This window comes from Pongo pygmaeus, chromosome 15 (genome assembly GCF_028885625.2).
Source record: "Pongo pygmaeus isolate AG05252 chromosome 15, NHGRI_mPonPyg2-v2.0_pri, whole genome shotgun sequence".
Classification (NCBI taxonomy): domain Eukaryota; kingdom Metazoa; phylum Chordata; class Mammalia; order Primates; family Hominidae; genus Pongo; species Pongo pygmaeus.
Genome location: NC_072388.2, coordinates 98117188 through 98178135, shown reverse-complemented (window position 1 = coordinate 98178135; position 60948 = coordinate 98117188). Strand labels below are relative to the sequence as shown.

At 45.8% G+C, this 60948-nt stretch overlaps 1 long non-coding RNA gene across 1 annotated transcript; it reads left to right on the top strand.

The window, feature by feature from the left end:
• Positions 1-1262: 1262 nt before the first annotated feature.
• Positions 1263-32008, top strand: LOC129012972 (uncharacterized). Its single transcript, XR_008493740.1, has 4 exons — positions 1263-1415; positions 9072-9264; positions 19670-19846; positions 31847-32008. It is a non-coding gene; the product is annotated as an uncharacterized LOC129012972 (long non-coding RNA).
• Positions 32009-60948: the final 28940 nt, after the last annotated feature.

Sequence of the window (60948 nt, the reverse complement as noted above, 5' to 3'; positions counted from 1 at the left end):
AACTTGGTGAGAGAAGATAACTTGAGTACCTTGTTGCAAATTTATTTATTCTGCAATAGGAACACAGTGTCATGGGCCCTTGGTGGTCTTTTGAAAATGTGCATTCTTTGTCCACCTGAAAACTCCTATTCATCCTGCAAATCCCAGCTCACGTAGCCCCTCTTCAATCCAGAGAACCTCAGAAGCGAATCATTTCCATCTCTGTTCTATTTCAGTAGCTAATACAGTTTTCTGTTGTCATATTTACAGCTCTGTTCTGGTATTTATATTTTTACTCTTCCGCTGGGCTGATCTCAAGGGCAGAGACTTTGCCTATTTGTTACTGTGGCCAGGACACAAAAAGTGCTTGGAAAATGTGAGATGCTCTTTGCATTCTGGTGACCTGAGGTCTATGTCGTCGATGCTGGGGCCCACGGAATGTAGTGTGTGGGTTACTAGGCAGGGACCACTGGTGCTGAGAGAATCTCTCCTCTCTCCTGTGAGTGAGGTCCACCTCCATTTGCACAGGAAGCCCCAAATAGACACTCAGAGTCTTATCTTTGGGTGATCTTGGAAGGAAGGCCCAGGATCATGACTAATTTCCAGGGCCCGTCCTCTCCCAGGATTTGGAGAAGCTGCCCTGGGCCGCCTGGGCAGGGCCGGGCGCTTGGCTTGGGAGGCCAGCTGCACCCGAGGTCAGCTCCTGGTGCTTTCTCAGGCCTGTTGAGACCTGGCTCGCCCCAGCCTCCCGGATGTATTGGAAAAAAATAATTATTTGCTTAAAACATGTAAAGTGCTCCTGCGATTTTAATCGGTTTAATTTAAATTTTAAACGACGGATCTTCAGCTTCTAATCACTTTGAAACTCAAGTGCTTTTCACCAAATGTGAAGTGTTTTAGGGTGGGAAATGATTATGTGTAGGACAGTGAAAGGGAGGAGAGAGAGGGGAGACAGAGAGAGGAGAGAGAGGAAGAAGATACGGAAAGGAAGGGCCAGAGAGAAGAAGAGCAAGAGTGCAACTCAGAATTAAGCTGGAAAAACGTTCCGTTGAGCTGACCCACTGTTCAGGGCAACATTCAGCCCTTTGGAATATCTTAGCTGAGAAGAGATGATGATGACTACAGTCCCATGTAATTCAAATTCAAAATTTATTTTTCATATTGACACAAAACTTACATGCATCGTGAGATTTACAACAACTTTTTCTAAGGTTTTCTAATTGCAAAATCCTCTTAAGGCTTCTGAGGCTGAACTTTGTGTGTGTGTGTCCCCCGGCCCCTAGGCACATGCCTGGGATCCTGTGCAGGTCACCTAGCACCGGACACAGAGCGGCTTGGACAGCTGGACAGAGGGTGGCTGAAGAGTTAGAGATCTGAGTTAAGCGTGCAGGGCTCCAAGGTTAAGATCCTGCTGGAGGGCGTGGCTCCTGCACAAGGTGTGTATGTGTGTGCATGTGTTTGTGTCTGTGCACACATGTGAGTGTGTGTGTTGCTGGAAACACCTGACTGCAGCTGGCAAGGCTGGGTGTTCTGGAAACATGAGGGCCCCTCCATGGCCGCAGGGCACCATGGAACCAGGAAGCTGCAGCCCGCAGAGGCCTCAAGCTCAGACAGGGTCAGGCAGCTGGGGTGGATGGGCCGCCCACAGCTGCTGCCCAGGCTCCCCTGCTGTTTGCTTCTTTGTTTCTGTACAGAAATGCTGGAAGAGCAAGAGAAGCCAGACTGAAGTCTCACAGGCCTGGCTTCCAATTTTACTTCTGCTACTTTCTTCCACGTATCATTTTGGGCTGGTTACTTCGACTTGCCGACTTCCCAAGTGTTGTTTTGCTCTTTTGTAACCAGAAAAGAGGCCCTTTCTTTGTGTTCCATTGGCTTTTCCAGCTGGGTTTTCCCAGCCTCGCCCCTGGGCCCTGCAGTGTCCCTGCGCTTGCTTCTAAAATCTCACCCTCCAGGGACTTAGAGTTCCCTGGCCTGGCACTTATGTGAGTCCTCGTCATCCTTGGAGCTCCTCCGTGGCAGGCCTGGGTCCAAGTGGTCTTTGCATCCCCTGCACCTACCACAGGGCCAAGAGCTGAGTGCAGCTTAGATTGGAGGCTTCTGGAAGGTTGGAATGAGATGCAGGGGAAAGACCATGTGGTTTGGACCAGATAGATCAGGGTTTGATTCTAGGCTGTGCCATTTACAACCCTTAACATGCATTCACCAGTCTGAGCCTTAATTTCCTCTACTGTAAGAATGCAATCAGCCTCATAAGATCCCCAATATAACTTCCAGGTGGGTTAAGTATGTAAATGTGAGAAGAGAAACTTTAACACATTTAGAAAATAGAATATCTTCATGACTTTGGGGTAGAGAAGAACTTTCAATTTTCCTCCCCTGCACCTCCCCCAAAAACCCCAAAGAAGCATATTGATACATTTGACTATATTAAATTTAAAATTTTCTGTTCAATAAAGGGTACTCTAAAAGAAATGAAAAGGCAGGCTACAAACGAGGAGAATACATTTACAATACACATAACAAATAAAAGATTTGTATCCAGAGCATAGGAAGAATTGTAAAAAATCAAGGTAAGAATAGAAAAGCAAATGCATAGAAAAATGGACAAAATATTTGAGTGGACAGTTCATAGAACAGGAACCACATGAAGTTCCAAATAGCTGAAGAGGTTCCCAATCTTTTTAGTAATTAGGAGAATGTACATTGAAACCCTGTAATACTAGATTGGCAAAAATATGTGGCAGAGAAAGAAAATGAATGGGAGACAGAAAGTGGTTGGACCTGACTATTGTGGGGACTGTCCTCCCTGGTGAACTACCTGCACCCCAAGCAGCCCATGACAACCTCCCCAAGGCAGTGTCTGTCTGCAGACTCCAGGAGAGGACAGACCCCAGATTCTCCAGCAGCCACTCCTACCGCGTTCTTTAGATTTAATTTGCTATTTCCTTTCCAGATTCTTGAGATGGAAGTTTGCATCATGGCCTTTCAACTTTACTTCTTTTCTAATATATACATTTAAGTCTAAATCAGTTTCCCCCTAAACATGGCTTTTGTGCATCCCATGAATTATCAAATCATGTAGTTTCACTATAATTTAGTTAAAATATTTTCTAATTTCCACTGTAATTTTTTTGTTTGACCCAGTGTATTTCTTAGCAGTGTATTTCTTAATTCCCCCAAATTCTTAATTTTCAAAAATATTCTTCTTACCTTGTTATTGATACATAGCTGAATTCCATTCTGATCAGAGAACATGCTGTGTCTGATTTTAATCCTTTCAAATATGTTGAAACTTGCTTTATGTTTCAGCTTATGGTCAATTTTGGTGAATGTTTAAGTGTACCTGAAAAGAAGGTATACTCTGCAATTGTTAGGTGTGGTGTTCTATAAATGTCATTGAGGTCAAGTTGGTTAATTATGTTAGTCAAAACTTCCATATCCTTGATAATGCTTTTGGTCTGTTTGTTCTATCAATTAGAAAAATATGTGTTAAAGTTTGCCACTGTGGTGATAGTTTTGTCTATTTCTGCTTTTAGTTCTGTTAGTTTTTTCTTTATATATTTTGAGGCTATGTTGTTAGGTGCATGTACATTTAGAATTATTATGTCTTTCTGGAAAATTAGACTTTGTATTTTAGAAAATATCTATCCTTATATCTAGTCACATTTTATTCCTTGAAGTCTACATTGTCTTATATTAACGTAGTTATACCAGCTTCTCTTGGTTAGTGTTTATATTAAGATAGCTTTTCATCCTTTTACTTCTAATTTTTCTGTATCCTTATATTTGAAATGTGTATCATGTGAGCAGCATACAATTGGTTTGTTTTTCTTCAATCTTATCTGACAGTCTTTGTGCATTTGCACTTAATGTAACGACCAATATAGTCTATTTCTTCTGTCCAACCTATGTTTTTTTCCTCCTTTCTTGCCTCCTTTTGGATTCACTCTTTTTTAAATTATTCTTTTTTTCTCTTCTCTTAACTTAGTATTTATTTTTTTTTGTTATTCTTTCAATGATTATCCTAGAACTCTGGTTCTCAAACTATTTGGTCTCTGAACATCTTTATATTCTTAAAAATTGTTATAAAGATACAATGATTTTTATTTTTCTGGATTACATTATCAATATATTATTGCAATAGAAGTTAAAACCAAGAAAAATTTAAAATATTTATTAATTCACTTTAAAGTAATAATAATAAAATACTAGTTAGTATACATTACTTACTTTTGTGAAAAATAACTACCTTTTCTAAAACAAAAAATACTGAGAAGATGACATTATTTTCCATTTTGTTCTGTTTCTTTAATGTATAGCTTAGTAGAAGACAGCTATGTCCTCATAACTGCTTCTGCATTAAATGTGTTGTGATATGTTGTTTTGGTTGAAATATACAAAGAAAATGTGACCTCATTCAGATACGTAGATGAAAAAAAGGGGACTATTCAATGGCTTTTCCGGAGTACTGTGGGTATCTTCTTAGGTCCTATACAAAACATTCACAAGTGGTAATTTCTTAAAGGTTAGTAGCAAAGTGGAATCTAAAGCCAGATCAGTGAACTTCTCATAAAAATCTATTGGTCTCCCTTGCAATTTGAATAGGTTTTCCCTCATGTGTAATTTTGTATCACTGTGCACTGGTCATTTGGAAAATATTGCTTCATTGAGTTATTCAGGTCTTCCAAATGTTGACATGTTTGATTATATAATATTTGAAAATTACATTTGTTTATGTTGTCATTGATTTTACCACAAAAGTATTGGGAATCTATCAAGCTTAGAATGGCCAAGACAAGTTTTATAAAATCCTAATTATTATTTGAAAGCTTAAATTATGTATCATTGATAACATACACTGTACATTATTTTCCTGAAAGTGACATGTTTACTATGTTAAATTTTGAGAAGATGTCTGTCAAATATTCAATTTAGAATAACCACAGTTTCCCTATCAACTGATAGGGAAAATGGTCTTGGATGAAAAAGTGGCAGTGCACCTTGCAACTTAATTACACGAGTGCTTTCCTTGAGATCACCATTTTATTTCAGGATAAAGCAGCTGTGCTTCATGCCTATGTTCCATTTCATCACATAGCATATTTTAAAACATGTAGTCCAAGTTTGTAATTTAATAAAAATTAATACTTTTTCACTGTTTCAGCAAGAGTAGTCAATTGCCCTTTCTTTTTTTTTCTGCAATTACATGGCAGTAAAGACTACAATGACTAGTAGTACAGTTTCTCACCACTGTCATGCTTTATACAAGCTACAAGCAATTTTATCCACTGTGTTTTCTGTTTTTTTTTTTTTTTTTTTTTTTTTTGAGACGGAGTCTCACTCTGTTGCCCAGGCTAGAGTGCAGTGGTGCGATCTTGGCTTACTGCAACCTCTGCCTCCTGGGTTCACACCATTCTCCTGCCTCAGCCTCCCGAGTAGCTGGGACTACAGGCGCCCACCACCACACCAGGCTAATTTTTTGTATTTTTAGTAGAGACGGGGTTTCACTGTGTTAGCCAGGATGGTCTCAATCTCCTGACCTTGTGACCCGCCCGCCTTGGCCTCCCAAAGTGCTGGGATTACAGGTGTGAGCCACTGCACCTGGCCCCACTGTGGTTTTTGCACCATCAGTGCAAATATGAACAAACTTAAAAGAGGTAAATAAGCCTTAGTATTATGAAAATAGTTTTCGTAATACTAAGTCCCCTTGGGGACTCCCAGGGGTCTATGAGCCACATTCTGAAAACTGCTGCCGCAGAGATGATAACAGGCATCTTTGGTTTTTTTTTTTAACAGTACTTTCCCCACTTCTTAGACAATGCAAAAGTCTTAGAGTACTTTAACTTCATTTACTTCCTTTTCTGATTATATGTTATAGTTTTTATGCATTTTATTTCCCTGTATTATTCATATCCCACAAGTCCTTTTTTTATATATTAAGGCTCATTTACATATACCTATACATTTGCCTTTCTGTCATTTTTCACATCTAAATATTGCTTCTGCCTTACTCCTTTTCCTGTTTTTCTGGGACTCCAATTTTATGTATCTTATATACTTCTTACATTTTCTCTTCTGTTTTTCCTATCTTCGTGTCTCTCCATGAATCATTCTAGACCTTTTCTTTTAGCACATCTTTTAGCTTACTGATTATCTCTTCAGCTATATCTTATTTGTTATTAAACCTATTTACTGAATTTTTAAACTCAGCTCTTCTAGTTTTCAGTCCTAGACTTTATATTTGAATCATCTCTACAGTTTCTAGTTCTCTATGTAATTCTCAATCTTTTATTTCCTTGAACATTTGAAGCTAGCTATTTCTGAAGTCTGGATGTGATACCTCCTTTATCTGGAAGACTTATGGAAAGTTTCCGTATTTTTTCTCTTTGTTGTCAGCTATGTTATTTTGCCTTCTTGTGTGTGTGGTTTTGACTGAATATTGGAAAAATTGTAGATTTAAATTTAGAACTAGGATGATCATATTATATCCCTCTCTAGGGAAGTCTAGTGTTTGGTTGTGGCAGGGTGCAGGCAATGCTTGATCTCCTTAAGCCAATTAGGGATGGCGATGTTTCAAATAGGACTTTAATCCCTTTGAGGGACGTGTATTTCTAGTTTGCCTTTACTCCTAGAGTATATACCTTTAGAATTATTTAAAAACCAAACTCAATCAGTCTCCCTGTGAAAGGCAGAAGCAAAGAAAAGGAGAAAAGAGGATCATAGAAAAAGTGGACACTACTTCTGGTGTTGGTGGTTTAGTAAGTCCACCAACTGATGGTCCCTGAACTTTAATTTTATATTTAAATTTATAACACTTGTAGTGTTATAAATTTTTCAAAATCTCATGCTGGGTTTGTCTCACTGAGTTTTCTTCTTTTCCTGGATTTTGGCCCTGTAATTCTTCACTGTCTTGATAACTCTCCAATGCCTTCAGGCATTTAATTTTTATTTTTAAATTAAAATATTATTCAGATTTTCTAGGTTTTAAAGTGGGGAAGTTGGTCCCAATTACCTAGTCTGGCATTGGAAGAAATGTGGCCATCTGGTGCAGCTACTTTTGATTTGGCCTTATCTGGGAAAATTGAAGATATTTGTGTTGCATAAACTAGAAATTCCACACCCCAAATATTTACCTTAGAGAGAAACTTTTGCAAATGTAAACAAGGAGTTATAAATAAGAACATTTATAGCAGTAATTTCTAAAATAGCAATGCCAACCAACAGGAGAATGGATAAATCAATTGTGGCATTATTATTTATGTGGCATTATTTTTTATTCTTATAAAAATAATACAGCAGTGAAAATTGGTGAACTAAAGTTACATGTATCAAAACGGACAAATCTTTTGAATGTAATTTTGAGTAAAAATGTGATGTACAAAATAAAAGCGTGTGTGTGTGTGTGTGTGTGTGTGTAGTAATATTTACATTTGTAGCAATATGGGTCTGCCTAGTTATAATAGACACTGAACTGAATACAGTTTTTTTTCCCCCCAGGTAGAAAGGGATGGGTTTGTGATTAGGAAGTGGCAGATAGATGATTCAATTTTGCTGATATTTTACTTCTTAAAATAGGTAGTGAATATAGCTGGGTGTTTCTTGTGATTTTAAAAATATTCTGGATTATCTTGTCTTGGATTGGTTAATTTAGTTCACTTACATTTATTTACTTTATTGATTTATTTCTTATTGTTTCTATTACCTTAGTTTGTTATTTTTCTTTTTCCACTTTTTAAATATTCTCTTTTTTTCTTTATTGCCTGGGTGGAAGTATTGATTAAAGGTTGTTTTTAAAAATTATTCATTTGCTTATTTTTATTCCATTTTGATTCTCCCTCTACTGCTTTGAAATTTACCCTTTTGTTTTCCTGATTGTCCTGGACACATTATCATGCATATTTAATTTAATGACATACTAAACAATATTTTAAACCCCTTTGATTATAAAAGGACATTAGAATATCCCAAATCAAGTTACCATCCTTCCAACCTACAAGTTATTGCTGTGTAATGTTTTAATTCTATGATTTTTCTGTGGCTTTATAAATTAGACTTTGTTATTATCTTATACACACATTTTTATCGGCTTATTTGCTCACCATTTCTTCTTGCTTCTCACAAGGACCTTTCTGTGATAATTTTCTTTCCTTCCTTAGGGGAGGTGTGGTGGTTTACTCCCAACCACATGTATCTGAATATTTTTGTTTTACTTTTGCTCGTACTGGGTACACAGGTTTGTGAAGTACACAGTTCTGGGTTGGCATCTCCACACTTTGAAGGCACCATCACATGTCTTCTGGCTGTCATTATGGAGGTGAAAAGTTTGTTTTCAGTCTTCTGATTATTCCGTTCAAGATTGTCTCTGCTTTTTGTCTGGCTGCTTTAAAAAAAATCTTATTTTTGCCTGTGGTGTTTTAAAGATTCACTATAGGCATCTGAGAGGACCTGAAACATTACTCTTACCTGGAGTATATTATGTGATTTCTGAATCTTGGATATATGTCTTCTCTTTGTTCTAGAAATTTCTCAGCTAATATCTCTTGAAATATTACCTCCATTCTTATACATCTGCACTCTCCTTCTAGGACTCTGACTAGAGATATGTGAGAGCTTCTTATTCTATTCTCTGTATCTCTTTCATTACCTTTGTATTTTCTATTTCCTTATCTCCTGATACTGTATTTTGGGTAATTTGATCAGACTCTTATCCTGGGGTTCACATATTTTATTATTAGTTGTGCGTAATCAACTTGTCAAGCATCCATTGAATTTTTAAAAAATCAATTAAAATTTTTCAGTTTTAAAAGTTCCATTTGGTTATTTTTCAAACCTATTTGGTCATTCCTGATGGTCTCTTGTTTACTTTTTATCTTTGTGGTTCCAATGTTACTTTCTTTATGCATTTCTTACATTCTTTTTACATTTCATACATTGATATAATACATATTGGATTATTTAATATCTGCAACCCTGAGGTGTTTAAATCTATTATTTGTTACATTTGTTGACTGCCACTTACAGATACTTGCCATCTTCTCTTTCTGTGACTTTTCATTGTGAGCTTACTGCTTATGTTTTAATCTTATTTTCAGATTTTTTACTCCTGAGGGCCCAAATGAGGGATGCTTTCCTCCAGAGATTTCTGTCTAGTTCTGCTGTGAATCAGGTGCACCAAAGACTTGAAGACATGTCCATCACCTTTGAGCATCTCATATCTGCAAGGACTGCCAAACTCAACTCCTCCACCTTGCTCTTTGTCCCAGGCTCAGGATCCTAATTGCAATGGTAATTGATGCTCATCCTCAAGTCCAGCAAACCTCTTCATTTCATACACTGCCAGCTTATCCCAACTGTATTAGTCTGTTCTCATGCTGCTAATAGAGACATACCTGAGACTGGGTAATTTATAAAGAAAAGAGGTTTAATAAACTCACGGTTCCACATGGTTGGGAAGGCCTCACAATCATGGCGGAAGGTGAAGGAAGAGGAAAGGCACATCTTACATGGCAGTGGGCAAGAGAAGTGTCAAGCAAAAGGGGAAAACCTCTTGTTATAAAACCATCAGCTCTCATGAGAACTCACTCACTACCACAAGAACAGCAGTATGGGGGTAACCGTCCCCATGATTCAATTATCTCCCACTGGTCCCTCCACTACATGTGGGGATTATGGGAACTACAATTCAAGATGAGATTTGGGTGGGGACACAGCCAAACTGTATCATCAACTTTAGATTTAGCTCACATTTTGAGGAAGACTGGCAGGTTTGAAGAATTCCACATACCTTGAAAGCCCACTGATGTGTCAAAAAGCCCATGTTATTGAGGACAGTCTTGTTTTGATTTGTGACAGTGCCTTTGCACACTTGATCTGCCGTTCTCCAGCAGTGGAAGTTATTGTATTATTCTGTATTAACCTTTTTACTTCTTTAGCTCTCATAAATACTGCATGATAAAGGTGACCATATTTTCTACTTTGAAGAACTATTATAAGCATTAGGACGCCTAGAAAGCTGCTAGCACTTAGTAGCTGCTAAATAAATGGTAGCTAACAACAACACTAAAGGTGATTCAATATTTACTGAACCTAATTGAACATACACTGATGGTTATAGGTGGATAAACCTTGGACATATATCATATCACTTAACCTTACAACACTATAAAGTTGGTCATATTGTCTTTCTTTTACAAATTAGGAAACTGAGGCTCAGTGAGTGTACTGATCAACATTACTTTATTAAATGATATGAACTATACAGTAGTGTCTAATGGAACATTTGGCTCATCCGTTTATTCATTCATTCTTTTGGAAGGTACTTATTGAGTGCCTTTGACCCTGGGACTGCGGTGATATGTAACAGACGTTTGCCTTATCAAGGTCCTGGAAAAAAGCTACTTTGACAATTCTCCCACCCCCTACACCGTCCCTGGGTCTCACAGTTTTCTCAGGATGGTGAGATCTGTGCATCTCACTTTCCCCTGGGGCTTGGACTCTCCAAGCAAATGGTCCCTAGTAATAACCATTCTTCTATAAATTAATGGGAGCTTGGGGGCCCTGAGTTATAAGCACTGCGATGCAACTTTGTTTTAGGACAGTTGTTTGAATTAAGGTGCAGATGTGATGTGTGAGTTGCAATGTGTCACTTATATTTAGTGTAGGCATACCTCATTCTTTTGCACTTTGCTTTATTGCCCTTCACAGTTTTCATTGTTTTTCTTCAGATTGAAGGTTTATGGCAACTCCTATTGAACAAGTCTATTGGCACCATTTTTCCAACAGCATGTGCTTACTTTGTGTTTCTGTGTCACGTTTTAGTAATTCTCACAATATTTCACCCTTTTTCATTATTATTATATTGGTAATGGTGATCTGTGATCAGTGATTTTTGATGTTACTCTGGTAACTGTTTTGGGGCACCATGAAGTGTGTCCAGACAAGATAGTGATCTTAACTGATTAATTGGGTGTGCTCTGGCTGCTCCATTGACCAGCCATTCCTCCGTCTATCTCTTTCTCTCCTCAGGCCTCTTTACTCCCTGAGACACAACAACATTGAAATTAGGCCAATTAATACCCCATACAATGGCCTCTAATCGTTCAAGTGAAAGGAAGGATCACATGTCTATCGTTTTAAATGAAAAGCTAGACATGATTAAGCTTAGTGAGGAAGGGATGTCTAAAGCTGAGACAGGTTGAAAGCTAGGCCTCTTGCACTAATTAGCCAAGTTGTAAATGTAAAGGAAAAATTCTTGAAAGAAATTAAAAGCGCTGTTCCCATGTACTCATGAATAATAAGAAAGTGAAACAGCCTTATTCCTGATATGGAGAAAGTATTAGTGATTTGAATAGATAAAACCAGCCACAACATTTCTCTAAGTCAAAGCATGATCCAGAGCAAAGCCCTAACTTTCTTCAATTCTGTGAAGGCTGAGAGAAGTGAGGAGGCCGTAGAAGAACAACTGAAGCTAATGGAGGTTATTTCATGAGGTTTAAAGAAAGAAGCTGCCTCCATAACATAAAAGTGCAAAGTGAAGAAGCAAGTGTTGATGTCCAAGCTGCAGCAAGTTACCCAGAAGATAATTTAGGTGGATAATTGATGAAGGTGGGAACACTAACAACAGATTTTCAATGTAGGTGAAGCAGTTGTGTATTAGATAAGAAGATGCCATCTTGGACTTTCATAGTTAGAGAGGAGAAGTCAATGCCTGGCTTCAAAGCTTTAAAGGACAGGCTGACTCCCTTACTAACTGCTAATGCAGCTGGGTGACTTTAAGTTGAAGCCAGTGCTCGTTTACCATTCTGAAAAGCCTAGGGCCTTAAAAATGGTGATAAATCTATGCTGCCTGTGCTCTATAAATAGGACAACAAAGCCTGGATGATAGCATGTCACTTACAGCATCATTTAGCAAATATTTTAAGCCTGCTGTTGAGACCTGCTGTTCAGAAAAAAAGATTCCTTTCAAAAGTGACTGCTCATTGACAATGCACCTGGTCACCCAAGAGCTCTGATGGAGATGTACATGGAGATGAATGTTGCTTTTGTGCCTGCTAACAGAGCATCCATCCTGCAGCCCATGGATCAAGGAGTAATTTCAACTCTCAGGTCTTATTATTTAAGAAGTACATTTCATAGGGCTAAAGCTACCATAAGGCTAAAGCTACCATAAAGCTACCACTACCATAGATAGTGATTCCTTTGATGGATCTGGGCAAAGCAATTGAAAACCTTCTGGAAAGAATTCACCATGCAGAACACGCATGATTCATGGGAGGAGGTCATAAACATTAACTGGAATTTGGAATAAAAGTTGATTCCAACCCTTATGGATTACTTTGATTACTGGGTCAAGCATTTCAAGACTTGGTGGAGGAAATAACTGCAGATGTGGTGAGAGTAGCAGAAAACTAGAATTAGAAGTGGATCCTGAATTGCTGCAATCTCATGATCAAACTTGAATGGATGAAGAGTTGCTTCTTATGGATGAGCAAATAAAATTTCTTGAGAAGAAATCTACTCCTGGTAAAGATGTTGTGAATATTGTTGAAATGACAACAAAGGATTTAGAATATTCCATAAGTGTAGTTGATAAAGTGGCAGAGTTGACTCTAATTTTGGAAGAAGTTCTGTGGTAGGTAAAATGCTATCAAACAACTTGCATGCTGGAGAGAAATCTTTCCGGGAAGGAAGAGTCTGGGGAAAACCTCATCATTGTCTTATTTTAAGAAATTGCCACAGCCACCCCCAATCTTCAACAACTACTACCTTAATGAGTTAGCCGCCATGAACACTGAGGCAAGACCCTCCAACAGCAAAAAGATTAGGACTTGTTGAAGGCTCAGATGATTGGTAGCATTTTTTAGCAATAAAGTATTTTTAAATTAAGGTATGTACATTGTTTTTCAGACAGACTGCTACTGCACACTTAATAGACTACAGTTGATATGGTTTGGTTGTGTCCCCACCCAAATCTCATCTTGAATTATAATTCCCATAATTCCCATGTGTTGGGGAAGGGCCCTGGTGGGAGACAATTGAATCATGGGTATGTACATTGTTTTTCAGACAGACTGCTACTGCACACTTAATAGACTACAGTTGATATGGTTTTGTTGTGTCCCCACCCAAATCTCACCTTGAATTATAATTCCCATAATTCCCATGTGTTGGGGGAGGGACCTGGTGGGAGATAATTGAATCATGGGGGTGATTTCCCCCATATGTTTTCATGGTAGTGAATAAATCTCAGGAGATCTGATGGTTTTATAAGGGGAAACCCCTTTTGCTTGGTTCTCATTCTCTCTTGTCTGCCACCGTGTAAGCCATGACTTTCGCCTTCTGCTGTAATTGTGAGGCCTCCCCAGCCACATGGAACTGTGAGTCCATTAAATCTGTTTTTGTTTAAAAAAAATAAATTACCCAGTCTCGGGTATGTCTTTATCAGCAGTTTGAAAATGGACTAAAAATACAGTATGGTATAAACATAACTTTTATACACACTGGGAAACCAAAAGAATGTGTGTGACTCACTTTATTCTGATATTCACTTTATTGTGGTCGTCTGGAACTATGAGTGCAGTATCTCCAAGGTACGCCTGCAATTAGTAATGCCATTAGAAGGGACTGATGAGCCCATGGGTATTCACAGCCTGTCCTATAAATAGCTGGTGCTCTTGGTGAGAGCAGGGTTAGCATCATTGTGTCCCCTTGTTCTCTCCAGAGCTGTCTGGATGACAGGAAGTGCACTGCATTCTGGCTACTACTGGTCACCTACTGGAATTTTCTATTACTTGTCATTACACATAACTCTTCTAGAGGACTTCAGTCTGCTGTGACACCCCCACCCCCTGCACTGTCCCTGGGTCCCGCAGTTTTCTCAGGGTGGTGCGATCTGTGCATCTCACTCTCCCCTGGGGGCCGGACTCTTCTTTCAGCTCCCCCAGGTCTGGGGAAGAGGCTTGGTTATTTTCTGCTTACAGATGATAGTAAGTCTGCCATTGGGGTGAGATTCATAAGCTTAGAAGGCAGCAACCTGCCTGGGCTGCACCTTAGGAATAGTGAACCTGGTCTTTATGCAGGATTAAACCTTTTCTATGCATTTGTAGATGGGGATGTGTGATGGTGAGAGGGAAGAGGATGGGATGAGAATGAGAGCAAGCCTTATATTTTATTTTCTCTCTATCAAGCATTCATTTATTGAGCATCAGTTTGCACAGCTACTGAGTATCAGGGGATTCAAACCCATGTCTGTCTAGACTCTGCAGCCCTGCTCCTGCTACCCGAAATAATGCCCACCTACCAGGGTAGCTATAAAGCTTTTGAGACACCGTCTGCAGCGTGGCCCCACAATGCCTGGAGTATAAGAACTCAGTGTGCGGTAACTTCTTTCTTTCTCTGAGCAAAAAAGAAATCTTAAAAGAAAGTGAAAATCTGTTGCCTTGGAGAAGTTTGAGAAGGAACCAGACAGTGTGTGGGAAGGAATTCGCTCAGCCTGGGCTGCCATGCCGGTTCTGGTGGGTTCCACCTCCGAGCATCCCCTGGCTCATGGGGGCATTTAACCACCTCCTCCAGGTTTTGTTTCCCCTACTTCACCCACACGGAACAGCAGTTCTCACAGGCAGACGGGCTGGCAAGTTAGCATCTTTCCATGATGAACTGTGCTGCACCAAACCTTATCTTTCATTTATGATGATTATGCTTATAATGAAGGACTGCAAATCTGACAGACTGAAGATCATCTTGGAGGCTGTACTTTTCATAGTTCTTGCAGTTTGAATTGATTTGGGGGGAGAGAAAAAGGGAGAGAGGCTCTTTGTAAAGAAAACATGATTTTTATGTGAATAGTCATTACAGACCAGGATTATATTATATTCATCTCCCCATGCAGAAACGACACCAGCAAACATCCTTCCTTTATTTCCCTGAGTAAAAGAAGGCCTCATGGTTTAATAAGCCAAAGGGAACACATGCAATGAATGAAGTGGCAAAGTAATGGCCTCCCCATCCTTCCTCCTGCTCCTGGAGAGCATCCCAATGTCAGATATGGTTAGCCTGGAGATTTAGCTTTTTGCCTTTCACCTTTGGACAGGTCATTTCATAACCTTGAGCCACAGTTACTTATTTTTAAGGTGAGCCTCTGGTTTTATATTGCTGTATAGCAAGCCACGTCATACTTGGTAGTATAAACCATCAATACTCATTTATTATTATAATCTCTTCTGGTTCTGGGCTCAGCTGGGCAGTTCTTAGGCAGGACCTCTCATGGAGTTGCAGTCAGTTGGTGGCTGGGCTGGAGTCACCTGGAGCTTCCACACTCAGGTATCTGGTGCTTGCTGCTGGCTGTTGGCTGGGATTTCAGAAGGGACTGTCAGCAGGGACATCTACTCGCAGCCTCCTTGTGTGCCCTTGGCTTCTTCACAGCGTGATCGCTGGGTCATCTATTGTTAAACACACTCACTAAGGCCCTTCCAGGTTCAAGGAGAGGAGACATAGGCTGCAGCTCTTGCTGGGGACATGGCAAGGCTCTGGAATGGGGTGCAGGTCTTTCTGGAAAATATAGTCTGCCACCATAAGGATAATAATAATGGGTGTTTGGGTAACTGTAAGAATAAATGAAATAATGTTAACAGGCAGTGAAGTATAGAGGAAAATGTTTGAATTTTGGAGTTAGAGTAGCTTGGATTTTGATTCTGATTCTACTGCTTCCCAGCTGTGAGAGAAGCTGACCATGTTCTGGTGGGTTCTGTCCATCAGGACTGATTGAAGAAGGTGTGGGGGTAAAAGTAGGGGGACACTTCACGTATTTCTTCTTTTTCCTTTCCTGGTGTGTCTGGTGAGCTGTTGCTGGTTTGTGTAGTGTTTAACAGTGACTTTCCTGCAGCAAGACTTACTTCTTATTTAAGATGATTATGTTTATAATGAAACACTGTGGATTTTTTACATTGAAATCACACAGGAGGTGATCCCTTATCACAGCCCTTTGATTTGGGCCAATTGAGGAGTCTGCTAATTTCTAATACCTCACTTCCTAGGTCATAGCAAAGACGAAATGAATTAACATGCGTGAACTCGAGAGTGTAGGAGTTGTGGTGGATGGGCTGAGTGTGGATTTTGGGATCAGATAACGAGTTTGGATCCTGGCTTGGCATTTCATTAACTGGGGAAACCTTACATAAGTCAGGTCCTGTCTCTGAGCCTCTGTTTTCATTTCTCTAAAATTGGATGATGCCCTGGGTTACCAGGTCACACAACTGTAAGTAAAGCCTCTCATCGCATGGTCTATGAGAACCATGTCCGCAGAGGTGTGACGGGCCCAGTCTGTATGGCCCTGATGGCCTCTGCCATGCACTGCTGTCCTGAGGGTGAGAAAAGGGATGGTGGGGAAGGGCCAGTGTGAGCCTGGACTGAGAATACTCTCAGCAAAGGTTTGCTCCCCTCCTGCCTTCCCTGAACCCTGGGTGGGGAGCAGTGAATTTCCTAGAACCCTTGCAGAGAGTTCTTTTCTTCTGCTCCCATGACAAGTGGGCCCAGATGGTTTCACTGAGCTCTTCCCTGGGGACTGCGGAGTACTCTAGGTTTCTCACAGCCTGCGGCCCTGGGAAAGGGGCTCCTGCTGTAGGTGGTGAGGCCAGGAAGTCAGGGGTTCATTCGCTGTGGTTTGGATCTGGATGGGCCTGTTGTGTGGCTGTGCAGTGTGTCGCACTGGTTTTTTGATTAGTCCAGTATGTTCTCAGCCACTCAGCCCCTTCGTTATATATTTGCCCTTTGGAGCCTTGCGACAAAGTGCTGGGTTTGTGGATGGGATTCAGATGGACCTGAATTTGAATTCCTACTACTTACACCCTTACTTACTGGCTGTGGGATCTTGGCCAGTTGCTCATTTCTTCTGAGCCTCATTTCCTTTATCTATAAAATGGGAACAATAGCCCTTGTCTCTCCAGCTGGATGTATGAATTAAATGGCATACAGCCCATGTAACTGAGTCATTAATTTGACGGTATTGATTATTTATTGAGTGCCCAGGAAGATTTCCAGGTGCTGAGATGGGAACTTGTAGGCAGTCTGTGTACTTGGGGGCAGCAGCTGAGCACAGGTGAGTAAACTGGTCAGATGGTGAGGGATGGTGCTGGTCAGATGGTGAGGGATGGTGATCCATGCAAGGTGAATATTGCAGGTGCAGAACTTCTTTTCTGTGGGTCATCTGGGAGGGCCAGGCCGATGAAAGAGGGATTTGAGCAGGGCCTGGAGGGGGTCCCGAGTGAGGACATGGCTCTTCCTGGGAAGACCAACAGGCAGTAGGAAGAGTGTGCAGGTGGTCGAGGGGAGGCCTCATGTGGAGGATGTTTAAGGATCAGATGAAGTGCCAGGAAGTGTGGGCAGGGGTGAGGCCTGCAAGGGTGAGTGCAAGGAGGGGAAGGAGCCAGACAGCCCCCACCCACAGGCCACCCTAACTAGCTCAACTTGGTCAAGAAATGCCCTGTTGCCTCCTTTCTCTTAGTATTTTACCACTTTTTAATAGACCTTTAAAGAAAGTACAATTATATTTGTAAATAACCTTAAAAAAACTTTGCAGTTTTCCCACTCCCACAAAAAAACCTACTCTTCAGTGTAAAATAAGTCCCATCCTTGCCATTAAGTGGCTCACTTAGAATCAGTGAATATTTCTAGTTCATGCTTTACACATCTGCTCAACGGACCCTCACAACAACCCTGTGAGCCACTGTTACTATGCCCATTTAACAGATAAGGAAACCGAGAGGTAGAGAGGTGAAGGGCAAGGACAAGGTCACATGGCTTGCAAAAGGCAGATAGGACTTAGGCCTGGGTTTTCCTGACTCCAGGTTGTTCCCTCAACCCTGGCTGATGACATCAAGTCCTGGAGCCTTTGACCTCTGACAGCCTCCACCTCCCCTCCTCTGTCTGCCTCCAGCATCCGTTTCTGTTGCGGATGTCAGTGTCTGAGATGCAGGCATCTCCCTAACTTGCCAGGCTTGATGAAGCTCAGTGGATTTCTTTTAGTGATGATGGACATAATTAATTTAGCAGAGGAGATGCCTCATTGCTGCCAGTGTCAAATAAAAACAAGAAGGAAGACAGGTTGCACTCTAGCTCTGAACACAACGATGGGCTCAGTCAGCCGGAGGGTCAAGTATTCTTAGAAGAGGGAGGACCCCAGCTGAGGGCCTGGTTGGTTCTTAGGAATGCCTCACATGCACCTTGTCCTAAGCAGCAAGCAATGACGACAGCAGGCATGGAGGAAAGTGAGTGCTTGAACCAGGCAGGTGAAAACATTCCTGAGAATATGTCAGTAAGTGGCATGCCATTCATTGGTTCTCAAACTTCAGTGTCTATATAGATAATCTAGAAGGCATGCTTAAAAAAATCCAGATGCCTTCACCACATCCCCAGAAGTTTAAATTCAGTCTCTTTGGAGAGGGTCTTGGGATCCTGATTTTTATCAGTCGTTCCACATGATTCTGGTGCAGAAGTTTCCAGAAACATTGGCACAGGGGTTATGTGCATGAGCTCTGGAGTTTTTCAGTTGTGGTTTTGAAGCTGGTATGACTCAACACAAGAGATCTAGCCTCCTTAGTCTTTGCTTCCTCCTGCTGTGGAATAAGCTGTAATATACCCACCTCAGAGGGTTCAGAGGGTTATTGAGGAACATATAGGACCATGTACATAACATTGCTTTAGTTTTGAATTGACGGGTTGCCAAGAGTAGGAGGCTCAGCCTCCAGGTGGAGGACCAGTCAGAGATACTTGAACATCAGTTGCTTGGGGTTCCAAGTCCAGCAGATGCCAACTCCATCAGCAGGACCAATCACTCAGTCCTTCAAAGTTCAGCTCGGACATCGTTGCCTCCAAGAAGCCTTCCTATGGCTTTATGCCTTGAGCTCCCACTACCTGCTGCATCCCCTTCTAGGGAAACATTTTTCACATTGCACCAAAACAGTCTGCTGCTATATTTCTCTCCCTGAGCTGGACTGTGAGCTCTTCAGTGGAAGGGACAGTCTTGCTCATCCTTCCTTCTCTAGGACCTAGCACATAGTGCATTTTGCATAGCTATAATCAGAATATCGAAGCAATCTTGTATTGCTTTTGCCTTCCCTTCACACACTAAGCATTTGCCGTGGTCCAAAGTCTTTATCCTTAGCTTTTCTATGGCTGCCTAATGTTCTATAGAAGTGTTGCTCTCTGAATGTTTGAACTATTCCCTTATTAAGAGTCCTCCTTTATTTGCTACTATAAATAATGTTGAGGAGACTCTTGTGTCCCTCCCTAGTTTGTACAATGGGCTGCTGCAGATTGTCAAGAAAACCACTTGATTCTAATAGTAAATAATTTAAATAGATAATTGTAACAAGGTGGGATGCAATCCCCAACCACATAAAAAAAATAGTCAACATTACTAGGTATAAAATGCAAAATAAAATGATGCCTGATGTTTTATCTACTAAATTAGCAAACTTGAAAATAATGGTAATTTCAAGCACTGATAATGACATTAAGAATTAGGTGCATTCATTTAAACATTGTCTTTGGGAGTGGAAATTAGCACAGTTTGGCAATGGGTTTAAAAATTGGTAATCCCACTGCTTGGAACACCATGGTAAAGAAATGACTTCTTGTACAAATTGGAGGAAATCACAAGTCTGTTAATGGTTACTCATACTCTTTTGCAACACAGAGTCATCTTCCTAGAGAAGGCAGCTTCCGTAGGATTCTAGCCCTGCATGGTATGAGTTCCAGACTGGAGGTGGAGGGAGAGATAAGAGCAGCCTCCATGAAGATGTGATTCTTGATCTGAGACTTGCGGGGTCAGCAGCTCCTTGGCCAACAGATGGGAGAATGGGAAAAGGGAGAGGTGGGTATTCCAGCATTTGTGAATGTGTGTGTGCACATGCCGGTGTTTGTAGAAGGGTGAGTGAGTACTTGGGTGTGTCAAAACAAGAGGCTGGAGGGACTGCAGATCATGAATTCTGTGCCATACTTGAGGGTCCCCTGAAGGTGGTGGGGTGACACTGAATTAGAGAAGAGACATGGATTTTAGAAAGCTGTCACTGACTGCTGGGTGAAGGATGGAGGCAGGGAAGCCAAGTAGGAGGCTGTCACAATAGCTTAGGGGAGAAATGTTGAAGGTGAGCCTGTGTGAAGGTGGGTTGGTTGGAGGGAAGAAGGTGGATTACAAAATTTTAGGAGCTCACCTCCACTTTTCTATACGACCCTCCTCCAGGCACCTTCCCTGGGGAAGGTTCCACTTCACCATGCCTCTTCCCGGTACACGGGGTCTCCTGGAAGCCTTTGGTGCCCATCAGCTTGCACACGTTGCAAACTCTGCTAATGGCATGTTGGCTAATTGCATAATGCAGCTATCTGCCTGTGATTTGAGGCCCAAATGTTGTTCTTTGCAGGATAATTATGCGGGATAAGTGAATGGCTGGAATATTTACAAGATTTTGTCCCTTGGTCGATTTCCTTTCTCAGAAGACAGCCGCTGTGTGGGGTAAAACATAAGACAGAAAATATCTCTGGGACTTGCGCAACATGGCCACAGGAAGGCTTGTGGTGTTTGAGAGAGGAACATGCAAAATATTAAGTTTGGGTAAAAAAGAGCATACAACTGTTCCATCCTTGAAATGCATATGTTCCACTGGATGACTGGCAGGGCTGGATTCGGCTCTTGCCTGTTTCCAGCCGAGGAGCGCTCTCATTTCCAGCACTGGCATGTCAGGTTGGACACGGGTCCCCAGATGGTTCCTGGGGTGCGTGGCTGGGTGTTGGGTTTCTGCTGCATTGGAAGTGAATCCTGAAGCATCCGTGGTTGTGACTTTGACCGAGTGATTTCCATAATCTAGGCCTCGGTTTCCTCATCTGTGAAACGGGGAAAGCAATATGTCTTTGGAGAGTTGTCATCGGGGGTCTCAGAGGCGAGGGAGGTAAAGGGTTCCCTATGAAGTATGGGATTGAGATGAGGCTTCTTTCCCTCCTGCTTCAGACCAAGGGCAAACCCCGAGCTGGGCATTGTGGGGCTTCCTGGGGACCGAGGAAACCCTGACTAGTGTTGCCTGTTTCAGCCTCCTCCCCATTAACTCAGCTCAGCCTCATTAGCTGGGAGCCTGGGTGGAAAAGAACTTTGTTGAAGGCCTTGCCCTCTTTCTGAGAAAAGGCGGTAAAAGTGGATCTGCTTTTCCTGCCTAGTGCCAAGCACTGTGGGAGAATTTCTTTTCTTTTTTTTTTTTTTGAGACGGAGTCTTGTTCTGTCGCCCAGGCTGGAGTGCAGTGGTGAGATCTCAGCTCACTGCGAGCTCTGCCTCCTGGGTCCACACCATTCTCTTGCCTCAGCCTCCCAAGTAGCTGCGACTACAGGCGCCGGCCACCACGCCCAGCTAATTTTAGTAGAGATGGGGTTTCACCATGTTAGCCAGGATGGTCTTGATCTCCTGACCTTGTGATCCGCCCACCTCGGCCTCCCAAAGTGCTGGGATTACAGGTGTGAGCCATCGTGCCCAGTCCAGAAAATGTTTTTATTTTATTTTATTTTAATTTTTTTGAGACAGGGTCTCACTCTGTCACCCAGGCTGGAGTGCAGTGGCATGATCTCGGCTTATTGCACCTTTTGCCCCCAGATTCAAGCGATCCTCCCCCTCAGCCTCCCCAAGTAGCTGGGACTACAGGCGCCCTCCACCATGCCAGTCTGATTTTTGTATTTTTTTGGTTGAGACGGGGTTTCACCATGTTGGCCAGGCTGGGCTTGAACTCCTGACCTCAAGTGATCCTCCTGCCTTGGCCTCCCAAAGTGCTAGGATTACAGGCATGAGCCACCATGCCTGGCCTCGAAAATGTTTTTAAGACACACATAACCCTTGGAAAGGATTTTCATCTTCATGCTTTGCAGAGGACATTAGACGCTAAGAGAGGTTACATAACTTTCTTTGGGTCACACAGCTCACAGGTGACAGGAGTTGGGTTTGGACTCATCTCCAATGCCTGCTCTGTCTGGGCTAGGCCAGGGTGCAGGAGGTTCCCTTCGCCTTTTGATGGGTGTGAGTAGGAGGTGTTTGTTTTTCCTTCTCAAACTCCAACTGTGGCCCTTAGCTGTTGGGGAGGTCAGATGAAAGCTGCCTTTGTCCTTGGCCTTCTTCAAACAGGTTCTGGTCTCTGCATCTGAGTGGCTTTTCCGCAAAGTGGATCTGGCTTCTTGACAAGGCACCATCCACCCCCAGCTGCCCTCCCCCAGCCTCCCTGCTGTGGGAACCTCCCATGCCATGTTCTCCTGACCGGAAGCCGCCTTCCCTAGCCTCGTGAGTCCCTGCTCTCCCTTAATGATAGGGATGTGGGCTCCCCAAAGCTCACAACACAGGGAGGAAGTGCTGCTGAGAGGGTTGAAGAGCACGCCAGAGTCGCGGGCAGGAGTCTTGGCCTGGTCACTTACTACCCGCATGCCTCCAGGCAAGCTCTCCATCCTCTCGGTGCCTTGGTGTCCTCAACTGTCAAGTGAGTGTCATATGGCATGTCCCTCCAAGGGCAGAGGTTGGTGGGGATGAAACACAATAACGAATATCGAGCGCCTGGCTTGTGGGAAGTGGTTATCTCAGGCCTTACTGTCATTGTCACATCTCATGAGTGATGGAGCCTGGTGCAGTGGGCAGAGTCCAGAGGGTTTAGACAGAACTGGGTTCTCCACTCACCTCCCCTGATCAACTGCCTGGCCTTGGGCAATTGCTCCATTTCAGGGGACGTTCATGGGGACGTTCATCAGGGGGTGCTGAGTTGAGAAAGGAAGAGCTCCGGGAGCTCTGGGTGAACTCAGACACCCACGTTAACTGCTGTGTAGTGACATGGGTTATAACTAGTTTAGTCTGGCCAACATTTGTCGAGTGCCTACCTCGTGCAGGCACTGGGTAAGGACAGGATGCAAGCAGAGTTCTCAAATGCACTGGTTTACAGTCGAAGCAGACAACGTGCACACCACGGCCTGAAGTACAGCGGGTGTTTGGAAATACACAAATTCAGCTTCTCTGCTCTCCCAAGTTGTGACCTCCTGCCTTCCTATGCAACAAGTCCTGGCCTTCCCGACACTGAGCCTTCCTGATCACTTCCTGACTGATGCTGTTGTGTAAAGTTAGGTCTGGTGATTCTGGCAGCACATTGTGGCTAAGCTCATCCCAGGCGCTTGGCCCTGATCGTCCCTGTGCCACCCTCACTGCCCGGCACTTAGAGGCTATGTGGAGCCATGGGCAGGGTCCAGGCAGATACAAGGGCTTGGCTGTACTCACTGTCCTCTGCTCGGTGCCTGGTGCAGGCCCTGGCACACCGGGGGCCCTGGCAGGTTGGTCTTGTGTAGTGATTCCTGCTCTTGGTGGTTTCCTTTGCTCTGTATGCTCAGCCCCCAGTGTGTAACAGTGAATTAACTTGAGCTGGTGAGTGAATGTCAACTCCTATTTATCTCCCCAAAACAAACAAAAATATTTTTTTGAGTGCAGTTTGGAAACTCCTGAGGTTGTCAAGTTAAAAAAAGAAAGAATGGGGATGTGCTTTGTGGAATGTCATGAAACGTCATTGGCCTTTTAAACCTAGCATGACTCAATGTGCCCAGTGAGTTCGAAGCTTGGTTAGGTTAGGTGATCAACTAGCACAATAAAATCAAAAGTTGGCCAGGTGCGGTGGATGACGCCTGTAATCCCAGCACTCTGGGAGGCTCGGGCTGGTGGATCACTTGAGGTCAGGAGTTCTAGAGCAGCCTGACCAACATGGTGAAACCCCGTCTCTACTAAAAATACAAAAAATTAGCTGGGCATGGTGGCGCACTCCTATAGTCCCAGCTACTTGGGAGGCTGAGGCAGGAGAATTGCTTGAACCCAGGAGGTGGAGGTCGCAGTGAGCCAAGATCATGCCATTGCACTCCAGCCTGGGCAACAAGAGGGAAACTCCGTCTCAAACAAACAAACAAACAAACACCTCAAACGTTTAAGAAACATGTAGGAGAGGAAGCACTTGAAACTAAAAATTCTTTATACAAATGGTGTGTGTGTGTGTGTGCACGTGTGAGCACATGCTGAAAGGCCTTTTATTGTGGTGGAACGTGGTGGACCCGAGGCAGCCTGTTCCAGGTATGTAGCAGGTGCTCAATAATTGCTCTTGCATTAGATCGAGTGAAGCTCCCTGCTTCACATCCCACTTTTCTTTGCCAGGGTGTATTATTTGAAAATTGCTGGCCAGCAGAGGGAAAACACCTCAGCGGTCAGATTGAGTTGGTTTAAAAATCCATTAGCAATTAGTCTGCCCTCAGGACGTGGTATTCCTGGGTTTATTCACCCTTTGGTTTGCTCAGTAGTCTCCCCTCCTAGCTGCAGCCCTGAGCAGGGTGTATACAAAGGTGACAGGTAAGTTTGGGTTTCTGGGTGTGTAAGTTCCTTGGGCTGCCATGACCTAGTATCATAAACTGGGGCTTCAACAAGAGATATTTATTTCTCACAGTCTGGAGGCTGGAAGTCCAGGGTCAAAGTGTCAGCAGGGTTGGTTCCTTCTGAGGCTGTGAGGGAGAATCTGTTGCAGGCCTCTCTGTGTGGCTTGTAGGTGGCAGTCCCCATCTTCACGTGGCTTTCTCCCTGTGTGTGTCTGTCCCCAAGTTTCTCCTCCTTATAAGGACACCAGTCATACTGAATTAGGGCCCACCCTAATTCTCTCATTTTAATTATTACCTCTGTAAAGACTCTGTCTCCAAAGAAGGTCACATTCTGAGGCGCTGGGGTAAGACTTTCCATATGAATTTTTGGGGATGCAATTCAACCCATGACATAAAGACTCCCAGGCCCAGTGGGGAAGCGGGAAGTCCGTGGACCACCGCAAAGGGGTGGGAGCGAGGTACCTTGGAAGAAGAGAAGTAGTGGCTGAATCTGCTCCGGAAGATCTGAGAAGCCTTTATGGGAAGCCACATGCAGGCAGGAGGGAAGGACTGAGCTGGAGTTTGCTAGAGTGGGGAGGTGGGTGAAGGGAGGACACTCTCTGGCTGACCATGTGCCGAGTTCAGGAAGTATGGTTGACCTAGAAGGCTGCCACAGTGCCCTGAATGGGCCATGGGTGCTATGTGGACACTGGGGGAGAGGAGGCTGCAGGAAGGCTGGAGCCCACAGTGGGGCTTGGGCTCCAGCCTGAAGGCTGCTTGAGTCTGAAGGCCATGCAGCCTAGAAGGGTTTTGCCCAGGGTAGGAACAAGATCAGACTTGGGCTTAAAAAAATTCATTCACATTCACTCATTTGACAAATGTGTATTGGTTGGTTCTTTATTGAGGGATCTTGGGCCCTGGAGTCATTCTTCTGTTGATGAGCTAAGTGACCTCAACTAAGTTATTTAACCTCTTTAGACTGTAGAATTGGGACTTAATAGCAATGCCTGCCTCCTAAAGTTCTGGGATGAGGAGGTGTCATAAGGGACTTGAAAACTCAGCTTAGAACCTGCTGTAGAGTTCAGTGTTCAACAAATATGAGCTATTAGGATGCAGGAGACAAGAGGAGGAGAAGGAGAAAGATGAAAAGAGAAAGGAAGAAAAGGAGGATGGGGAGAGCCAGTCAGATACAAACCCAAGAACCATGCACTGAGGGAAGGACAGGGAGGAAGACCCGGGGGTCTCTGAGCATAGGCCATCCAACCCAGGGAGGCCTGACATATCTGTGCTGGATGTGAGCATGGAGAGAGAGTCGGGGAGCCTGCAAGGGGACTGGGGTGAGGCCAGGAGGAGCTGAGTGTCCTCCAGGGGCTTGAGTGACGCATTGGCTGTTGGCATCTTTCTCTGAGCAGGTGCTTCCCTACCTGTGGCCAGCAGACAGCCACTGGCTGAAGGGAAGGGCTGTTTCTATATTTCTGGTGTGCACACGCCGATGATAGTTCCTGCAGATAAGCTGTCCCTGGAAACCTGGTCTGTTCTCTTGGCTGCTCTTGGTGGAATGGATTGGGTTTTGGGTGCTCTCCGAGGTAGTGTCCTCTGGGTGCTGGCACCAGCCTTGCCTCGCTCAGTTTAGGAGTTGCCATGCTTCATGAGGCATTCAGTGTATATTTTCTTGGGGCCTTTCAATGGTCCCTGTCATTTTAGTTGCCTCCTGTTGCTCTGCAGGAGAACTCAGAAATGTGTTGAGAAGTGGGATCCAGCTCTGCTTGGAGCCTAGTCCTCCTGAACCTGAATTGACTCATCTGTGAAATGGGGCCTCATAGACCCAAGGCTGGTGTGTCTGCTGTATGCTTTCTGACTGGAAGGTGCCTGTGCTGTTCCTATTCTTACAGGCATCTCAGGTTGTTGTGGGGGAAAGGAAATGATGACCATGAGCAATGGTGGGCTGGCAAGCATGTAACAACCAGCTATCTGAAAAAAATTCTGGTTTGTGGTGTTTGCCAATTTCTTTGGTGTAAATACTTCCACCATGGTCAATTTCAAGCCACCAAAGGATGTCACCGAACCCTGAGTCAGGAGCTCCTGAGACGTGCCATTGCTGCATCTGGGAGCAGACACAGCACACAGTCAGTGGGGGCCATTAATTATTGTCATTATTTTTATCTTAGAGAGCTGGAAATTTCTCGCTGATCTGCTGAATGAAAGAAGTCAGCAAACATATTGGAAGTAGATAGTATGTTTTGCTTCCAAACTAAGCCAAGCTAAACATTCCCATACACTATCTTGTTTAGTCCTCACATTCTTTTTTTTTTTGAGATGGAGTTTTGCTCTTGTTGCCCAGGCTGGAGTGCAATGGCACGATCTCAGCTCACTGTAATCTCTGCCTCCTGGGTTCAAGTGATTCTCTTGCCTTGGCCTCCTGAGTAGCTGGGATTACAGGCTCCCGCCACCATGCCTGGCTAATTTTTGTATTTTTAGTAGAGATGGGGTTTCACCATGTTGGCCAGGCTGGTCTCAAACTCCTGACCTCAGATGATCCACCTGCCTCGGCCTCCCGAAGTGATGGGATTATAGGCGTGAGCCACTGCACCCGGGCAGTTCTCATATACTTCCATAGCTTGGAGATTTTACTCTCGTTCTGTAGATGAAGAAACTGAGACTCAGAGAGCTTAACCAACTTGTGTAAGTCCCCAGCCAATAAGTGACAGATGGGACCTTGAACCATGAGGAGGAGGAAAGTGGTCAGTAGTAATATTAAGAGAAAACCTTCACTGAATGTTTGTCACGTGTCAGGGACACTCCCTCATATAATGCTCACAACCGAATTACTTACAGGTTGGGCATGATACTCTGCCCAAAATAAAGATGATATAACAGAGGCTCAGAGAGGTTAAGGAACTCACCCTAGGTCACACAGCTAGAGAGTGGTAAAGCTGTAACTTGAGCCCAGGTCTTTCTGCTTCTAACACTCAGGTTGCCATACCACCCTTGTACTGCGGTGATAACATTATGTCTTCCACAGTCTGCTATTGGTCAAGATCTCTATTTTTAGTCCCCAGACTTATATAAAATATCACTTCCATTTTGGATGCCCCTCCAAGTGCATGGGTATGAAGAAATGCATGACACAGATGGTGCAGGAGAACATGGGGCTGCCTTGGGCTGGACCACTGTCAGTGTCCATGGCCTTGGGCAAATCTCAGCCTGTCCTTGCATCTGTGGACACAGAGGCTGGGACTCTAAGAGAGGCTGGTGGTGAGCCTCCAGTTCTATTGTCCCCCATCAGCCTGGGGCAGTCACTGACATCAGCGATACCTGCAGGGAGAGCAATTGAGCGTCTGTCCCCTGGGAGTTGTTGCTGGTGGCTGGTGAAGAGAGAGGATGGGGCCTTGGAGAGGCTGGATTTGGGAGCCTTTTCTTCACCATCTTAGGAGAAGAGGAAGTATCACAGGGCACCTGGCAGGTGAATGGCCAATGAAGAAAGAGTTTTGTAGAAAGTTTCCCATGCTCTGCAAGACTCTGGCTGAAGGAAGGTAAAACAGTGGGGCTGGGCTGGGGCTGGACTGGGCTGGGCTGGGCTGGGCTGAACTGAGCTGAGCTGGGCTAGGGTTAGGGCTGGGCTGGGTTGGGTTGGGGCTGGGCTGGGGTGAGCTGGGACTGGGCTGGACTGGACTGGGCGGGGCTGGGCGGGGCTGGGCTGGGCTAGGGCTGGACTGGACTGGACTGGGCTGGGTTGGGTTGAGGCTGGACTGGGGCTGGGGCTGGGCTGGGCTGGAGCTGGTCTTGTCTGCCTGGGCTGGGCTAAGCTGGGCTGGGTTGAGCTGGGCTAGGACTGGTCTGATCTGGCCTGGTCTGGTCTGGGGCTGAGGTGGGGTTGGGGCTGAGCTGATCTGGTCTGGTCTGGGCTGAAACTGAGGCTGGGACTTGGCTGGACTTGGCTGGGTTGGGTTGGGGCTGGGCTGGGGCTGGGGCTGAGCTGGGCTGGGGCTGAGCTGGTCTGGTCTGGTCTGGTCTGGGCTGAGCTGGGCTGGGCTGGTCTGGGCTGCACTGGTCTGGTCTGGGCTGGTCTGGTCTGGTCTGGACTAGGCTGGTCTGGGCTGGCCTGGTCTGGTCTGGACTGGAGTGGGCTGGGCTGGGCTGGGGTACTGTTGGGATCCAAACTGTGTCTGCTCTGGCAGAGGTGAGAGGTGGGTGGTTGTTTAGGGAGGTGGGGGCTGGGAGTGGGGCTCCAAGGGTCTTGGGAAGGGGAATGAACACAGGCCTTGGAGGCAGAGACTTGGGGTCTTGGCAACTGTGATCAAGTTACTTTACTGCTCAGAGCCTCAGCCTGCCCATCGGTAGAGTAGTTGTGATAGCACAGCCCCCAGAGTGGGGGCTGCGGTAAGGAATAGACACAGAACCTGGTATACAGGAAGCGCTCAGTGGAGAGCTATCGTCTCCCTCTCCATTGAGGTCCCTGTCACATCTCTCTTTGCAAATGGTCATGGACTAAGGCTGTTATTTGACATTCCCTGTGCTCCTTTAGCCCCAAGCCCAGGGAGGGCACTGGCAGGTGGCCCTGGGACCGCCTCTCCTCCTGGGAAGCCCCGCGTGTTTCCAGGCTCTGGAGCAAGCCTCCCAGAGCTGGAAGGCGCCGTTGTGTACGCGGGCCACCGCCCTCCACCGCCCTCCGCCGCCAGGGCTCTGCAGACGCTGGCTCCCAGGAGCCGGGACAAAGCCCTATTATGCAGGGTGCTCACATTCACATCTGAAGTGTGTGAACCTGCCGACCTGCCCGCTCGGCCCACAGAGGCTAGAGTGGCTCTGCCCAGCCATTGTTCCCACAAGGTAAGGGAGGTCACCCGGGGTGAGGCCGCCCAGGGCGTCTTTTGAGGCTGCGGAGGATGAACCCTCTTTTGCTGGGATGGGAATAGTTATTCTCTGTCTTCCTCTTGCTGTAGTCTTGGTTGAAGGTGGCAAGCTCTGATCTGGAAGGAAGGATGCCCAGGCTCTGTTTAGCACCGGGAGGTGGGGATGCCGGGTCCCAGGGTTGCTTTTGGAATGGAGTAGGTGTGTAGCTGGAGGATGCGGAACTTGCCGGAGCAGCAGAGGGGTAAACCACATCCACTCATCCCGTCAGTAACTATTTGTTGAGAGCTCACGATGGGCCAGGCACTGTGGATGCAGTAAGAACAGATAAAAATCTCCACTCTCACTGAGCCTGTCTTCCAGGGAGGACTTCTAGAAGACCTCACCTGGCCTTTTCTGGCTTTCCAGCTCTATGAAATGATTCACTTTTCCACTTGACACTTACTAAGCCTGAGGGATATTCACTCATTCATTCATCCACTCATCCATCCATTCATTCGTTCAACAAATGCTTATTGAGCAGCACCTACTGTGAGCCGCACCCTTCATTAGCAATCAGGATGTCTTAGCTTTGGTTGTCCCAGACAAATCCTGAGACAAGGACTCCTGTGTTGGGTGGTTTATTAGGATGCACTTCCAGAAGAAACCTGTAAGGGGTGGAGGTAGGGAGTGAAGAAGAGGTCAGGGGACTCAGCCACAGAGGATGAGATTTCAGGGACACTTCCAGTCTCAGCCTGATCTCCTGGGGGAGCTCTGGGGGTATAAATCGTAAATTGTGCCTCAGAGCTTGTCCTGAGTTTAGGCAAGGAGCTGGTGGCCCCAGGGCCTCACCAGGGCTCTTAAACTTGGGGACGCTTGGGCTCTCTGAATGCAGCTAGGGTAGCTCAGGTAGCCCAGGCCTGTCCTCTAAAGGGAGTCACAGGTGTAGGTGGATAGAGGCGAAAGTGATAAGAGGCCATAGAGCCAGGAAAGGCTCACCCAGAAATGTGAAATGAAAAGTGCCCCCAAACTGGAACCAGGCTTGCCCAGGATGGAGCCTTGGCAGAACAACGAGGTGGGGGCAGGGACTTGTGAGTCAAGCACTCCCTAGAGGCCCTGCCTCCTTTATCCCCCAGCCTAGGGAAAGAGGCATCAGGGAGGTCTTCTTGGAGGAGGTGATCCTATGGGTGCAGTGGGTGCAGACGGGTTGCTATACAAATACACACACACATACACACACACACGCAAACACATGCAGAAACTTGTGGCAGGGTTGGGATTTGAACTTAGGTCTGCTGATTCTAAAACCTGTGTTTATTTCATTTTGCTTTTCTCTACATTAACATTTTTTCACCCAAGCTCATGGTTTCATAGAGTGGGTTGAAGGCGTTTTAGTGGTCATCGCGGCCAGCTCCTTTGGGTTTCAGGTTGGGGAGCTGAGTCTCGGAGAGGGGAGATGGCTTCCTAGTGTCACACAGTGGTTTAGCGCCCGAACCCTGGCCTCAGAGCCCCGGCCCGACTTGCCAAGCCTCAGTTCCTGCTGACTCTTGCATCATGGGATTTTGGGCTCTGTGAGTCTGCAGGACAGACAGGACAGGCTATGTCCTTCTGGGAAAGGCCTGGAGGTTATTTGGATGCAAAGATGAAGAAAGGCTAATGGGATAAGGAGACAGCGTTTGTCTGTCTCCTGCAGCAGAGCAGTGGGGATTTACCCGGTGGGAACAGGTAATCCTGGTAGGGGCGGATTTACAAAGTCCATTTTGTCCACGTTGACTAGTAAATTGGCTTAAGGCTTGCAGTTCGGCCATTCACCATCCTGGAGACTTGCATGAAAGGTGAAAACAACCTTTCTAAGCCCCTTCATATCCATCCCACCACTTTTAGGGGTGGAGAGTGAAGATCACTTGGAAGAAACTTCAGCTAGAAAATAAGTCTGTGCTCCTCAGCTTCGCCTGGGGTGCATTTCTTATCTGTGAGTAATGACTTTTTCACAATCCACCTTTTATACTCATTTCAATAATGTGCCTTGGGAAGCCAAGGTTCTCTTAAAGGAGAAGGCCTTATTTATTTCCTGCTCTGGTCTGGGAGTGACACAACTGAGCCAAGAGTCCAGGCAAACCTTGGAAGATTCATCCTCCAACCCACTTTCCCAGCCCTGAAAAATTAAACCAAGAATATGTCCCTTCAATCTTGACCAGAAAACCAAACAGAACAAAAAGCCCAAAGCTCCAAGCCCCAACGATTTCAAAGCAAACACAGCTTCAGGGGCTTTTGAAGGTGGAAGGTGAAAGCCCCAGACAGCAAAATACACTGTATATTGTGGTTGCCTTTTGTCACAGCTGCTGGCCAGCGATTCTGGGACAGGTGGTCACAGGGCCGGCTAGCAGGGCTGGCTGGCAACAGCCTGGTTCCTGCCACAGCAGGCTGAGATGCTGACCTGTCCCTCGATCTCGTGTCCTTGTGGCATTCCCAGTGTCCATCCACCTCCCTCTTCAGATGGGTGGGACGTTTCCTGATTCTCTGCAGCTTGCTGATGGAGAGGCAGTGCCTCTTAAGCAAGGTGTTAACCTGTATTGACTTACTCCGCAGGGACTTTATATGCATTGTTGCAATCATTAATAAGAGATGGTTACTTATTTACTTATTTTCTAGGTTTGTAGGAAATGAAGGCTGGGAGAGGCAAAGCCAATTGGCTCAAGGTCACATCCATGAACATTTCTCTAAAGTTCTACTTTCCAGACCACAGCAAGTCAGCAAGATCAAGAGGGTCTTAGAATAAGTTCTTGACAAAAAGAATAAACCTCCGTCTCACCCACTCTCTTCCTCTCGTCCTTCCACGGCAGAGTTTGGGGTTGGTTTTCACCACAATCATTGATCTTTTACTTCTTTGCTTTTTGAAAATATCTGTAGCTGTGGGTCAGGCATAGTAGCTGAGTGAGGATGTATATATGTGTGTATATACATATGAAATATATATGATATATATAATATTTTTTGGTCGGAGGGTGTGTGTCCAAATATTAACTTCTAATCCTCTCCCAGGAAGGAGATAAACAGTCTCACAGGACTCACGCAGAGTATTTTTTAGTGTCTTGCACTTTTGGTAAGTGACAGTTTTGCAAATTGCGGGTAAAGAACTTAAATGTCTAATTAAATCCTGAAGATGTACAGGAGTTTGAAACGAGTGATTGACGCTCACGGAGGTGCGGCTTCCTGACAGAGGCTGCCTGACAGGGACTGCAAAGCCCGTTCAGCAACTGATGTCTTGTTGTGATCCATGTTGTCATTTTTTCATTACTGATTAAAATTAAAAATCTGCTTGGCAAATCCATTGTAAAAATTCCCTTCATGAGCATCGACGGGTACAAATTATTTTGTCAATCGTCTGGCAATCAAAATGGGGCTAGAGACGGTTTCTAGCCCACACTTCTTTATTATTTCCCTCTTGCTCACGCTAGTGACTTTTCACAACAAAGTTTTAAAAAGCGTAGGTAGCAGGCTTGGCAGCGCTTAAAAATTAAAGATTCCTCTCTATTTTTTAATGAAATGTTCTGTTTGTGTGCACCCCCTCCCCCCACTGAGAGCGGAGGGGAAGGTTCGTGGTGGGAGAGTCAGTCTGCGCTCTGTAATTGTCTAATGCTGTGTAATGACAGGTGAATAATAGTAATAAAAGCCTTTATTAGGATAAAAATCTGTTTTGAGAATGGAAGCGTAAATTGTCTAAAACTGCGAGGCAGAAAAGAAATCTTGCTAACCCGCAAACCGAGTGGAAAATATTTACAGCAACTTCATTAGGATGATTTTTGACTTGGTATCCACGTGTCATGTGGAGGATGAGGGAGGCGTGGGAAGGGAGGACATGCAGGTGGCGTGGAGCTGTGCATGGTGTCCTGGGAGACAGAAGACCTGGATTCCAGGCTTAGCTCTTGTGCTGTGTGCCCTGGGCAGGTCAGTTCCCCTCCCTGGACCCTAGGTTCCCGTCTTGCAAGTAAAGTGATCTGCTCGCTTACCCAGTTCCTGCATCCTCTCCGACACACACTCTGCACGTGTGTTTATTCATCTGAAGCCTGGAAGTCAGCAGGCATTTAAAGATCCTCAAAGTTCATCCTCTCAAGCATTCTGTGGTACGGGAAAAAGACCATCCCTGGGTTTGGAGCCTGAAGCGCTGGTTGGAGCCTGGTCAGCCACGTATGTGTTCTGTGTCTTGGGGAGTTTACTCATGTCTTTGAGCCTTAGTCCCCTGAGTCTATGAGCAAACAGCTAAGGCACACCCAACACCACGCCTACCACAGGGTAGGCACTGAATCTATGAAAAAAATAATTTAAAAAATCCCAATCAGGCATCCAAAAAAATCTTTGAAGGCCTCTGAGTAAGAAGACGGTATGTGTGTGTTTCCCAGGGCCCCAGACCCCCAGAGCTCCCACAGGTGACTCCAACATGCCACTCATGCCACTGGGTGCTTGTATTCTACTCAGTGGAGTTGGAGGCATCTGCTCTCGGCTGTCAGTATCTCCAGGGCAAGAACTGATCGCATCTATTTCTGGGTCCCCACAGCCCAGCCCATTGCCTTGCACCAACTAGGTGCTTTGCATATGATTTGGAATAAGGAATGAACGCCTGATGGAAGACGCTAGGAGGGAACACAGAAGCATGAACCTCCCCGAAGGAGGCTTGAACCCAGTGGCTGGGCTGGGATCTCCACAGCATCCAGTCCTGATCCTTATAAACATCCCTTCCAACTAACACGAGGGTCTGTATTCCAGGAGGGGACACTAGGCTCTTTCTGTGGTTCTCAGATACATGAATGAATGGGGCTGCGAAAGGCGTGTTTAGTACCTTCTAGAACTGTAACTTAGACTTCATTAAAAATATTTCATTTTGTGCGGAGTTGTTTGTTTATAATTTATGCACTTCATTTTTCCCTTTCTTGCTTATAAAAACCTAAAGGTTTCCAATCTTTCAGGAAAGGGAGAAAAGGAATATATTTCACAGGGATTGAGACTGCAGGGTCATCTTTAATAAAAAACAATATACCTTCTGTCTTTTTATAGACTTATCTGCTTATTAAATACCTTGAACAAATCACCACACGGAGAAAGATTTTGTAAACAATTGAAATCAAGAGGTTCAGAATTCCAAATCTACATCCTTTTATAATTGAATTGGAATATTTATATCTCTTCACACATAGTTGGCACGGATGCCTCATACAGAGAATGGGCATATTGGAAGATACAAATAAATTCACATTTTCCTCCCGCTATAACACAGCAGGAACAGGGCGATTGGGAATAAAGGCTATGGGTATTTGAATGGTTAAAAAAAAATCCCTTTAATGATTGGGCAATTTTCTTTTGGATAATGGTTTATTCCATTTTATAAAATGATTTCCCCAAACCTATATTTTGTGGATATTTTGCTAATGTGCCAACCCGCAGCTGGAAAGATGGGAACGCTTTTTCTACACCCCTGAAATGTGAGCTTATGCATAAAGTGGCTGGTGAGAGTTCCACATCCAGGAACTCCAAGGGGCCAGGCTCTGTCCTCTTCACTCCTCAGTGAGGCTGATGCAGCGAGGCTGATGCAGACATTTGGGGGGCGTCAGCTGAGATTCTGTTGTCCATTTGCGTGTCCACCCATTCACCTTATGGACCCATCATTGTTGAACCAAGTTTGATTACATTAATTTTCTCCCCATAAACACTCACCGAATACCTTGTGTTGTATGCTGGCAGTGGGAGTCCAGAAATGAACCAGACTCATCCTTGGCCATGGAGGAACACCCAACCTAATTGGAGAGACAAAGGTGGAGAAGGAGAGAAGGCTGGGTAAGAGAAATTTAACAATAGGATATGGAGTGGGTCACTTTTGAATTCCATCCTAGTTGCAGAATCCATCAATAAACATTAATTCTAATTGATATCTATTGCATGACCTAGGGCTGGGGTCAGCTGACAGCCCTCTATCACATACCCTTCTGTATCAGTGGCAGACATTACTGATTGATCATGGCACTCTTTTCACTGGAGCCAGGAGCAACCATCACCAGTCCATTGGAGTTGGCATGGGAGAGTCAGTCTCGGTGTTAGAGTCCGCTCATTGGGAAGGGACTTGGGTTAGAAGTCAGGAGACAGGCCAACTCTCTGGGTAACACAGGCAAGGCTCTATTAAATGAGAGGACGATAGCTGATCTTTAAAGCCCTTTCCAGCTCTGACATGTTAGCCGCAAGAAGCTTGTCGAGGACATCTTTAAGTCAGCACGCATTGGTTGAGGACCTACTGTGTGTGGGGACATGAGAAGTACAAGACACAGCCATTAAGGAGGAGATGGGCATGCCCTCGACCAATCCTAATAGCAGCCAGAGTGTGAAAAAAAATAATAGAGGTTGGGTAAAGAACTCTGGGAGGTCAGAGAAGGAAAATACCAGTTACAGGGAAGACTGGGAAGGCTTCACAGAGGAGCTGGTGTGAAATCTAAGCCTCGATGGATGAAAAGGAATCCAATAAGCAGAGATTTGATTTGCCATTAAAGTGAAGCAGTTCCTGCTTCTCCCTCCCAGAGCTTCCAATCCATTTCTTCATCTGCAAAGTGGCATGAGGTCGACGACCTCTAATCAAGATTGAGCAAGACAATAGCTGGAAATGTGCCTTGTAAATGATAATGTTTTATGCAAATGTCTATTAGTATTCTTAGTCCATTCATTTGTTCATTTTAAAATTGTTGAGCACCTAATCTATGCCAGGCCTTTCTCAGACCCCGGGGATAAGGAGGGGAATGGGACATGCCTCCCCTTCCCAGAAGTCTGCATTCTGGCTGGCATGCTAAATTTTGCTGGACATCCTAGGGTATGAGTGTACGAGTGTGACACTTCGAATTGTCTTTGGCAGTTGAGGAGATCACACGTGGTGAGTTTAACAAGCACGCGTCATGCAGTGCCTGCCTTAGTTTCTGGGATTTAGAGCAAATAACCATTTCTGGAAAAAGGTTTGTCCTTAGGAGGTAGCTCTAATCTCCTGGAGACACCCCAGAATGGGTTTGCTGATGTGTGGGTGAGAATAAGAATCACCATCATCAAGACAAGAAACAGGAGCTCATGCCGGTGGAGGGCTTAACATTGCCCCTGTCTCAGAGGGGCAATCTGAAGTCCTGGATTCCCTACCAGCTGCAGGGAACCTCACCACCACAGCCCCACCTGACTCTCCCAGGGGAGCCCACAAGTCTACTTTTACTGATGTTGGAACTAAGGGTTGCCAAGGTGAATGTCTACCTCAAGGTCTTACAGAGCATATGTGGCCCAGCGGCCATAGCTCCATGGAGCCCAGTTGAACAAGCCTGTCCCAGCCGGAATTGATTCCCGCACCAGCATGTTGCCTGTTTCTGAGCCTAGGCCTCATGGCAACAGTCAAGGGTGGTCAGGGTTAGGAGCGTGAGTTTGCAGCCAGACTGACATGGGCCAAGTCCTGGTTTCACCACTTACTGTGTGAGCCAGGTCATGTCACCTCCCTGAACCTCAGTTTCTTCATCTGTAGACTGGGATTTATGTGAGCTGACTTGTGAAGGGCTGTACAAATGATTGGTTAAAAGGAAGACGGAGGAAGCGCTTGAGCAGAGGCTGAGAGTGAGACCCGTGCTCAGGGCAACTTTTCAGCAGGGGCCTCTCAGCCTCCCAGGAAAGGCTGCTGGGCCGTTTTATAATCCACCCCCGAAGCTGACATCTCCAGGCCTGAGCGTACAGTGTCCCAAAATGCTTCCTCTGTCTCTGTTGGTGTTGATACATACTTGTCGTGGGCGATGTTCCCACTATCAGACATTTGGTGGAATCATGAACATCCATTCCCACCCCGCTTGATGCATTTTCATGTTTTTTCCGTAACAGGCCTGGGTGTGTCGGCTTTGGGGTCCCACCATCTTGGGCTTTTGCGTTTCTGGTTTGCCTGGGAATGCAAGGGGTTTGGAGATGCCCAGACACCTTTGGCAGGCCTGGTGAGAGGCCTGGGTGTTGGGGTGACCCTTGTTGCTGGAAAAAAAAAATAGAAAAATCAAGGTCAAGGGCAAGAGTGAGGTCAGGGGCCTGTCCCCACCATGTGCCCATTGGCTTCTCTCTGCAGCCTCCTGTGCCAGTGAGGCTCCCATACTCTGGAGTTCTGGGTCTTAACCTGCTACTTCTAACCCCATGCTCACAGTGAGCCTCTCCGAGCTTCAGTGTTTATGAAACAGGAACAATAAAAATCTCCACCCAGACATTAAATGATAGAATGGCACAATGCATGAAAACAGCTGTGCCCTGCGCTGGCGTCATGGTAGGAACTTGGGGAGAGTTGTAGGGCCTTGATGTCAGGAAACATGTGCCAGCTTCCAATTCTATGGTCGATGTCATCCCACTTAAAAAATCCTAATAAGGCTTAGGGAGGGGAGTGCACAGGCGAGTGGAGCCGAAGCAGTTCGCTCTATCTGCCAGTGTCCTCTTTCTGCCTCACCCACCTGAGCCCAGGTTCAAGGCTGCTGGGACCAGCAGAGGGCAATGCAGCATGCTGAAGATGGGTCTGAGGGTCTGACCAGACTTGGACTTTGGCCGGATAATCTGAGGCCTCGTGTCAGCCAACCACAGCCCTGGGTTTTACCAGTGGCTTCCTTTGGACCCTCCCTCTGGAAATGCACATTGGTTCCCAATGGCTGGAAGCATCAAGCATGTACGGCCCCCAAACCTCAAAGGGGTTTTGGCAGCTGTGGCTTTTCTGGCAACAGAAGCTGTTGATTTATTTTCCCAGCCAAGTGGCTAGTTGAGTATGCCAACTACAACCTGCTATTAGAAGTTCCTTGCTGTGGTCTGTGTGAAGGCCCCAGGGGAAGGGCCCCACATGCGGCCATGTCCCAGGGTCTGTTCTTTCCTCCATCTGAACTCTCCCAGCCCCTTGTCCATCCCCTTGGTCAGCATGGGGCTGGGGCAGGAAATACCGCAGGGGCTTCCATGAGAGTCTCTCTTACTCACTGGACTGTGCAGACTCAGGGATATGCATTTCTGTTGATGTCATAGGCTGGGAACAGAGCTGGTGATTTGGGGTCCATGGATGGCCGTAGGCATTTGTGTCAGTCAGGTTAGGCTGGGTTATGCTGCAGTAACAAATAATTCCAATATCTTGATGGCTTAATCCAACATAGACTTACATCTTATGCATATTAAATCAACTGGGGGCTTGGCTGTGTTGCTCTCACTCAGGGACTCAGGCCAACAGGGCAACTGTCACCTGGAATGTCATCTATTGCCATCACAGGGTAAGTTGCACACTGGCTCATAAAGGTTCCACCGGAGAGTGACACACATTACTTCTGCTTACATTTCATTGGCCAAAGCCAGTTACATTGTCCACTTAACTTCAAGGCACCAGAAAAACACCTGTTATGTTCTCAGAGAAGAGCTCGGAATATTGGTATACTGTGTACTCGTGACTACTACACCATTGATATGATTTGGCTCTGTGTCCCCACCCAAATCTCATCTTGAATTGTACTCCCATAATTCCCACATGTTGTGGGAGGGACCTGATGGAAGATAATTTGAATCATGGACGGTTTCCTCCATACTGTTCTCATGGTAGTAAATAAGTCTCGTGAGATCTGATGGTTTATCAGGGGTTTCCGCTTTTGCATCTTCCTCATTTTCTCTTGCCACCAGCATGTAAGAAGTGCCTTTCACCTCCTGCCATGATTCTGAGGCCTCCCCAGCCATTGGAACCGTAAGTCCAATTCAACCTCTTTTTCTTCCCCGTCTCGGATACATCTTTATCAGCAGTGTGAAAACAGACTAATACAACATCTTGCTGGATCTCAGTTTATAACTTTAGGGGAGTTGTCTTTTCTCTCTGAGTCTCAAAGCAATGACAGGTAAAGGAGGGAACATAATGTTTATTCAATAGGTTAAGGTGAAGGTTGGGATAATATATTTAAGAAATACTAAACACAGTGCTCATTTCCTTGTAGGTCATCTGTAAATTGATGAATGAATACTTGGCATAGAGTGATGAGAAAAAAAATACCCCAGGACTTGGTTCAAGCCTTCCTAGGACTTATAGTGTAATGGTATGTATGTAATAGTCACATATCTAGAGGGGAAAATGACCTTGACAGGTACTTTAAAGGGGGAATAAGGTACATCGATTGCAGAAACAGCTCTACTTGCCTACCCTTTCCTGTATCCAAGCCCTTTGCAAAGTGACATTGCAGTTCCTCCCATTAAGAGGTAGCTGCTATTTCCCTGCCATTTGAATACAGGATGATCTGTGACTTGCTTTGTCCAATAGAGTGCAGAGAAAGTGATGCTGTGCCAGTTCTGATTCTAGGCCTCCAGAGGCCTTGCAGGCTACTGCCACCCCGTGAGGATGTGGCCAGGCAAGCCTGCTGCAGAAAAGAGACCACAGAGAGTACAGCGGAGCCACATCAGCTGAAGTGTCATAGACCAGCCAACCCCCAAGCCAACTCAGCAGCGAACTGTTCGTGCAAGAGCCAGTCCAGCTGAGATCAGCTAAGCCTGGCCCAAATTGACAGAACAGCTCAGTCATCCTACAGACAAACAGAAACCACGTATGGTTGCTGTGTTAAGTTTCAGGGTGGTTTTGTTACACAGCCTTATTGTGGCAATACATGGCAGATGCAGAGAGATCCATGCTGTTATGAGAATGTATAATCAGAGAATTTGACTCATCTTGGAGGCCAGGTGGGGAGTCCCTGAAAAAAATCAAGACTGAGCTAAGCCCTGGTGGAAGAGTAGATGAGGTGTTAACTAGGTGAAAGGTAGGCAAGCGCCTTCCAGCAGAGAGGATGGTGTGGGTGCAAAAGCACAGAGTGGGAGGTGTGCGGCCCATTCAGATACTGAAAGGGGCCAGGGTGATGGGCGGCCGCAGCAAGAATGTTGGTTCCCCATCCCAGGCCCCTATAAACAAGGCTTTTCATTTCCAGAACGTCCCACTTAGCGTGAGCATTATTAATGATGCAGGTTTTTTACTGCAGCCAGGGCCCATGTGTACATAAGATGGGCCCTGAGGGCTTCTGCTTACCTGGGTGCCTGGGGAAATCAGCAGGTGATCCTAGTGTTAGAACTGAAAGGGCTCTTAGAGGCCGTCTGGTACAACCCATCCTTTAACAACTGGGAAACGGAGCCTGGTGAGAGATTGTGACTGGCCTAAAGTGTTCTAGGGAGGGCCAGGTATGTGTGAAACTACTCACTGCTTTTCTTCAAATATAAGTCCCTGTATGACCAGGGTGAGTCTACAGGGCCCAGATGACTCAATGAGCAGTTTCAAAGGAACGTCCACAGCAGTTGCAGATGAAACCATTATAGAGGGGAGGGATAGTTCTGTTTAAATATCTACCATATGTCAAGTGCTACGTGAGGAGCTTCATAAAGACCCTTTTATTTAATTCTTTTTGCAACTCTATGGGGTAGGTGGTTTTTGTTTTAATTTAATTTTATTCATTTGATACACAGGGGAACTAAAATCCAGAGAGATGAAATAATCTAAGTTTCTACAGCTAACAAGTCACAAGGATTTCCCTGACTTCAAAGTCCATCTTTGCTTCACTCCAACATGCTGCCTTATAAACCTAATTCTTTTCTGATGGAATTGTTTGATGTTTTTGTTGACTGTGGGAGATATTAGATGTAGCAGATATTTATTATTTTTTGGTTAGTCAGCACTCAACCTTGATCTGTCCTTGGGAGCAATTTGCCATTTCAAGCCCTCCTGGGTGAGAGCTATTCCCGCAAACTCTTTTCCCCCTTTGGGCTCTGCCTAAGCAATAGGGCAACCAGGCAGAAGACAGCAGTTACACAAAACATTCTGAAATTCATTCCAGTTGGTTTCTGTGATCACCTGCCTAGAAAATGTACACAATTCACTGAGCAACATAGCTCGCCTAGGCCCTTGTACTTGGTGGAAGTCAGCCTTTGTATTTCTCTCGAAGTGGTTTAATTCTTAGTGGATGAACTATCAGTGTATAATTGGGAGTAGGTGTTAGAGTGTTTCTATCTAAAGAAGCCCAAACTGTTGTGAGATCTTCAGTTTCTAGGGTCAGATCAGTGCAGCTTGACTCAGCTCAGTGGAGCCTAGCACAATTTAGCACAATTAAATTCAGCTCAGTGGACCTCAGCTCATGTTATCTTAGCTGGGCTCAGCTCAACTCAGTTCAGAGCTCAGATCAGCTCAGCTTGGCTCAACATGCTGTCTTTAACACTGCCCAGTTTGGCTCAATTCAACACCTCCCAGCGGTACTCAGCTTACTCAGTTCAACCCTACTCAACCTAATGGAGCTCAGTTGGCCACAGCTTTGTTCAGTCAATCACAGAGGCATTTATTGAGCACCAAAGTTGGACACTCTGAAGGCTGTTTCATCCAGGAACTCATAATTTAGTCACTGAAATAGTTTGAATTATAAGGAAGAATGTTTATAGTAATCCATAAGCGAAGACTATGAAAGCTGGATGGAAGAGACATCTACTCATCACTGAAGATGTTGAGAAAGCTTCTTGAAAGTCATGTTATTTCAGGTAAAATTTAATTTTGACTAATGATGAAGAGCTGGGGCAAGAAGGCAGTGCAGAAAGAGGAAATATCCTGATATTAGGTTGGAGCAAAAGTAATTGCGGCTGCTTTTGCCATTACTTTCAATGGCAAAAACCGCCGCAATTACTTTTACATCAACCCAGTTAATGCCTGGAAGGGGTGGAGTAAATGGAATGACTGGGGAGTGGGTGTAGAGTGAGTGTCATAGGAGAAAACACTCAAAGGCAGGAAGGGGTGAGATTTAAGGCTGCTCTGAGTGGCATGCTCAGGAGTTTGGACTTTTTCTGTCAGAATAGTAATCTACTAGGCAATTTCATTTTATTCTTACAAAAATCCTGGGAACCATTTAGGTTAGGGATGGTAATTCCCATTTTACAGGTGAAGAAATGGAGGCTTAGAGAAGAAGTTAATGCCTGTCCAGGTAGAGGATAGTTGAGTTGGAAATTAAACCACTTGGAGAGAGCAGTATCCTTTTTGTTTTTATATCCTTGGGCCCACAGCTGGTATTCAAGAGCTGGAGTAGGGTGTGATTCAAGCTATATTTTCATACCATAAATTTCCAGAGAGCAGAGGAGGGATAGGAAGTGGTTGACGCACGAATATAGTTAGAAGAGAATGAGAAGAGAATGAGTATCTGGTAAAAGGTAGGTGCCTCAGGGATTACGGAGGGGAAGTGTTTACTAAACACATGTCTTCAAGTTCTCACAAAGTATCTTGCAGTATCTAGACCACATTTAATTGAGTTCTAAGATCATGGTCTCAGTGTTCCAAGCCTCTTACCCTTCTAGAACCTCACGTTTTTCATCTGGAGAAATGAAGTTTATAATACAACTCCCCTAATGATTGTTAAAGTGTAAATGAGATGCAAGTGATTAAAAAATAAAATGCTTTCAAACCTAAGAAAAATATAGAGTATTGTAACAAATACCCATGTACGCACTACGTAGAATAAATAAATATTATTGTTTCACTAAATTGGCTTTGGTTTTTTGTTTGCTTTGAAAACAAAATCTTTGACAGATTGATGTGGCATCTGTATCCCTCTCTAAATCTATTCTCCTCATGCTTTGTCTAAGGTACTATTCTCTCAAATTGTATGTGTCCCTTTCAGTACCTTTACTAAACATGAACATATCTATAAATAACAAATGGTATTGTACGTGTGTTTTAAACCTGTATATACATGACATCATACTGTATCATTATACAACTTGGATATTCTAATAGATGATTTTAATCCATTTACATTTATTGTGATTCTAGGACTTATTTTTTGTTTTCTAAATATATACTTTTTGTTTATTACTTTTTACAGTCCCTTTATTTGCCATCTGTTGCAAAGGGTAGCAAACTATGCGCTGTAGGCCAAATCCAGACAGGTATCTATTTTTGTAAATAACATTTTATTGAGACAGTGCCCTTTATATTTTGTCTTTGGTTGCATTTGCACTACAGAGTTGAAGTTGAGTACTTTTCACAGAGACTGTATGGCTACCAAAGATGAAAATATTTACTATCTGGTCCTCTGTAGAAAATGGTTGATAATCCCTGTCTACAGCGTTGATTTTAATTTTTGTAACTACTTGTTTGGAAGTAATACATTCTACATATTTTTTTTTAGCAGTTGCCCTCTCACCCCAAATTTTAAGGTGAATATTAACAAAAATCTACAGCTATCTCTATCCTCTTCCCTAACAATTTATCTCACAGCTCTTTAATTCTGAACTCTCCCTCCATTTAAAAAATATTATTGATGTTTAATATTTTAGCTCTACCTTATTTTAACCCTTAATTAGTCATCCTTTTTTTTTTTTTTTTTTTTTTTTTGCAGTTAATACTTATTTAGCCTTATAACACATTTACCAATTTATGGTCTCACATTGCTTCTTGTAGTCCCATCCTTCTTTCTGGTTTTTAAACAATTTGTAAAGTACTTAATCACCAAAGATTGTACAGTATGTACAAAGTTTTCTCTTTGTTCTTGATGTTTGATAGTTTCACTATATTTTATATTACTTAAGTCAATATGAGGCCTCACAGTTTTTTCTTCAATTCTGAAAAACTGTCAGTTCTTAGCTCTTCAAATATCTCTCCCACATTATTTCTTGTTTTCCTCTCTGCAACTCAAATTAGACATAGCAGAGAGAACTGTATGAAATTGATGAGAGCCGACAATTTTTGACCTATAAAAATAGTTTCACTTAATATATTGAAGCTTCTTTTCATATATGATTTGATATATATACACATTATGTAATCATTATCATAGTCAAATTAGTTAACATATCCATCAACACCCATGCTACACATTAGATCCCCAGAACTTGTTCATTTTATAACTTAACGTTGTACCCTTTGACCAACGTCTCCCTATTTCCCTCATTTCCCAGGCCCTGGTAAACACTGTTCTACTCTGTGCTTCTATGAGTTCGACTTTTTTAGATCCTGCACATACATGAGATCAAACAGTATTTGTCTTTCTGTGTCTGACCTGTTTCATGTAGCATAATGTCCTTCAGTTTTATCCATGTTGTTGCAAATGGCAGGATTTCCTTCTTTTTAATGGCTGAATAATATTCCATTGTATATATATCACATTTTCTTTACTCGTTTATCTGTTATGATATAGAAACTTAGGTTGTTTCTATATCATGACTATTGTGAATAATGCCACAATAAACATGGGGGTGTGCAGATATCTCTTTGAAATACTCCTTTGCGTACATACCCAGAAGTAGAATTGCTAGGTCATATGGTAGTTCTATTTTGAGTTTCTTGAAGAACTCCATCCTATTTTCCATGGTGGCTGTACCCATTTACATTCCCACCAACAGTGTGCAAGTGTTCTTTTTTCTCCATACTCTCACCAACACTTGTCCTGTCTTTTTGACAGTAGCCATTTTAACAGGTGTCAGGGGATATCTCATTGTGGTTTTGAACTGAATTTCTCTGATGCCTGGTGATGTTGAACACCTCTTTCTGACTTTGGTTCCTTTCTTTTCATAGTACTTTTATTTAGTGCAAATCTGTGGCTGATAAATTGTATGCCTGAAAATGTCTTTTTCAGTTCTCACTCTGGAATAGTGGGCTGCTAGTACCTTCTGTAAGCCTTTCACAGATTGTACCACTGCCTTTATACTTGAAGGGTGCTGACAAGAGGTCTGCTGTTTTTCAATCCTTCCTGTCTTTTCTCTCTGGTGACTTTAAAACTTTTCTCTTTGTTCTTGACATTTGATAGTTTTACTATATTTTATATTACTCAAGTCAATATGAGGCATCATGGTTTTTTTTTTTTTTTTTTTTTTTTACCAATTCTGAAAAATTGTCAGTTCTCAGCTCTTCAATTATCTCTCCCACGTTCTTTGTTGTTTTCTTCTCTGCAACTCATGTTAGACATAGTAGGTAGAGCTGTATGACATTGCTGAAAGTCAACCATTTTTGACCTATAAAGATAGTTTCACTTAATATACTGGTGCTTCTCTTTTTGTCATGCAGAACTCAAATTATTCTCTCATATTTTCCAGTTATTTATCTCGCTTTTTCCTGTATCCTGTGTGATTTCCCAATGTCTGCGTTAGAGTTCCATATTTTTGCTTCTATGTGTCTAGTCTTCTGTTTAACCTGCCTTTTGAACTTTTCTATTTTAATTATTACATTGTTCATTTCTAGAATCTCCTTTTAGTTCTCTTCAGATATGCCTTTTCTTTCACATACTATTTTGTTCTTGTATGTATTTCTTGGTTTGTATTTCTTCCTGTCTCTCTTCAAAGATTTTAAATATTCTTATTTTAAAGAATTTTTTCCCAAAATTGTCTTTTATTTCCAGCTCTTAAGGTGAACTTCTCTCCTTTGCTACGTCTTTTGATGGTACTATACCTTAGGGTGTTTTTTTGTTGTTGTTTTTTTTTGCTTGGGTGGATTATAATATATTATTGTGAGCTCATCTTCAGTGGGGGTAGCTTTCTCTAGAGCTTGGTTTTCTAGTTTTAAAGGTATCACTTCTGAGTAGTTTTACATTTGCCTCTGCTAGGATCCTGTGTGTTTTGTCAGTTCTGGAGCAATTTAGAGTAATGTTTTAGCTTGTAGTTTCATGGGTGAGCAATGCTTTCTGGTCCCTGGTTTTGTGCAGAGGCTCAGAGACATATCTCTGCCTCAGTTCAGCCTGAAGTCTCATTTCCTCTCCTAGTCTCCAGTTCCTATAATCTAGTCCAATATCCTGTGACGTGTTCATCTTCAGCTTTCATCAATTACTCCAGTTTGAGTTTTATCTTCACTTTGAGCTCTTGGAGATTTTTCTTTCCTTGCTTTTAAGCTTAGCTTTGTATTTGAAGAGTTTTTTGTTGTATTGTATCCAATATTTTTATTTGTTTGGGCTGGGGATGGGCAGATTGGGCAGTCCTTCTGTGCCAGCTCAGTCCACCACATGGACCGGGCATCTGAACATACACATTATTATTACGAAAATCTTTATTGTCATGATAGAAGCCTCATAAGTCACCAGAAATAAGACAATTGCTGTAAAACCACTCTGTAAACTGTAAAGTTCTCTATCAATAGATGGTATGAGGTGCTCAATATCCATTCCTAAAGAAGGTATTTAGGAATACCATCTATTTATTGGACTGAGTGAGAGAGCTGCCTGTATTTGCCATCTCAGCTTTCTCATGTATCTAGGTCATCTATGTGACCTCCACTGGCCAAACCAATGGTCATCGGTCTTCTCTGTGCTCCTGTTTGCTCCTTTTCAAAACTCTTTCTTTTCAATGCTTCCAGGACATCACACTCTCTTATTCTCTCCCACTCCCTTACTGGCCGCTGTATCCACACTCCTTTATCCAACTTCTAAAGTTTGGGTGTTCCTGGGTTCTCTTTCCTTCTCTGGCTGCCATCCATCCATGGCCCCACCTACAAGCTGTATCCTGAAGTTAATATGCTTCTCTCCAACTCCATTGTTCCCACAGCAGCCCATCATCTTTTGCCTGGACTGAGAAAGTCTCTTAACTGATCTGTGTTTTTCTATTATACTTATTTTGCTATTATCCTTTCCCCAACTAGCAAAGAGAATCAGAGCGCAGGTTAGACCCTGAAATTCCATAGCTGCAAACCCATCAATGACTTCCTGTTGGGCCTAGAATAAAGCCCAATGCAGCCCCTCATCATGCTTTTTAAGGCCTCACCCGATATGCCCCTGCATCTCTCTGTAGCTTCACCTATTCCACCTTCTGGTGCTTCCACATGCCCCGGCCTGGCCCTCTCAGTTCCACTCCAGGGCTTTCGCCAGTTCCACTCTAGGGCCTTTGCACTTGCTAATCCTCCTGTCTGGATCACTTTTTGCCCAGCCACTTTTCCATGTCTACTTCTTTCATTTCATTCAGCCTCAGTTTGAATGCCATCTCCTCAGGGAGGCGTTTGCTGGTTCCTGGTGCTGAAGTAGCACAACTCCTCCCTGCAGTCACTACTTTGCTCTTCAAGACATTGTTATCTAACATAATCTCATTTATTTCTTAACTTGCTCATGGCCTGCTCCCCCAGCAGGAAGAACGTGAGCTCTACTGGGACAAGGGCTGGGTCTGCCTTGTTCATTGTTGATTTCCAGCGTTGAGAACCATGCCTGGTCCTTTGTCAGTTCTTAATTTTTTTTCTCCAAAGTGGTGAATTGACTTTATGCTTTATGTGTGTTATCTCTTGCAAGTCTCTCAACCACCCTACAAAGTAGAAATTCCTGTGCCCATTATAGAGATGAGGAAAGTGAGAATCAGAGAAGCACGATCCCCAAGGTCCTAGAGCCAGGAAGAGGCAGAGCCAGGCCTCAGGTTTTCCCGGCTAGATCCAATGTCCCTGCTCATTCTCTCGTATCAAATTGCCTCTTCTGAGCAGATTTGGGGTTTGGGTGCAGAGGTCAAGACACAAACAGTTGTTGAGTCGGGATGTCTCTTTTGTTTGAGAACAAAACCTTTTCTTTAAGCCAACGAGAAGAACATTCAAGTCTCCGACGTCCCGCACCGGATGACATGCTTCCTTGAAAATGCCCACACAATGGTCGGCATTATGCACAGGCATTTTTTTAATCAACTCTGTTTTGGAGTCTCTCGAACCATAAAAAGATCAGTGTGAAACCACAGAACTTCAATGTTTCTTGCACTCTTAAAACTAAAGAAAAATAAGGTTGCGGTGGGGGGGGGAGGTGGTGGCTGGATTATTTGAACCATATTTTGCAAACGCTAGCTTCTCTCGCACTCTGAGGCAGCTGGTGCCAAGTTGCAACTCGCCACAAATTTTTATGGTCCGAGTTATTAACCTTTGCAAACAGCTGCCTGCAGTGGAATTACTGACAGGGCCCAGATCCCCGGGCAGGAGTAGGGATCACTGCAGGGCCTACCGAATGCAGAGATTTCCACCCTGGCTCTGGAGATGTCATCTGTCCTTTGACTGCACATGCTCACTTGTGCCACAAATAATTTCCTTGTTCTCTCATTTACTTGAGAATTTTGAGAATTGGCACTAGCAGTACATTGGCCCATAAGTTAGCACCAAATGAGGGGAGTATGCATCTTGATTGCCTGCATTGCCTGGAAATAGTGTGGAGTCAGGCAAAAGGATTTCTGGTCTGATGGACTAGATCCCTGGCTTCAGTGACCAACTCACGACCCATAGGCATTAGCTGTGGGCCAATGCTTTATCTGGGGCCCATCCTCAGTTCCCTCATCTGTAGAATGGGCCTTCTAATCTTGCCTTCTAGGCTGGGCATGAGGATGAAATGAGATGGAGTGTGGGAGACAGCATGAACTGCAGAGTTGGTGAGACCCAAGACTGGATCCCAACACCAGCTCCTACCAGCTGTGAGATCCTAGACTAAATTTCTGTTAGTCTGTGTTTTCCCATCTTCCTCACTGGGTTATGCAGAGGTTTAAATGAGATAATGCACACAAAAGTTTTGGCACAAAGCCTGGCTCCTCGCTCTCAATATATAGAGATCATTTTTGTCTTGTTCCTAACAGCCAGCTCCCCCAATAATGAATGGTACTGGGCATGTCCTGGAGGAGAATCAGCAGTATTTTGAATGTGTTCTTAGGCCATCTGGCCAACTTTTAAAGTTTTCTGGGTTGGTGATCATTAGGAGGTTTGTGTGTATCTGTGTGTGTGTTTTACTTGAACTCTGAGAGATTGGGGAAAAAAAAAGAAAAAAAAAACCCTTTGTTCCATGGAGAACGTGTTTCAAAGAAAAAGTCATCAGCCAAGAATATTCAGACCCTTTTGTTGTGTGTCGAAGTGATGATTATTCTGTAGGCTCTGGGGCACTTAAACTCTGTCCAGAAATTCCTTTGGTAAATAATAATAATAAAAAATATCCTTTGGAAATAATAGAGGGGATTTAGCAAATGCCTTTCTTTCAGGAATCTCAAAGGCGTTCATGTAATTTCAGGGCTTTAGTGATTTTCTTAAAAGGGTTTGACTTTCTTTCCTGCATCAGCCGGAGGCATGTTCACAGGAACTGTAGAACTCTAGAGCTGGAATGGATCCTAGGGGTGATTTTGTCCAGCTTGTCTGCTATAGCAATAGGGGAAACCAAGGCACAGGTAAGTGATGACACAGCTGTGATACCAGGGCTCGAATGCAGGACTCCTAATAACCACCCAGCACTCTTTCTGACTCTGCAGGCTTCCTGACTTCTGTGAGTTCCACATTCTCCAAAAGGCATCTGAAGACTGACAGTAGATTGACGTTTGACATGTGTTTGCTCACTGCATCGTTGAGCTTTCACCTGTGTAAATTTAACAGAAGCAGCCGGTGAACAATGAGAGTATGGACTTCCCCCCGGGGCTCCTGTGCTGGGGCTGTGAGTGTCCAGCCAAGCAGAGGACCACTTCCAGCTCTGGAGTCAGACTGGCTGCTCATTTGCTAGCTGTGTGGCCTTACGTAATTCACCCAAGCATGACGGATCTCTTTGCCTTACCTTTTTTTTTTTGAGACAGAGTCTCACTCTGTCACCCACTGGCACAATCTTGGCTCAATGCAACCTGCAACCTCTGCCTCACGGGTTCAAGTGATTCTCCTGCCTCAGCCTCCCAAGTAGCTGGAATTACAGGCACATGTCACCATCACACCAGACTCATTTTTGTATTTTTAGCAGAGACGGGATTTCACCATGTTGGCCAGACTGGTCTCAAACTCTTGACCTCAGGTGATCTGCCTGCCTCGACCTCCCAAACTGCTGGGATTAAAGGCATGAGCCACGGCGCCCGCCCTGCCTTACCTTTAAAAGGCAATAACTAGTTACTTGGGTAGGATTTTTGGATAGACTTAAAAACCCACACACCGTGGTCCTCCATCCCATCTCTAAAGCATGGGGTGTCATGATCTGCACATGTCAAGCCTGTCTCTCCAGTTCAGGAAATGTCTGTCAACAGACCATCTTATTTTTGACTCATTCTCCATTGAGCCTGTTCATTCATTCATTCATTCAGCAAACATCTTCTGAGCCCCACTGTGTGCTAGGCATTGGGTGGACTTGGTAGCCAGGACAAAATACGAATCCCGACATTATAGACCTTACTAAGGAAAAACAGAGCAACAAATCACGGCTGCCACCACCACAAAAATGTGTAACTGTCTGGGTGACATAGGTTATGCTGCTGTAACAAACATCTCCCACAGTTCGTGGCTTAAACACAACATAAGCTTAGTTTTTTCTTTTACTTTAAGTTCTGGGACACATGTGCAGAACATGCAGGTTTGTTACATAGGTATATGTGTGCCATGGTGGTTTGCTGCAACTATTGACCTGTCCTCTAAGTTCCCTCCTCTCACCCCCAACCCCCCAACTGGCCCTGGTGTGTGTTGTTTCCCTCCATGTGTCCATGTTCTCATTGCTCAACTCCCACTTATAAGTGTGAACATGTGGTGTTTGGTTTTCTGTTCTTGTGTTAGTTTTCTGAGGATGATGGCTTCCAGCTTCATCCATGTCCCTGCAAAGGACATGATCTCATTCTTTTTTATGGCTGCGTAGTATTCCATGGTGTATATGTACTACATTTTCTTTATCCCGTCTATCATTGATGGGCATTTGGGTTGGTTCCATGTCTTTGCTACTGTAAATAGTGCTGCAATAAACATATGTGTGCATCTGTCTTTACAGTAGAATGATTTGTAATCCTTTGGGTATATATCCAGTAATGGGATTGTTGGGTCAAATGATATTTCTTGTTCTAGATTTTTGAGGAATCACCATACTGTCTTCCACAATGGTTGAACTAATTTACATTCCCACCAACAGTGGAAAAGCATTCCTATTTCTCCACAGCCTTGCCAGCATCTATTGTCTATTGTTTCTTGACTTTTTAATAATTGCCATTCTGACTGGAGTGAGATGGTATCTCACTGTCGTTTTGATTTGCATTTCTCTCATGACCAGTGATGTTGAGCTTTTTTTCATGTGTTTCTTGACCGCATAAATGTCTTCTTTTGAGAAGTGTCTGTTCATATCCTTTGCCCACTCTTTGATGTGGTTGTTCATTTTTTTTAATTTTTGCTTTTGCTGCATGTCTGACACTGGTCAGCAGGAGGGCTCTGTTTGCCATAGATACTCAGAAACCCTGGCTAGGCAGAATCGCCCCAATTGGGCCTTCACCATCACTGAGGCAGCAAAAAGGGAATATGAGAATTGTACATGAGTACATGGCTTCGAGAGCCTCCACCCAGAAGTGACACACTTTATTTCCACTCGGATTTCCTTGGTCCAGGAAAGCTACACCGTCACAATTAGTTCAAAGGAGGTGGGGACATGCAATCCTTCAATATACCTGGAAGGAGAACTGGCGTATCTGTGAACCTAAGTTTCCCCTTCTGAAAAAACGGGGGGTGGGGGGAGGGCCAGCTGGCCTTGCCTTTCTGGCTGTGGCATCCAAGGTCTGAGCTCTGTGCATGCAGAGGCAGCGTCAGGTCCTGTCTCTTTGGGGGTGGGAACAGAGCTCACTCCTGTTCACCTGCAGGGAGTTGGCGGAGAAGTGGGTGCAGCCAGGGTGTAGAACTAATTTGGGTTTCTGATTTCCACAGAGATGCCTTTATTTTGGGCCTTCTTTCCCTTCTGCTCTGAAATTCTGGCAGAAGTATTTTCAAGGTTATGGTTATTACATCAATTATTTTTCTAATTTCTTTTTTGAGTGAAATCCATTTTTGCAGAGTGAAGAAAGAGTGGTGTGAAAGGGGTTTAACGAGTGATGGGAAGCCATAATTTTGGCAGGAGAAATCGTGACACTTTCAAAATGAGTAATTACAGATGGGGTGTGCTTGAAACCAACTTTCACAGCAAATTCCCCTGCTGTTTCCAATTGGTTTTGCTGGTTAGTTTTAATTCTTGCCTTGGCTTTTTCCACTGTTGCTGGGAATCCTTCCCCCGTGGCTGTCGGCCCCTCCAGAAGTGGCCACATTTCTAATGCCAGGGAACTCATGGGGGGCATTTTGATATATGAACTTGGAGATCTGTCTCTTATGCAAATCCCAGGCCACTACCTGGGGGTGTGCCAGGAACCTCCTTGGAGGTTTTATGACTGAACTAAATTCCAAATGACAGAAACTTAACCCCGTCAATTTGGGGTCACCTCCCTCCCTGGAGATGAGCCTGCATGCTAAGGGGCTTGTAGCAGGGCTAGGCATGTCCACCCGTAGCCGTCATCCGTCCACGTTGGCACTGCTGAGACCTCCTTTTCTCTTATGTGGTTTGACCATGTTCCTTGCCTTCCAAGAGAAATCCTCTCCCAGTCACTTTCGGGCCAGCAGAGAGGCCTGGGAGCACCTGAGAGCTGTTGGTGGCCTCCTCAGGCCCTCCTGCAGCCACAGCCAGGTTGCTGTTGGGCTTGCCACTTCCCTGGGTTCTCCTGGGGAGCGGAGCAGAGCTCCACTCTATTCTTAGATGGGCCAAACTCCTCCTCTGCCACCCAGGATGGGTCAAACTCCTCCTCTGCCACCCTTTTCTCCATAGAAAATGCCCACACCCGCCCTTCTGACTTTCTGTTTGGCTCAGACCATTTGCTCCCTTGGTTGGTCTTCATCCTCCATGATGGGGCTTATGGGGAGGCGTCAAGCCTGAACAGCCCTGGTCTGGGTTTAAACCACCCCTCGGGCCTGTGGCGGGAGCGGCGGATCCTCGGGTGTGCTCCTTTACTGTGGGGGGGCGGGGGGCGCTGGCTCCTGATGGAGCCTGGTGGGACTGCTGAACCTCACTTGGGTCTGCTCCCTCACCCTGGGCCACCCTCCTCCCCTCCTCCTGGCAGGCTCGTCCAGGCTGGCTCAAGCGTCACCCCTCGGTAGCTTCCCCTCGCTCCCCTGCTCCATGATGTGTCGGCATCCACAACTCAGAGCACTTGTTATGTTTGAGTCCAGGAGGTTAGCCAGCTGGGGGCGTATCTTCTTGTATCAGTCAGGGTTGGGTCAAAGAAGCAGAACCACTAGAAGGTACATGTGAGTACAGACAGAAAGGGATCTACACCTGGGTTTTGACCGCAACCTCACAGCTGCAGGGTCTGCTGGAGCAGTCCCTGTAAATCTGTTGCCTTGGTGTCTGATGCTGGAGCTTCAAGTTTGCAAAGCAGGTAGTTGGGAAGGAGATTGGGAAGTGCGGAGGTCAGGAGTCAGCCAGAAGCACACACAGAGCTGAAACGGAGGAGGACAGACAGGAACCTGTGTTGGCTTGTGCTGCCGCCATTCCTGATGATGTTCTTCAGGGTGTCCTGCCCAGAGAAGAAGCAGACGCCTCTCAGCTTGGAGCTCAACACATGCCTGGCCCAGGAATGAAAGAGCTGCAGGAGCGTCCTGTGGGAGGTGGAGCAGGTGCAGGCCTTGGTGCTGCCCACCCCAGGGAAGCTGGCCTGCAGATAGGCAGCACATGTGGCCTGCAGAAATGCCTGTCCCGGACTGCTGAGTGTGGACATAAAATCAGCTGCCACTTCACTGCCACCCTTCAAATCCATATGAGGATGTATCTTGGGCCTCGCCCCCACTGGACGCCTCCAGAGAGCAGAATTCTGGGAAATGTAGTCCAGCCTCACCAGGCTGGTGCATCCCCACCTGCCACATTCCTCCATTGGCCTTGAACTGCTCAGTAAGAGGCATCAGGTCTAGTTCAGGACATTTCATTTATTCAACAAACTTTTGTTGAGCCCTTACTATGTGGCAGCCCTGTGTCACATGCTGGCAACACAGAGATGAATCAGACCCAGTCCCTGCCCTAAGGACCTGCTAGATTGGTGGGAGGGATTGGCTCAGAACCAGGCACCACTCATGCAGAGGTTATATGGTGTGGAGCTGTGTCCATTGTGGCTGGAGGTACGGGGCCAGGCTGGGGAGAGGTGGGAGGCCAGCAGAGGCTTTGCAGAGGAGGGCCTGCTTGAAGGATGGAGCAGGAGTCAACCAGGCAGAGGAGGAGGTAAGAAGGTTCCAGGCAGCAGCGCATCCAAAGGCCCTGAGGAATAAGGAGGCACTCACATTGAGAAGCCATGCGTCCCAGTCTGGCCAGAGTGCAGAGGGTGAAAGGCCATGGCTGAATGAGACGTGAGGTGGGAAAGAGCAGTGTGGGCCAGCATCTGCAGGGGCTTGGGCTCCTGGCGAAGGAATTTGCCTGAGAGGGGGGATGAGGTTGTTTGCTGCTGGGTGTCCAGGGGTCAGATGGAGGCTTTGGAAGGTCCTTGGTGCAGCAGACCTGCCCTGAATGGGAGGAGGAACAGTGCAGGGGGGCCGGTTGGGGGTCAGTATGGTTTTCACCGGGAGCCACGGTGGGGGCCTCCACAGATGCATGAAGGACAATAGACTTAATTATGTCACCGTCCTTTGCAGTCTTCGAACGAAATAACAAAAACCACAGGGGAAGGCCTCCAGTCCTGGGGGAAGACGAGGAGGTCTGTCTAAAGGCTGACTTTATTTTCACACTCCAAGCTCCCACTCCTATCACTGAGGTGGTTTGGGGGTGGGGCAAGGGCCTGGGCACATGCCGTGCCCACCTGCAGGAGGGGAGTGGGTCCCCAGACACCCTTGTGGTTGCTCCCTGCTCGGCCAGGGAGAAGGAATGCGAGGGAGGCTGGCAGGAGGGCTCGGAAGTTGGCCGAATGGAGGAGTTTCCACATGCAGGTCACGTCGGCTCGAGTGTTCCTCTGCCTCTGGCCACTCATGGCCAGATCCATGGGCTTCTGTCCTGGCACAAGAACATCAGCCTTCGGAGGGCAGCCACGAAGGCCTTCGCTCCTGACATTGGCATTTTATATAACGTGCTGCAGCCATAATAGAATTCTCCTTAAATTTCAAACAGAAATTTTCATCTGAAGTGTTTTGGGAAGGGTATTATTACGGAGCTTCTAATTCCCACTGCCGCTAAATACGTATTAATAACAAGGAGAGGTATAGAAACTGCAGCTCCAGCCAACAGCACTTGACATTTAGTAGATGAATTAACGTTTATAGTGAAATGGGTTTTTAACTAGTAATATTAGAGGTCTTTGTTCCCAGCTTTTCTTTTGCGGTGCCTTCGTTCTCGCCACGTCTCTTTCTCCCCTGCTCCCTTTCCTCCCTCTCGGCGTTGGGTGTCTTTGTGTCTTGCATTTGCGTGCTCTCCCTGCCTCCTGTTTTTCTCGGCACGAGCCCAGCTCACATGCTCTCTGGAGCAGTCCCCTGGCATTGGCGCTGAGCTCTGGTAACAGAGGCAGGGGACAGGGAGGTGAGTGACAGGCTGCACTGATCCCCCGTCCATCCCTGTCTGCAGCCAGGCTCCTGGGAAGGCACTGGGCATCGGAATTGGGCTGCGGCTCTGCTACGGGTCCTCATGACTGGCCAGGCTGCTCTGCTCACCTCTCTGAGCTGAAACTTGCCTTCTCTCCAGCGAGGAATTACCTACCACATATAATTGTGAATCTATTAAGTGAAGTGATGCAGCCTGACTTCTACAGCCTCTGCCACTTGGAGGTGATTCTCAAATGCAGGTTTCTCCCAGTCTGTCCTCTCTGGGATCAGGACTCAGGAGCTGGCCCAGGGTACGAGCACTGGACAGGGAGCAGGAACCCTGGTTTGGACCCAGCCCGGCGACCTGCTCACCTCGGGACCCTAAGAGAGGTGCTTTTCTGCCTTGGCCCTCAGTGGCCCATCTGTAAAATGAACTGGGTTAAGGACACATGTAGCGAGTCCTTTTCAGGTCTCCATTAGAGAGTCACGACTGGGCAGCTGCAGAGGACGGAGGATGGGAAGGAGAGGAAAGACTCAAAGGCCGGCAAGGAGAGAGCAGGCATCTAGCACTGGGACCATGATTTTACCTCCATCCTTCTCCAGGTCCTTACCCAGCCTCTGCCCCCATCAAATCTTTCCCAAGGGCAGGTGGTGCCAGCCCTGTAGCTTGTAGGGAAGGCAAAGGCCCCAGGCCACCCAATTGAAACTGTAGTTGAGGCAGGAGGGTAGAGGGTGAGGGGAAGGCAGGCAGACGCTGCTGGTCCAGCTGTGAGGCCAACCAGGGAGGAGGTAGGACAGACAGATACGCTGTGCCCCCCAGGGGCCTCCTCTTCCCCTGGTTGTTGGGACCATCACCTCTGTGTGAGCTGTGAGAAGCAGCTGTGTCATCTCATGGTGCTCTGGCCCTCATTCCTCAGGGCAGATGCAGAGACCCCAGCGGAGCACCCTAAGACCCTGGGGGGTGGGCAGGAGATGGGTCCACTTGATGGAAGGAACCTAGGTTCCCTGGAGCCATGCCAGCCCCCCACTTACCTCCACTTTTCTACCATGGTCTGAGATGTGAGTCAGAAGTAAATTCTCGCTGTAATGAGCTCCTGAGATTTGAGGTTGTTTGTTATAGCACCTAGAATACCCTAAGGAATACGGGGAGAGGGAACCCCAGGGGGCGAAAGTTGACATGGATTAATTGTGAAAATCCATTTCTTATCAAACAGGATTATTTTGGGTACGAGTGACAGAAACCCCACTTGACATGGCTTAAGGATAAAATGGAATGTATTAAAGTCCAAGGAGATAAGTCTAGCTTCAGGCATGGCTGGATCCAGGTGTTCAGACACAGTGCACCTGACTCTCCCTCTCCCTCTCTCTCTCTCTCTCCCTGACATATCCCCACACTTCTGCTTTTCTCTGTGTTGGCTTCATTTGCTATAAGGTGGCAGAGACAGCACAAGCAGCTCCAAACCTAGCAGCTCATTCAGCCTTGAGGAAGGAGGCAGCATATTTCTCAGTCGTTCCAGCTAAGGGTCTGGAGTATACTTCCTGTGACTGACTCACTTCAGCTTCATGTCTGTCTCTGAGGCCATCTACACTCATTTGGTGGTCAGGCTCTTGATGGCCAGGCCTGGGTCATGTGCCCACCTTGGAGCTGGGGATGGGGCAGCCTTGGTCAACCCACGTGGCCCAGGCATAGTTAAGGGGAGGGTGGCTGGTCAGACGAAAACACATCCATCACCCACCATCCCTGGCCCATTATTGTGCGTTCCCATCATGCTCTGCATTTGTGGGGGGCCGTTAGGGTGGTTAAGTAAGGGACCTGGCCAAGGAGAACGTGGCCCTCATCCCTGTCCCCTGTCCTGTCCCTGTCCCTTGTGTGTGTGTGTGGCTTGGGGAACACATAGACAAACTTTCATTGTCAGATCTTACGGAAGGAACTTCCTTTCTTCCAGCTGCATCACATCCGGTGCAGTCTCTGGGAGGGGCGGGGGAGCCTCCTTTATTGAATGTGTTTTTCTGTCCTGCAGAGAGGCCACATCGGTGGTGTCAGGGTTGGATTCCCATCCTTGTCCTGCTTCTTACAGGACATGCATCCCTGGCCCAGCCACTTTGCGTCACTCCCTTTGCAGGCCCTTGAGAAGATCAAGTTGGGTCTGAGCTCTGGCTGCCCTGGGCTGTGGGAGAGGCTCAGGGCCTGTCGGAGACTCTGCCTTCTTCAGCCTCAGATGGTCCCCTGTCAGGGAGATGGGGAACTGTTTTCTTTTTTTTAAACCAATGCTTAAAATGGTGGTGAAATACACATAGAATTGACCATCTCAGCAGTTTTTCAGTAGCATCAAGTACATTCACATTGTTGTGTCCCATGAATGGCACATCCATCTGTAGAACTCCTTTCATCCTCCCAAACAGAAACTCTGTCCCCATTAAATAACACCTCCCCATTCCCCACTCCCCCAGCCCCTGGCAGCCTCCATTCTGGTTTCTGTCTACGATTTTGACCACTTTGGGTATCTTGTATAAATGGAGTCTTACAGTATTTATCCTTTTGTGTCTGGCTTATTTCACCTAGCATAGTGTTTTCAAGGTTCACCCATGTTGTAGCACACACCAGAATCTCCTTCCTTTTTAAGGCTGAACCATATTCCATTGTACATATACACCATGTCTTGTTTACCCATACATCTGTCCAGGGACTCTGGCACTGCTTCCACTATCTTTGGGCATTTCAGCTATTGTGAAAAGTGCGGCTGTGTGCACGGGTGTGCAAATATCTGTTGGAGATGCTGCCTCTCATTTTCTGGGTGTATACCCAGAAGCGGAAGTGCTGGGACCAATGATCATGCTATTTTTAGTTTTTTGAGGAACTGCCATCCTGTGGGAACAGTTTTTAAAAGCCCTTGGTTCCATCAGCAAGGGTTGATAAATCAGGGGAAAAAAAAGATGAAGGAAAAAAGAAGAGGCCTTACTTTTGGGGGCCGAGATGGCAGCGGTGACAGGGGAAAGGATGTATTTTGACTAGCAAGCCAAGCAAGCGTCATCCAGGTGCTGGGCAGGGCGGCAGAGGGAGGGGCCGGGAGGAGCGCAGAGCCTCGCGCCCGGATGCCCGGCCAGCTAGCAGCACGGGCAGCGGCTTTATGTTGATGGCAAATTGTCACTTTGGCGGAATTCAGGAACGCTACTTATGTCATTAGGCGGCAATCTATAATTAACGCACTCAAGGCTGTGTGAAGGGTAGGATTCTTCCAGGGACAGCTAGAGCGGTTCCACCTGCCTCTTCTGGGAGGGGGGTAAGTGGGGGTGTTCACTTCAGCCAGCAGCTGACACCTAATTAGTGGCAATTGTATTGTTCTGATGCCTCCTCCACCAGGAAGCCTCAGGACTCCCAGCTGGAAGGGAGGCTGTCTCAGAGGTGGAGACCAGCCAGAACAAAGAGCTGGAGAAGGAGGTCTGATCCAGGAGAGCCTGGGAACCATGGGGAGTCCAGCTCATCTACAGAGTCGTTTTTATTCCTGGCCATGGAGCCCTTGAGTGCCAGGGTCAGGGATGGCTCAGTTCAGCCAGGCCCCAAAAGAGTGGACCAGACTTCTCCAGGGGTTAAGCAACTTTTAAAATGTCGACAGGGAAGGGAAAACATTGTGGAGCTTTCTGACCACGGGGCTGCCTGCAGCCCGGTTTCCCAAGCCATGGGCGGGCTTGGCGTCTGACTGTCCCCTCTGGAATGTCTGGGCTGCAGCCGGGGCTTGCTCTAAATGAGAAACAGGCGGGAAGGGCTTAGCGGGCCTGGCAGGCCGTGGCCAGCTTCTCGTGCGGTCTGGGCAGGGCTGCTTGGCACGGGCCACCGAGGAGGACGCACTGGCTGTGCAGGCGGCCCTCCCACCAGCATGGAAGGCTTGGGGGGCCCTGGGCCAGCCTGTTCAGGCCAGCGCCTGCACGGAGGGAGGGCAGCCATCTCGGGGACCGCAGCAGAGCACCGCCCTGGAGGGCAGATGGAGCTGGTTCTGCTTCTGGCCCGGCCCCTTCTCCTTCTGCAACCTTGGGAACACGGTTCACAGAGCCTCTGTGTTTGCTCACATTGGAAACGGAAGCAACAAGGCCTCCCAAGGTGGTGGGGTGATCGCGTCTCATGGAACAGAGGTGGTGCGAGTGGGTGACACTTCATAGACAGCTGATACCTGGAAAGATCTAGGAGGCTGGCCCAATATCCTGGTTTTATAGCTGTGGGAACTGAGGTTCAGAGAAGTTTGGGACCTTACCCATGGTCACACAGCAAGATACAGGCAAGTAGATTCTTCTCTAATCCGTGGATTCCCCAAATCAGCACTTTCTGCTAGAGCCCAGCCCACAAGACTGTTTTCTGGCTCCCTCCCAGCCTGGCTCTGTCCTCTCTTCCTCTTCCCAGCCCAGGCTTGGTCATGGTAATCTACACTTGCCTAGAGCTTCCTGGTTTCCAGCGTGCTTCCCTGTACATTTTCTAATCCCAGGGGATGGAGAGTCTCAGAAGTCCCCAGGAGCTTGCAGATCAGCGTCGGCCCTGAAATCTGGGGTGGCTCAGATCAAACCCCTCTACCCATCGCTCTCCCACCTCCCAAGTGGTGAAATCTGGTTTCGGACTTCCTGCTAGCGGATGTCCGTTACACATTTTGCAAAAGGCCCAGGAAATGGCATTTCTCCTTCACAGTAATCCTTCCCGTCAGCCCAGGCTGTGTTCTTATTTCGCTTTACAGATTAAGAGCCCAAAGGGTCAAAGGTCCCCCAGGTGAAGTGGGGAAGCTAGGATTCAAGCCGGAGCTGCCTGTGGGTGGCGCTGCTGCCTCCGCACAATCAAGGCGGTGGAAGGTGGAGAAAACGCCTGCGGGCCTCCGTGTCCGACCCCTCCCCGGGGAAGAGAGCATGAGGACTTGGGTTTAGGTTGCTCATACGTGCACGACCTTGGGAATGCGACTCAATCACTTTGAACCTGTTTCTCCATCTGAGGTTGGGGTAATGATACACAGAATACATAGATGTGAAGACAAGAAGGGGGCCGCGGAGGGCACCCCATGTAAACCCTGAGAGGTCTGGTGTCTGGGGAGGTGTGCATGGCCCTGGGAGGGCGGGGCTTCAGGAGGAGTCTCCCAGGCCAGATTCTAGGGGAGCTCGGAAGCTCAGGACAGAAGAGGATTTTATCCTCTTGGTGGCACGAGACAGGGTTTTAAGTGGGAGGTGACATGATCTCTTGGTGCTTTGGAAAAATCAGCCTGTTGGCCAAGTTGGAGACGGTGGCCTGGAGGGTCAACATGGGCGCAGAAAGAGCAGGGAGGGGGAGGGGAAGAGGGAGGGACGAGGAGGCAGCAAGGGGCGCCTTTGTCCCCAGCTTCCCCTCTTCCTTTCTCTCTCTCCCTTCCTTCTCTTCCTCCCCCCTTTTCCTCCCCCTCCCCTTTCTTTCCCCTTTCCTTAAAAGATAGAGTCCACAGTGTCTAAGTCAGTACCCTATTGGAAGTTTGGGGTTCACTTCCAT